This window comes from Amblyomma maculatum, chromosome 11, assembly GCF_055883805.1.
Source record: "Amblyomma maculatum isolate TAMU_Amacu chromosome 11, ASM5588380v1, whole genome shotgun sequence".
NCBI classification, from domain to species: Eukaryota; Metazoa; Arthropoda; class Arachnida; order Ixodida; family Ixodidae; genus Amblyomma; species Amblyomma maculatum.
The window spans coordinates 68,063,952-68,124,899 of record NC_139354.1 but is presented as its reverse complement, the minus strand read 5'-3'; the positions used below and the strand labels follow the sequence as shown (position 1 = coordinate 68,124,899).

General features: G+C 44.1%; 2 protein-coding genes and 1 long non-coding RNA gene across 4 annotated transcripts in view; 2 read left to right on the top strand and 1 right to left on the bottom strand.

Moving 5' to 3' along the window:
* Nucleotides 1-506: 506 nt before the first annotated feature.
* Nucleotides 507-1,089, bottom strand: LOC146174048 (uncharacterized). The gene has a single exon (XM_084584862.1). The coding sequence runs from the start codon at nt 1,072-1,074 to the stop codon at nt 523-525; it is 552 nt and encodes a 183-aa protein (XP_084440988.1). The 5' UTR covers nt 1,075-1,089; the 3' UTR covers nt 507-522.
* Nucleotides 1,090-12,525: 11,436 nt separating this feature from the next.
* Nucleotides 12,526-27,893, top strand: LOC146174047 (uncharacterized). Its single transcript, XR_014701968.1, has 3 exons — nt 12,526-12,686; nt 19,394-19,499; nt 27,670-27,893. It is a non-coding gene; the product is annotated as an uncharacterized LOC146174047 (long non-coding RNA).
* Nucleotides 27,894-48,471: 20,578 nt separating this feature from the next.
* The window catches only part of LOC146174041 (uncharacterized), a 264,164-nt gene continuing 251,687 nt past the window's right edge, over nt 48,472-60,948 (top strand). The window contains exons 1-2 of one of the 2 annotated variants that reach the window (XM_084583976.1): nt 48,472-48,559; nt 50,490-50,550. In XM_084583976.1, the coding sequence (XP_084440102.1) occupies nt 48,544-48,559; nt 50,490-50,550 (77 nt within the window). In that variant the 5' untranslated portion in view covers nt 48,472-48,543. The remainder of the gene's footprint in view (nt 48,560-50,489; nt 50,551-60,948) is intronic. The other variant, XM_084583977.1, reaches the window with a different exon arrangement.

Genomic DNA, 60,948 nt, shown 5'->3' with positions numbered 1-60,948 from the left:
TAGGCAGCAATATGAAAACGTACTGAATGCTATATTTTTTCGGGAACATGCATCGTTGTATTTTCTATTCTGCATTGCTTATTAAAACCAGCACGAGAGCTTAGGCTGTCTTCTTTGTGGACGAGAAAATAAATCTGAGTGTTAAGGTACGAGTAATTATTTCATGACGATCGGCGACGCCTTTCACAATTGCAATCAATCAATCAATCAATCAATCAGTTTATTTCCAGTTTTCTTTACAAAAAACTGAGGGCGGCAAGATAAAAGCAGTCGTTACGACCGCTTGACAAGCCTCGCCACCCCTACAAAGAGGCAGTTTTGTAGCGACTGAAAGGGCGAGATTGATATACACTTGTTGTTACACACGGAAGAAATAGAAGGTAAAAGACGCATACACTCAAAATTATCAGGGTACATCGGACGTCCAGGAATAAAAAGACAGAAAAAGAAAGGAAAAAGAAACATAGTGGTTACATAACATTACAATTCAATACATGTTTGCAGAAGCACAGTACAATCAATTTATTCAAGGAATGTGTTCCGAATAGCTGCGGAAGACATACTCTGCAACTGGTCATAAAACGGTGTGTTTAAATACTTGGGGAGTATATATTTTAGTGTAGAAAGACCGTAATTTGTTCGGCATCGCGGTAAAGATAAGGTAGGGCTTTTTCGTGTCGTATACGGCGTTTGGTGTCGGGTAAGTACCACCATGTTAGAAAAGAATGTGTTGTTATTGGCCGTAGTTTTTTTATAGAAGGATGCAAACCTGTAGTCAAACATTTTGTTGATCGGTATTATTTTGTATTGCAGGTAGATCGGACTTGTATGTGCGGCATATGGCACGTTGGCAATTACACGAAGTACTCTTTTCTGCAGAATTGAGATCTTCTGGATGTTAGAAGCTGTGGTTTTTCCCCAGACAAGGAAGCAATACGATACATAGGAATAAAAGAACGCGTAGTAAAGGTGCAGCTTTGTCTTGACAGCAAGAATATACTTATTCCGTGCAATAATCCCGACATATTTAGAGAGAGCTGCGCAGACTTTGCTCACATGGGCATCCCAGGACATAGTGGCTGAAAACACGACATCAAGGGAGGTATATGTTTGTACATACTCAATTGGAGCGTTAGCTAAATAGAGGATTGGCACATTGATTATGTGTTGCCCCTTTGGATGCAATAATAAAGCCTTAGTTTTTTCCTTGTTTATCTTTAATGAGTTTAGCGATGACCAGTCTGATAATGACGTCAAAGTTGTATTTGCGTTGTAGGTTAGTTCTTTAATGTCCCGCGAAGAGAAGAACAAGCTTGTGTCGTCTGTATATATGATGTATTTAACTAAACTGCTTATGTTGGATATGTCATTGATATATATGTTGAATAAAAGAGGTCCCAGAAGGCTTCCCTGGGGTACTCCATTTCTAATTGAAACCATATCAGAAGGGTACTGATTTATAAGCACATACTGATAGCGAGCGCTGAAATATGATTTAATGAGACAGAGGGTGTGCCCGCGTATGCCATAATGGTCGAGTTTCTTAAACATAGTTTCGTGGTTAAGCGTGTCAAATGCTTTGCTAAAGTCAACGAAGATACCCAAGGTGAGAAGCTGATCTTCGAAGTTATTTAATATGTATTCTTTTTGATCCAGTAATGCGTGCTCAGCTGATCTTTGTTTTGTGAAACCATATTGGCAGTTGGCAATTACGGAGTGCTTCAATAAAAAGTTGTTGTAACGTCGATACATTATTCGTTCTAACCCCTTTGAATTCTAATTGCGAGGTTGTATACGAACGTTCCAGGCTACTTTCTTGCCAGCGTTGTTGACTGCTGCAATGCGAATACTTCACGGAGGTGTTGTCGGTTTAGATGTATATGAAGGTATTCAGTAGGCTAAATCAGTGACACTAAGCAGGGGGTAAATGAGAGCGCAGCTCCACTTCCCGACTGGTTTAGTTCTAACAAATATGCTAGAGCCTGATTGCGTGGCTCCAATTACTTTCGTATATGCTACATTTTCGCAATCAATGGGCAAGAAAGGTTTCATTTTATTGTGCTTAAAATTAGAGTTGGATACGTTTTATTTATACAGTTCTTGTTTTCTCCATGAGTTTTCTGCATGTAGAAGACGGATTTTAGTCTCGTGTGGACCCATAATTTGCTATATTATATTTTAAAATAACAGAACCCGCGCCCAGTGCTTCGTATTATTTGCATTGTAAAACGCGGTGGAAGGGATTTTGGTTTTTAAAGTCAAAGTTTGGAGTAAAAACGACTCAGTACTAATAATTGACTCCGTCACCAGCCACATCGCTCTCGCTTTATTTCAGAAAAAGAAGAGTGCATTTTTAGAAAATGTTCCTGATTATAGTTATGTTAATTTCCGCATAGACAAAGTTAAGATTACGTATTCCCCATACACTCAGCGTCTATGTATAGCATTGTCAGATAACGCGATTTTATTTAATTCTCTCAGCAGAGCAAACCTTAAGCATAACTATGAATATCTACTCAGTACAAAAAATCTCCTACACACATTTATGCTTCCAATCAAACAGCGAAATTTAAACTTTTCGCAATGTCTTCAGTCTCTTTGTATTACCGCCAAAAATCATGTGTCTGATACTGCAGCATAGGCATAGTATTTATTGTAAAATATAATTATTGTGGTCTCTAAGCAACCCGGGATTTTGTTCTAACATTTCAGTAAGCATGTGAGAAGTTTCTAGACTGGGTGGTCGCCTGTTATAAATTTTCTATTTGCTTAGCAGTGCAATAATGTATTCATATGAGAAGGGGTAGCTGATTACTACACCAGCGTGATCAAATCTTGTTTTAGTGAAGAGCATGTTCCAGGCAATGGTTGCCTGCGCTTGACTGCCCAGAAACCCCGATGATGGAACTCCATCAACACGTGGATTCTTAATAGGGCGGATATTTATGCTCTAGGGGAATTCTAACTGGGATTCTCTTGTACGGGAGGCATATGTTCTACCTCTACACCATCGTTGCCTTACAAAGGGAAGCATAGAAGGGGCCGGTTGAAATTTTTACGGACGTACGTGATGACGATGTTTCTAAGGATGACATCTTAGATGAAGTTTTTGGCGATGCACATGACTCGTGTAATTGGGTAAATACAGGAGAGGCATTTATCATTCAAAGGGTGTAGTCAAACTGGCGATGTTGACTTGCCTAAGCCAAAAACGCGTGAACAACCTGCAGCCTAAATTAGAAAGTCAGCAGCTACTAATCTAACCCCTTAATGTAATGAAAAATTGCGACATCCAGCCGTCCCGGTAAAATGATCATGATGAATTATCATTACATTTCCGAAGTATGAACTGTGATGGGTTGAGACAGCATTAATTGAGAAGTAGGCGGTGATGCACTTCAGTGATCATTACGAATGTACCTGAGTGCAACCACTGGAAGGTCGAAACTGCTTTTTGATGCTGAAAATTGGTATGAGTAAACCAAAACATCGCTCACATGTGTGTGAAGTATTGGGAATATTAATAAAGAAATTTCTTGTCTTTCCTGAACCTGTTTCGACTTTTCTATTCTTTCTGTTCTGCTCAGTGTGAGCGCGAGTCCTCGTTCTCAAAGAAAAAATATACGGAGCGATGGATACCATAAATCCACAAATATAAATCCGCTGCGTTGAACCCTTGAACGTGGAGGTTATTTAGATAGAAACACCATAGAGGAAAGTGTTGGATAACTGCAAATATGTCGTATATCAATGGAGACAGCTGGCAGCGGATATTGATCATCGAAAGTGCTCAATATCACACTTCGTCTCTGACACGTCGACGGCAATATATGTAAGAGACAAACGGAGTGCTGACGTCGCTTAAAAACCTAGATAGAGGGGCGACATCCTTATACGCTCTTTTAGAAACAGTGCATTGATTGCGGTGCACAGAAAATGTTTTCTGCACAACGGAAGTTACGCATTTGTAGCCATTACAGAGTCCATGTGGCTCTGTAGATGCTTCCTGCCATATATTCGTGACTCCTAGGAATACTTTTTAAGGCACCAAAATACATCCTCGAGACCCCCTTAATTATCTTAATCTACCTCTCCCTTCGCGTTCCATCTCAACAAAGGCTTTCGCAGTGAAAGGTTGTCAGCACAAATAAGTGCCCTATGTAAAGTTATAAGATAAGCAAGCCATACGAAACAATCCAGTCACGTCCAAAAAGACAAAAGAGCATGGAATCGGTAGTGAATGCGGGAGTAAAGTAAAGCAATCTATGATGTTAGCAACCTGCCTTTCTGGGAGAGCTAAATAGTGCTGACGCATACTCATCCGTAGAACGGTGGCTAATGTCACAGGGCCCTCTAAGTTTACACTGTTCTCTGTGCCACTGATTCATACACTTTTTTAGATGGAGCCAAAGAGGCATCGGCATGCTTAGCAATCATACGAAAAATGGAAATCCATAAAATCTTTGCTTATAGTGTTTGCTTAGGGGAAGCGCAATGAATTCAGCAATTAGGTTATTACATCCTCGTCTGACATCAGTCAAGCCGACTGTCTTGTTAAAAACTGAAGAAGGCAGGTTTTCGAAAAAAAAGAGGCTCGAAGAAGACCACGTTGATATCACACTATCAAGCACTTTTGTTGTTTTAAAAGCGTTATGGACAGCACTAGGATTGCTGTCGAAAAGCAGAGACCATCGAAACAGCTGCATACATGATGTTTGCCCTGAAGAGCAGCGGTTTTATTTGAAACCTTGCATTTCCGCTGTTCACGTCGGTGTAGAGTGTTGGTGGCTTGAGACCTTCAGCGACCAATGAACCAAATAGTAACAGGGATAAGACCAGTTCTGAGCTTGTTTTCGGCTTGAAAGAAGAAGCTTATTTAGGCGTTGCCTGAAATTTCTGCTGCTTCTTCAGATTCAAGCGATGCATAGCTGCCGAATGTTTCTTCCGAGAATGTGGTTGGTGAAATATTCTAGCATCAGCTTTTAAAATGAAGCGAATACTACTACATGCATTCAGAAAATGTGCGTTTTCGAGCTAACCAAGGGTCTCCCTTAATTATAGGAATATATATTTCATTTCTTGGTGCTCTCAACACAAAAGCCTGCTTAGAATAGGCTACTTGGGTGTGGAGCAATTTGTAATTATTAATACGCTTATAGCCGTCCTAAAATGCAACAAAGAAGGACTGTTTATGGGAAAGCCTTCAATTCTGAACCATGCCTATACTATACGTGTAAAATTGTAGTGTGCCATGCCTCTTCACTTCACGTCATATTTTGTGAGAAATATAGTTATGATTGTTAAAACGCGATATCATTAAATATACCGTTAGTCAGAAACTCTGGCGTCAGTGTTGCAATAGAGAACAAAAGGGAATGGTGCTGGCAGAAGGCTGATATCAGCTGGCATGCCAGGGTACAGATTTTTCTATGGTTCGCGGCCCCTAAAGAGACCACATATTATCAGAAATTCGAGCGAAGCTTCCAACTTGGGTCGCTAATTTTAGGACGGAAGGTAGAAACAATCAACCTTCCAGTGCTCTTTAATACCGAGCCAGGCACCCTAAAACTGTGGTATACAGACCTGTAAAAACTACTTCGCCAGATCGTGACCCTATATGTCGGGGGCTCTCCTAAGCTATCTAGTCATACTCTCGAAGGTTTAGCTTAGGGGTCCCCCATAATTGTTTTGCCCGTTTTTCAGCTTGATTGAGTACTAGCGGTCAGATTAAGCTGTAAAATGATAACAAAGGCGGTATTTTCTGCACTGCGTGATGTGTTCATATTTTCGTGTATCGTTCCAGAAGGGCATATGCTAAAACCTTCGCGCGTTGAGCTACCGCCGAGCAGCTCAGATGTTTAGCTGACCTATTAACCGTTTTATAACGCGAATTTTATTGGCTAGTAGTGATACCAAATATATTTTGCATCACATAATCAAGACATATTACAAACAGTATGAAAAAACATAAAAGTAGCATAACTGGTTTTATTACAACCTAACGCTTCAGACGCCGCAAAGCTAGCTTTCTTAAACCTACTGTGTTCATCTTGCGTACATATTTGGCAGCGACCGTGGTGTTTGTACATAGAAGTGAAATTCGTGCACTAATTCAGCACTTGATACGATTGCTGAAAGACAACCGCATTTAACACTCTCAACTAAAGGCGTTCATGATTGGTTTACGATGAAGATATGATTGTTTCTCCTCTTAGTCTACATTTTGTTTGAGGTTATTTGAATTATGAATTTTCAGTTCGTCCATCTCCTTTCATATCTTGTTAGTCTATTTGGCCCATATTCGTATTGTGCCGAACATTCCACCTTATCAGTTTACGAGTGGTGGAGGGAATGTGGCCCTTAGCGCAATTACCTTTTTCCTACCAGAAACCAATTTTTAATATGGTCGAAGCATCGGCTGAGTCGCAGCATCTAAATAATTGCTAACTGAAAAGCAATGAACTTAGCGATAATATTTTTGGCGTGGGCTCAACTGTTTTATTGTAGTTAACGAAAATTTGCAGTCGGCCTTTCTATGTTCGCGAATGTTTTGCATTAAAATGTAATTGTAATGAACTATCGTCCGTAAAATAACAATTATTAGCTCTTACTGAACAGTAACTTTATGCATTGTAATTGATATTTCCGGTTGATTGTCTGTATGAGAGCGCATGACTACCAAAATCTTTCCATGAGTAGCAAGACATCCACGAAGACGCAGTAAATGCAAGTCGTTATGTAAACCACAACTATCTCTTGATGTAGATTTCCGGATCAGACCTTAATTGGAGATTCGCTCGGAAACGTGTAACGTCATTCTGGCTGCATTTCATGTTACTTTCGCAGTGCACATGGATATTATATATGGAATAGACCGCTGAGTCTATGTCGATTATGGCGGAAAAATATAATATCAAACGTTTGCAGCAAATAACACTCTTATATACGCCTTGAAACAAGCTGTGGCTTCAATAGTATACTTATGTAACCACTTGTTGCGAGGAATTAAACAGCTGGGCTATTGCAGAATTCTGGGAACAAATATTTTTAACTGCTTTCGTTAATTTTCATATGAAAAATCAGTCGAAGCAGCCGTGAAATTTCGCCGAAGACGATCAATTTAAAATTGCAGTTGTGTTCGCGAAACTTGACTGTTGCAGTATTGGCTCTTTCTCAAATGTTGAATCTCTAAACACTGTTCATAATATTTCACCAGTAGAATTTCGGTCAGCATTTCACAATCTCAGGAGCTACACATGCCGTTTAGAGCATACATGGCAGTAATTGAATTACAGTAATGAAATTACTGTAATTTAATTACTTTTCTCGGTAATTTATAATGCAATGAATTCCTTTTTCGGGTTGATAATTTAGTAATGTAATGAATTACTTTTTGGTAGTAATTTCGCAGCAAAAGTAATTAATTCCTTTTGAAATTACTTTTACTAAAATGCGCAACTACTCCTTCAATAGACGACGAAGTAGAGTGCCGCGAAAGTAGGAACGGCGTGCGGCAAGTGAAGCCAGCGTAACGGATCGGCAAAGGGGGACAGAGTTGTGCAGAACAGAGCGTCTGAGACATTAACCATTCTCCAAGCAGCAGGATACAAGGCGTCAAGGGAATGCTGGAGAGATGGTGCAAGAATGCTGGAGCTGAAAACTATAGTATGGAGCGCGGCGTAGCGGCACTCCCTGTTGCGTCGGCTAGGGCACAGTGGCGCCTGGTTACACTCAACACCACGGGGCGAAGGAGGATTGGGGTTGGGGGAGATAGGCGGAAGGGTCCATGACGTGAGGCACTGTGGCTTGAGCATTACTGAGCAGTGAGCACAAATGTGTCGACTCGACATCGATTCTTGGGACTGCGGAAGCAATAAATAACCTAGCTTCTCGCGCCCTTCAAATGGCGGAGCAAGCTCCGGGCCAGCAAGACGCTGGGTTCGCCGGTCATTTCAGGACCGTTCGACCATGTTTTTTTTTTTTTCGGTAGTCTTGTTTTTGTAATCTCACGTACTGCAGGAGAGAGAGAAGGAATAGCTCTCTGGGACGGAATTTGGTGGGAAGATGGGTGCTTCGCGTCTGGAGAACAAGTTGTTTTGCTTACTAGCTTTTCTTAGTTTTTGAATGGATGGAAACTAGAAAGTAATTTAAAAGTAATTTAATTACTCAGTAGAAGTAATTGTAATGTAATTTCATTACTTTTTGGGAGCAGTAATGAGTAATGTAATTTAATTACTTTTCTGGGATTTTCAGCAAAGTAATTAGTAATGTAATTTAATTCCTTTTCAAAAGTAATTTTGCCATGTATGGTTTAGAGGTTCTCGTCGCATGGAGTCGTTCTCATGGAATGCTGGCGTGGCCGCTGTTTTTAACACTTTATGCGCCAGCAGTATCACTGTGTAATAATTCCTCTGAATCCCTGAAAAAGGGGACGCCGTATTAGGCGGTTTCAAATTTTCCCAACCATAATAGCAGCATCCGTACACATTTTATTGTAGAAAACATGTAGTACAATCATTAAAATCAGTCTATTTTTCCGGCCACGTGTTGCACATTATAAACCGTTGGATACACATAATAGACACGATGACGCAATTTTAGGCTATTTTGTATTGTTTAACAGTGCATACCCTAATAAACCGGTCAGTCCATCTAATAAACCCACTAAGGTTTCCGGTATTACGATGACAGATTCAAAGTATATAAGACACTGTGTTGTTTCAGTCAAAAAGGCGGCGACTTTTTGTTCGTTTTGTTCGTGCGACAGTCTGTTACTTAAGAATTCGAGGACAATTTCTCAGACAGAACGAAGTTTTTGGCGTCCAATGCTATCCAAGGTCTTACAAACACATTTAGCAGCAACGAACGAAAATGCGTGAAAATAAAATCCCTTCGGAAATAGCGCTGTCATATATTTTCATTTGAAATTATTTATCTACATGGCCTGCTCCCCATAGCGCATATCCTACAAAATATTCTCAAAGCGTCGAAGACTGAAGTGTTGGTTTCAAAGGAATTTTTTCGACCATAGACATTTTTCTGTGGATGCATTCGCGTTCCTTGTATACGTGTACTCACTCGTAAAAAAAGAATAAATTAAAAAGCATTGAAAAAAAACGCTCTGTTCGGTTCGTCCTTTAGGTCTGGTGTGAAAGTGACGCCATATATGTTGCATGAATTAGTTTATGCAGAGGCAATAAGCAATGGGAGGAAAAATTGTAGGACCCCTGATGTGCAACCAAAGTTTATATCGCTCCAATCAGTCGCATCGCGAGATCAGAATACTTGGGGTGAAGAAGCAAACTACCAGTTGGTTTTCTTTTTTATCGAAATACGTGAGATGCTATTTAACAAGGCCTTAAATTTTTTATTTCATTTAGGTAGTTACGTAATTTAGGTAAATACGTAATTAAGTACGTCTTTATAATAAAAAAAATATAGTTCTAAATAATTTTCGAACACGTAAGCAGTGCGCTTAAAATTTGATTTCTCATGCACACCACCCCTGGCGTTCCGTATACTTTCGAGCGCACCATATTGTTTTGCGTTTCTGGATATACGAGGTGAGAAATGTTGAATAATATGAACACGCTGAAAAGTTTACTGGTGCAGATATATAGGCAATGCATACTGGCAATGAAATAGGCAATGCATACTGGACTATGGAGCCTTAGCCTTGTTAATGACACAATGTTCAGTCATAAAGTGAACCTTTAAACCACCAATGGACTTGTTGAAAACTTCTCTGTTCTATGCTTTTGTTCCGAATATAAGGCGTCAGTGTTTTCTCTTTTGTCGTCAGGAATTGGTGGGCATATGAAATCTGGATAAGCTGCCAAAGCATGCTCAAGAGCAGTAAAATAGATATTTAATTGCGAAACATTTTTTGTCGATATGATAGTAGCGTAGAATAAATTTTTGGCATTTTTCGCTGGCTGATTTGAAATGACTACGGCTAGGTCGGGAAATCAAATAAGCAATGGGGATGTAAATAAGCAATATTCGTAATAAAGTAGTTAAAAAGGGCAAATTAATTCCATGAGGTGGACACGGATACAAATAACAACTATACCTTTTCAAAAAGCTCAAGTCGATGCAAAGTGCTCCCCTGTCCGTAGCCCATGTCAGCCGTCTATGCGGAGATCATGCGTGGTTCGCAACGTGCTAAGTGGCTGCCCAAAGATACCCGACCGTTCTGATTTCTTGCCCATATGGGAAGCCCAAATTAGACTGCGTACATTCGGTTCAGGTTACCGAATGCGGACAGCTTATAAATATCCCCATTATGTTCTATATTTTAGAGATGAGGGTCGCCCCAGTCAATAACCGTTTTGATACTCATGCCAGTTAACCGCTGCGTTGCCCATGAATTACCCTAATAAGTCGAATTTTACATTGTGCAATTTTCGTCAAAATTTGATTTCGGCACATACAATTTCTACAAAGAGTTCAAGCTCCGGCTTTCCGGGTCTGCCGCTCTACAATGGCCGGCAGACAAACTAAAATGAAAAGTACACACTATGCGCCACGGATCGAAGCCATCAAGATAGTTCGGAATGAAAACAGAGCTAACACACGAAAGAAAACTTCTACCTCCGTTTTCGAAATCGCCGGCAGAGGACGACAATAAAAAGAAAACAAAATGCGGTTTGGCGTTAATCTTTGAAGTGGTTTGAAAGTTTAAACCACGCAAAGTTTAAAAATACTCATGCCAGCTGTGCTTCTCAGCATATTCACATTTACCAGAAACCATTTCATTTGCTGACGTGTGTGGACATTATCATACGTCAAAACTGCAAGGAAACAGTGTTTTAATAGAGACCTTTAATTTTGGATTACTATATAGTATACATTTGCGCACACATACTTCTAAATGTCATCACTTGGAGCGCCGTTATGTAGAATTCTGCGTACCTAATAGGTACGGACCCGAAAGTAAGCATCATTTATTATGTGCGGAAATTAATGAAGTAAGAATTTAACATGCGAAGAGGAAGAGGCTGAAGCTGCAATAGCACTAGAGATCTTTCAGAAAGGCAAATAGATCATTCTCAGTGATTAAAAAGCTTTTCCCTAAAACTGGGAGAGGGCCGTATATTTGCCTCTGCGTATAAGATTCCCACTGCGATGTCAAACCATGGCAAGCAAATATATCTGCTGAAGTACCTGCCACGCCGGCTTCTCTGGATATGAGGCCACTCACCAATAGCTCTATGTTTCGTCAGCGGGGCCGCTGAGGGGGTCCCGGAAGAGTTGGTTCAAAGAGGTTAAGCTCTGAATTTGAATCTGGTCACACGCAGGTACTATAGAAAGTTTATAGCGAGCCTACCTCCGCCGTACAAATTTGCTCTCCGAGCAACAAGCTATATCGCATTGGGGTGGCAGCAAACACTGTCGCTGCCAAACCTCTGCATTTGCAACAGTATATCTCTGTTTATTAAATCCATCCTTGCTGTCAACTATGCGGTGAGCCCTTCTGAGCGCATAGACTGGAAACGCTCGGAGGCTCCTCCTCCGGCATATGTCACATTTCTCTCTGGTGAACAAGTGTAGGCAGTTATTGCCATCCTGATCTCTGACGTCCATCTCGGGCATCGGCAAGAAGATCGCTATCTTCTTACTGAATTATAAGCTTTTACTCTCTCTTTATCTCTACGATGCTTCGCGAAAGGGTTGCAATTAGGAAAATAGGAAAAATGATATTTTTAGAAAGAAGTAGATGTCTAGATCCCATCCGCTGCACCAAATACCATTGGAATTGAAGAATGCAATGGCGCTACGCCGATCTGCCTGAGCTTGCTCAACAAACATCACAATTATTTTTCATGGCCACCCATAGTTTAGAATGAATGCCTCGTCTGACCATTATCACTTAATTAAACGCCAGGAGCAAAACTTATGATGGAAACTAAGATAGTCAGCACTGTTTTTGAGAAACATGAAAAACTCTTGGGGTGGGGAAAGCAATTTTTTTATCAAAAGACGCAACACACATCCTGCTAGAAATTAAATTTAAATTTGTGGCTCAAACAACTAGTGTTTAGATCTCGCATTTGGACGATAAGTCTGTCTAGGAGAGTTGGTATGTTTTGTTCTAAGACTTGGATATTTTGGAAAAGTCATTTTTTTGAAATATGTGTAAATAATTGGTAACCTAATTACCTCACCTCGCTCGCATCTCGGCTATAAAAGTGAGACAACAGATTTGATTTTTGTGATGTGAAATTAACGGCTACAGATGAAAAAAACCTTCTTTGATTACGATTATGTGTACTGGGAAAACTATAAAAATGTTTCCTACCGGTAGGCATTGCAACATCAAATCGGGAGCCTTTATGGTAATTCTTACTGTATGTTGCTATATAAATTACATTTCGTTTCGTCACGGGCAAAACAGCATAAAGTACGTCGAATGACGAAGGCTGTACTCCGCTCATAATAACCGTATGCATTAAAGGCGTTTATCACGATTGCTCGACGCTGTCAAGTCAGCTCATATGTACGCCAGTTATATGCTATTATCTTTTGACATCAGCATTAAAAACAGTATAAATCTGTACGTGTTCTGCATGACTCCGCTTCGGTCAGACCAATTTTGTTGAAGTGCGAGCCTCAAGTGTTTTGGTAAAGATGAACGCCGCGTTTCGGATCTCGCTTTTGTTTCTTTGCTATGCCGCTCTTGTGGAGTGAGTATGTACTCTGTAAGAGATCTTGGATAGTTGGCTTGAATATTGTAATGTTGTGAAAGGCTAATCGCAAAAAGAACGACTCGAAGACAAAAGACAGGACAGGGCCATTCTATCTTCGTGTCGTCTTTTTATCGCCTAGCCTTTCACGGCATTGCAAAGTACTCTTTATATAGAATGTTTGTCATGTATTTATCACCAATACAAATCTCCCACATCGATATATTTATATCAGAACAAAACAACTGTTCGACTTACTGGAACATAGAAAACGTATTCACACGTGAATGGAAAATGTTTACTACTCTGCATATGCACATAGAATGAATATGACAGGTGCGTTCTAAATTTTTGCGCATAAGCAACTCTCGCCCTCATATTGGCAAGTACAGACAGTACTTTTTCTTAGTTTTGATGTACGCTTCTTTCGATAGTATAAACACTGCTACCCTGCTAGTAGTGCCGCAAATTATTCAAATCTTTATTTTGTTCTTTTTTCGACAGCCGCCGGCTTGCGGCCTTATCACTCCGATTCTGGTACTCGCATCAATTCATGTACTCTGTTTGTTCATGCTCCTGTTCACGAGGCGGAGATTTATAAGTTTTTTCGTCGCGCAAAATGTGCCGAGATGCGTCTCGAAGATTCCTGCCACTCGCGTATGTTTCGGCAATATTCTAGGGTGTGCTAGTCACCGTTTGCAGCTACGTTTACTCGCCGCCTTTAAATTGAGCGGTTGTTGGTGTGATGACATTCTTTGTTCGACGACCGCCGATAACGATTATTACTAACCCTGCCGCCGAATCGCTTACTTCTTTTGCGGATGCATGTCAACCCAATAGACAATTTCTTCAGTGCACTCCAAGACTCTTCATTTGTGTCATCGTCTTTGTCACCACCACGTGACATCTTGTGAAAGTGCTGCCCATCGAGTCCCAGTTTATCCCTTTAGGCCAAAACCACAGCCCTGTTGCTGTCCCCCTGGGCGATCAGCCAAAAGGCCACCTAACCAGTCGTGGGCTGCAAGGACTCCCACCCCAACACGGTCTGCTGCCGGACCCCGTTTGCCTACGGAAGGCCTTAACATTGACTATAGCTCAGCCTACTGCGCCGGTTGTTTTCATCCAACCCCGGGAGACCCCTGCTTCTAATGACGACCAGATGAGAATGCGAAAGACTGGCTTGACCTGTTCGAATGCATGACAATGTTCAACACCTGGAACGATGAAACGAGGCTAAGGCAAGTGTATTTTGCACTCCAGAGGTCAGCCCAAATATGGCTTGAGAATTATGAGACATATTTGAAGGATTGCGATACATTCAAGACAGAAATTGTGAAGGCTTTCACAATTATAATGAGAAAAGAAAGAGCCCAGTCCCTCCTTCAATCAAGGATTCAGATGCCTAAAGAGTCGTTCTTGGCTTACATTGAAGATATGAAGCGTCTCTTCCGCCACGACTATGCCAACATGAACGAGGACACCAAAGTGAACTTGCTTACGCACAGTCTAAAAGGTCAGTTAATTCCAGGTCTACTACACCAGCCGCCAAAGACTGCGGCGGAGTTCTGCCAGGAAGCAGCAACAATTGAAAAGACTTTGGACACAAGGATGCGCGAGTACAACCCACTTCACGTGATTGCTGCAAGCCAATGCGCCTCTGCAGCTACAAGTGCAGATAACCTGCAGGAACTCATCAGCAGTGTCGTCAGAGTGTCGTCCATTCAGAGTGTCGTCCATGAAGACTTGACTGAAGACCATCGCCCATGCAACCTCAGGTGCCGACACTCGAAACGTCGTCCGCTAAGAAGCCCATATTTAACTAGACGTTCCTCAAACAATTTCCCGACAGCTTCGACGCAAGGCCCAACAGCTAAGAATATCGTTGCTGTCGAACGCCGTGCTGCACCCAGAGGCGACCCACCAAACCCCCCTCGATGCGAACAACCTCTTCCAGAACTCCGCTTCTTGACCTCCGCCCGCTAAGCCTGCGAACGATCTCCCAGCCCAAGGAAATGCGACACCTGGAGGACGTTCAACAACCGACCGCTGTGCTTTCGATGCGGTGAGGCAGGCCCCAATATTACGCCACTGCGTAATATTGGGGTATTGGTGTATTGGCTAGCGCAGTTTCGCCATCGATGTCCCACGACCACATCGTGGTGAACTTCCAAATGAAATCAACAACTGCTTGCGCAGGGCCGAGTCACTAAAGAGTCGGTACCACAGCACCCTATTTGCGTCGCCGGACCACAGGCACATTCGAGGAAGGTTCCCTAGGCACCGTAGGGAAAAATAAAGGTAGCAGCCTTTGGAAGTGAGGTTGCTTCACGGCGAAAACACGAAGATTCTCCGCCGATGAAGACGAGAGACGACGACACTGGTTTTACAACGACGCACCGTACGAAGACTACCTCAACAATCACTCGCCCAAGCTCTAAAGCGGCTCCGCTGCTACGTCGACAACATCGACGACAATACGGCCAGAGTGCATACCGACACCACCTCCTAGCGAAGCAACAATGGTGCGCCCTGGCCGGTACCTCAATAAACGACGGAGCCGAGATCGGACATTAGGCCTACATACAATGCAAGGACGCGAAAAAGCGAACTTGAAGTTACGCCAACGGTCGCACGGTCACTGCCCTAGTAGACGGCGGAGCTCACTATTTAGTCATCAGTAGACGATTTGCTACAGAGCTCAGGAAAGTAACGACCGCATGGGATGCCCGCTGATTCACACCGCTGGGATAACCTCACTACTTCGTGAGGGCGACGCACTGCTAGAGTAACTACGAATAGGCATACTTACCCCACGAACTTTGTGGTTCTACAGCAGTGCTCGCGCGATGGAATTTTGGGCATGGGTTTCCTAAATAACTATCAGGCGACCATCAACCTCGGATCCAAGCTCATGAAGCTCTACACAACACTACGCAACACGTCGACTTCTACACAACACGTCGCTCTCAATCCTCGACGGAGAATTGACAGCGTCGGCCCGATCAAGCTCGTTGTGAGCGATGGTAGCGCAAACATCGAAACCGCTGAAGGCGTCATCGAAGGAAATACCACATGCTCTTGGAATTGCGTCTCGGCATCGTAAGATGCATCGGCCGCTTCCGGAGAGGACAAGCTCAGGTGCTAGTGACCAACTTCCCAGAAAAATACCGCCTCGTGGACAAGGACACGGCGATAGCTTTTGTTGACGAATTAGCGGACATCCGAGATATATTCGCCCTCCCCGACGAACTTCTGGAAGACGAATCCGACCCATATCCTAACCCTACGTTTGGCAAAAACGCATCGTTACCCTATCGCAGAAAAAAACCAGAGCTACAGTTTGTGTTTCTGGTCATCCTCGAAGGTGCGGCAAACCCCACTTACCAAGCACCGCATTTCGATGGAGGAAAACGCCCAGCCTCTGTGCCATAGCCCCTACAGCGTATCACCGCGAGAGTGCCACGCCATCCAGGAACAAGTAAATGAAATGTTTCGTGATGACGTTATCCAGTTATAAAACAGCCCCTGGGCGGCACCAGTAGTTCTGGTGAAGACGCGACACTTTATTTTTGCGTCGATTACCGCCGCCTAAACATCATAAAAAATAAGGATGCTTGCCCTCTTCCTCGTATCGATGACACAATCAACAGGTGCTGTAATGCAAGCTCATTCTCATCGATGTACCTGAAAAGCGGCTACTGGCAAATTTAGGTTGGCGAAAAAGATCGCGATAACACCGCATTCATCACACGGGATGACATTTTCGATTTCAAAGTGATGCCATTCGGCCTCCGCTTCGCACGAGCGACGTTTCAACGAGTAATGGATAATGTGCTGGCGGGATTGAAGTAGCAGATTTGTCTGGTATACTTGGATGATGTCGTCGTCTTGCCCTCGAGTTTTGAAGGCCACCTGAAAAGGCTTCGGATAGTGTTAGAAGTGATCCGGACTGACATTAAAAGTGGAGCAATGCCACTTCGCCCACAAGGAACTGCGTTTCCTAGATCACATTGTTAGCAAGGTTAGTGTTCGCCCAGACCCAGAGAAAACAGTTGCGATCGCACAGTTTCTACGGCCTGACGACAAGAAAGGTGTGTGTAGGTTCCGCGGCCTATGCGCTTATTATCTATGATTTGTCAAGAACGTTTCACACATCGCCGAACCGTTGATGCAGCTTACAAAGACTGACGTGTCTTTTCAATGACAAGGAAAAGAAGCCTTCGCCGAACTTAAGCACCGTCTACAGTCCCCTCCTGTCTTAGGCCTCTCTGATGAAAACGCCGGCATGAAATTCATACCGACCCAAGCAGTTTTGGCCTAGGCGCTATTCTCGTTCAGAAGAGTTCTGGACACGAGAAAGTTATCACCTACTCTTGCCCTTCTCTGTCGACAGCTGAAGTCAATTATTCGAAAACATAGACAGGATATTTTGCCATCATTTGGGCTACAATAACATTTCGGCCCTATTTGTACGGTCGACCATTGAGGGTTGTGGTGCAATCACCATGCTCTGTGCTGGCTCGCCAATTTACAAAATCCCCTGGCCGCCTTGCGCGATAGAGCCTCTGCCTTCACAAATTTGACATCACAGTCGTCAACAAGTCCGGCCGCAAGCACTTCGATGCAGACTGCTTGTCGCGAGCACCGATTGATGCGCCACCGAAACAAGACGACAAAGACGCCTTCTTGGGACCGGTAAGCGCTAGCAGCTTTGCACAACAACAGCGCGCGGACCCTGAGTAAAGACCTGGATAATTACCTAGAAGGAAATACTGCTATTCCTCCTGCTGTGTTCAGGCGTCATTTATCGCCATTCGCCTCGAACAATGACATCGTCATGAAGAAGAACTTCGCAGCGAACAGAACCGCGCAGCTTCCTGTTGTGCCCAAACACCTCAGACACGAGATTCTGCAGGCGCTGCACGATCAGCCGACAGGAGGGCATCTCGGGTGTTGCGAACGTTGCATAGGATACAGAACAAATATTTCTGATCACGGATGCTTGCCGACGTTCCTCATTATGTGAAAACGTGCCATGAGTGCCAGTGGCGCAAGACACCCCCGACGAGAAATGTTGGTCTACTGAGCCCGTTACCGCTCCCGACTAAGCCCTTTAAACAAATTGAGATGGACCTCCTTGGCCCCTCTTCACCTTTACCAGCAGTGAACAAATGGATTATTGTGGCAACCGATTACATGACCCGCTACGCCGAAGGTAAAGCCCTGCCTAATCGTACCGCAGCAGAACTCGTTAATGTTTTTGTCGAATGAATTCTCCTTCCACACAGCGCTCCGGAAGCGCTCATCACGTACAGGAGAACTGCGTTTACGGCTGAGCTTACTCAGGCTATCTTGCACTACAGTAAAATGAGCCACCGTAGAACAACTGCCTGCCATGCTCAGACCAACGCACTTACGGAGCGCCTCCACAGCACCAATCGCAGACATGATTGTAATTTACGCCGACGGTGAACACAAGACCTGGGACGCCATCTTGCCATACATGATCTTCGCGTATAACACAGCCGTTCTGGAGAGAACCAGAGCGCCCCCGTCCAAGCTTGTGTACTGCAGGGAACCCACGACAGCGCTCAACGCAATGCTACCGCATGTAACCTACGAGGGGAATCCGGACGTCACAGCCTGCCTTCAGTGTGCAGAGGAAGCCCGACGGCTTGCCCGGCTGCTGATAAAGGAACAGCAAAGCACTGAGGCCCGACAATAAAACTTCCGACGACGCGACGACGAGTACAGGCCAGGTGACTAAGTATGGGTTTGGACGCCGATGCGCCACCGCAGAGTGAGTTAAAAGCTCTTGCGGTCATAATTCGGAACCTAGCAAGTGCTTTGACGGATGGGACAGCTTGATTACGAGGTCATCCCTGACGCCGTGACTATGTCCCAAAGACGGCGCCGGGCGCGTCCAAAGTCGTCCAGAAAGTGAGAGATGATTTGATTGATTGGCCTAGCCCACCCGATGCATCTGGTTAGCCGGTGCCTAATTATCAATGCGCCTTTCCAGAATTGAAATTTCAAAATTGAGCTGACCCCCGTGCAAAATGGATTTGGTCCTCCCCGAAGATACTTTTTTGTCCCACACCGAAAATTCCGCTGGACCACGATATAAATTAGCTGAAAACGTTGTTATATATTGACGGCAACTCAAAGTTTGGGCGCCTTTGCTCTACATTACGTTAGCTGGTGGAGTGAAGCCCACCATGATTTTTATTTTCACTGCAATTAGGCCAGGATTGTTTTGTGCAATATTTTTAAAGTGCACATCTGTTTCGTTGCTCCTTTATCTTCTTCCTGAAGATGACTCTCAACGTCATTCAAATACTGAAAATTATCTACTTTTTCTATGTTTTGTACTTGTCGCGCGGTCAAACAGGACAGAATGATTATAAATTTTTGACATGTGAAAATCAGTCGTTACCAGATTTCTTTCGTATTCACTGAAAGATGCACTTGGTGGTGAAAGGAATCTTTATGGCCAATAGAAACGGCTTGCCTGCAACCGTTCTGCCCAGTTATAGGAATAAACACGTGAAGCCCATCATCACTCAAAACTAACGCTACCAGCGAATTTCAACAATTTCTTAAGCCGGCCTAATGGGTGCTTATGTGGAATATGATTTCAAAGGGCACTATCTCGCGCTTTTAAAAACATATAATTGCTATATTTTTTTATCCTCTTTGTCTTACAGGGCAGGGAATATTCAAGTTAAGATTGAAATCCCATCTGGGCCGAATGTGCAGCCTCCTATGCAGCCTATGCAGCCTGTTCGACCTATGAGAATATGCGGTAGCATGGTACGATGATATTTTCTTGCATTCTGAGGCAGTGAAAAGCATTTCGCTAGTTTTCCTCAATTGTCAGGCTTCACGCTGAATGCCCTCTCGAACTTAGTTACAGTTTGCTCTACTGCTAACATACAGCATTGATGCATTGATATATAACGGTTAGAACATAGATTCGCAAACTATTTTTCTACTGCGTAAAAGTTAGAAAAATTGTTATGGCTTTGGACAGATTTCTTCGCTATAAAGGATATGCTACCGGGGCAGACCGTACGTAACTTCATTTCCGCTTGGCAGCCAGATTCTATTGTTCAAATCATCAATGAGGTGCACGGCGCGATCTCATTGAAACTTCGTATAATAAGACGTACCAATAAATTTTGTCCATTTAGCATAACTACTTGCTTCCTTGATCTTATCAGTAGTTTAGAAACATTTCTTTAAAGATTGCATGATTAACATATACCGCATTTTCAGCAGAAACTATTAACAGGAGACGGTGCTCAGCTGCGTTGGAAATGAACGCGTATTTTCGGTCCGTACTTACAGCTTTATTGAAAAGAGAAGGCACCAGGAAGTATTGCATACTATGTCGCCCCACAGGACCTATGCACCACAACTTCGGGAAAGAAAATATATGAATAGTGCCTGTATCACCATATTCTTGTGCTGCTGCATGGCGATTATTGACAGGGCCACCAGCATCCGAAAATTAATTGAATTGCTGCAACGAGGACTTTTGTCCAAAGTTGGTATCGGACTTTCGCCTAAAGTTGGACAACCCGACCCACGTTCACGCGAAATGCTTGCCAAAAACAAGTCATCAAGACCGGCTACGCCGTAAAGCCTATGACCCCCATCCCTCGTTCTGCGTTTTAAAATCAATATCCACACTTGCACTGTGTTTAGAGAAAAACTGATAAGTTCAGTTAATTTTCCTGGAGTGTAACATGCGTTGTTTCGAGCGCCAAATCAAGCGGCCGTTGAGAGGTGAGCGGAACAGGCGCTTTCGTGGCGCGCTAGTGTACAGGAAAACGTGCTGGACTAATCAGAAATAATTTGCATCATCTTTATTGGATTCGACTCGGTTGTAACGCCTTGAAATAACGAAAGCGCATCCTTTGTAGCTCAAACCAGGACTATTTCAATAGCGCTATTTTTTGATGCGACTACATCCTCGCATGCTGTTCCCTCGCGTGCTCCGTTAGATACTGTAGTGGAGAGTTCTGCATAACTGGACGGCCACCATGGCAGATGCGAGAAAAAGAGAGAAACAACTATTATTTCCAAAAGAGTGTGTGGGCCCAGAGCGTCGCCCCCCGGCGGGGGCGAAGCTGGGAGCGAAGCTCTTGGCCAACGAGCAAATGAAAACCGCACAAAATTTTGGCATTATCTATTACAGATTTTGAATGTAAGCTTAAGAAGAGAGTGCGGCAACCCCGGCTTCTCAAAAGTACCTTCTTACGTTTTCATGTCCTATCGCCCAACACTAGATATTTACCCCGATTTTTGGCGAAGCCTACGAGCGTAGCTTGTATATATCACGAGCCGGCCTTGGCATAAAACAAGCAGAAAGTTGTAATGCATTCAGTGGTAGTTTAACCTTTTCAACTTTCATGCTAAAGTTTGCGTTTCAAACACAGGTTGTTTTTTATGTCTGACATCACACCATTTTTTCGTCATCGTACCAAGTGAAAACCTCTTTAAAATTTTGTGCCATGCAATTGCCCAAATTGCATTACCCAGATTCAAATTAGATGCTCGACTACCACAAATGAATTTACCCTTGTTATTTCTTTGACGTTTCTTCCATATAGCTGTTCAAATATTGTGGATATAGGTATGCTGTGTTGTTCGGGTTATTTTGCCCGTCGTCATTCACGGTAATTATGGCTGCAAACTGATGCCTATTGGCTACCACCAACTCTCATCTTTACTAAATTTGAAAGCAATGCAAACCTGCGTCCAGCAAGCGTCAGGAGCTATTAGTTACGAAATGAATATCGGGAAATAAAACATCACAACTGCCATGTATCTTTCAACCAAAATGTTATTATTAAGGCGAATGCTTTTAATGGCTCATACTGTCGTTGACAAAAGCTGTCCGCGTGAGCGGTGCACCTGAAGGGTCGAGAGGAAAGTGACGTCACCAGCCGCCAAATTCGAAGCGACCAGCCACAAGTTTCATGATGTCTAGCGTTCCTGCAATCTGCAATCCCACACTTGAACCTGCGCCAAGGAATCCCACACGACTAAGCGATGGTGTACCGTTCAAACGCAGACTTATTGGAGAAAGTGTGACAGATACTGCGCCTTCCTTTACCTGTGAACCAATTATAGTTGTATGTAGCACTGCAATGAACGCCGATAAAAGGCAAACAAGGAGAGGCAAATGTTAGGAGAGGAAGGGTAGGCCTTCGTCATTCTCCTGTTAAGAGAATCTAGCAGCCTCTATTCTTTTTTTAGATACAAAGGGATGGTTAATTAAGAACTTAAGTAAAAGTCCCAGTCGGGATACAGAGTTAGCACCCAACCATCACCAAGGTGTTACAGGCGTGGCAATGTTCCAACTTCATGTGTGTTAAAGACAAAATTATTTGCGCAGATAAAAGAGCTGCAGCATGTCCATTGAGAAAGTGCGCGAACCGAACGATATTCATTTATGAAAACTTTGGAGCCGGCTGCGCTAAATCTAGACTGATGAGCATGCACACACTAGCAATGCTTAAAGGCTAGCGCATTGTCTGTGAAACACAGATGTGCATCAAGAGGTCCTAAACCATAGAATGTCTTGCATGAAATACGGTGTGATCCTTGTTGCGATTCATGATGTCACTAAAAATTAAGAGATTTACCCTTGATACCTCTGAGATGTCCCCGTGATCAAGCACCCGTAAACGGTCGGAAAAACTGTACATACGTACGATAGGCTCTCCTGGTAATTTGATTCTTCGCCATTCGCAAACTGCTGGCTGCAGATTCTGCTATTTTTGTAGGCCGCCAGGGGCTATTATATTAAATAAAATCACAAGAAAGCAAATATGCGTAAACAGAAATTCACAAGGTGCGTTAAGAATGAATCCCGACGAATGTACCTTTCCTATTACAAATGGAGCGCTAGCTAAAGCAAGGGGACATTCAGCAATAATGACCCAATTTTCAGCGTCATAATAAAATATCACAACGCGGTTAAACGTGCATGAATTTAACGACATCGTGCCAGCTAGAGGTCGAAATAGCTGAGAAAAGAAAAAACACCTCTGCAGCCTGCAATTCCGCAAATGCACGCTGCTATTGACGCTCCGCAGCTAGGCGAGAAATGGCGGGAGCTGTGCTAATTCTCAAACGAGTAGTGTGCGTACAGTAGCGACTCTTCCCAGCTCTCCAACTGTTAAACACGCAGGGACGTGCATAAAGAGCCCAGCAGCGATCTAAAGCTACGCGTGACACATGATCCGATCCGTGCTGCATTTGCTATGAAAACAAAATGCTGTGCACATGATGCGGTCTCTGTTGTGGTAAGAACCATGCGACTATCTTTCACGTAGGACTAAAAAAACAGTTAAAACGAGCTGAGGATGCTTGACGGGGTGCACGTAATGGGAAATAAATAATTCATAGCAGCGCCACAAAAGCGATGTAGTAAATAATTACAAAAGCAACGAGACGTGAGTAGAACGTTTTTCTTCGCCCAGCGACAATTCACTGTTGTCATTGCCCCTGCTTGTAACGCCAACCAGGAAACTTAAAGAAGCGCGTTCCTATTGACCTTTCATAGCTGTTAGAGCACCCCACCGCACAACAGTTGTTTCTAGACATGACCCAATTCCACTTGAAGCGTATGAACCGAACGCTTATAATTTGTTGTGGTTGTTGCGACTATAGCAAGAAGAAAAAGAAAATGCACGGGCCCGCTAGTGGCTCTGTAGCTGAACCATCTCCGCTGCCTCGTACAGACAGAAGAGAAAATAGAGAAGAAAGGAAAAAGAAGAGCCGCCATGGTGTTCATGGCCTGAGGGTGTTCGTGGCCTGAGGGTGTTTGTGGCCTGATCACACGCCGATCGGCTAAGTACTGGGTTTCTGGGCCTGGTTTTGTCTTTCCCTTTTGCGTGTTTTGTTCTCTGTTGACTAACGCACGCGGTGACGCTGTCAATTTAAGGTAATGTCGACGCAGTCCCCCGGTCAAGGGCGCTCCCCTTGGCCGGGGGACTGCGTCGATATTACCCTAAATTGACAACGTCACCGCGTGCGTTAGTCAACAGAGAACAAAACACGCAAAAGGGAAAGACAAAACCAGGGCTTCCCTTCTGACCAGTGATCTGCCCTTGGAAGCTTTTCAGAGCTCCGGTGTCCGCAACATCCCTGTGGCGCTCGTTCCTAAGGGTGGTGGGTGGCACCATTAAAATGTACAACCCAGGAGCTGTTCAAGCTGCCCTTCAGGAAACCACTTCCTTCTTCGAAGGAATAGCTGAGGCACGCCAATTTGGTCGCGGCGGGATTTTTTGCTGTTCACCAGACCTGTCATGTATAAAGAATCTTCTTAACTGCTCTACTTTTGCATCTCATCAGGTAAGCTGTTTTATCCCTTCGCACCTGGGCTGCACAAAAGGTCTAGTCCGAGGTGTGGATTCCTTACTAATTCCAGAATAAACCCTTGACATTCCCTCCGCGGCAGGCATTGTTGCGGTCTATCGCTGTAGCCGGGAGGTAAATAATGGTCGTATGCCGACAGAATCGGTAATTGCTACCTTTGCAGGTACAGTCTGTCCATCAGAGATAAAAGCGTGGCCTTTAATATTCCGAGCAGATCCCCTACCATCAAAGCCTCTGCAGTGCAACAACTGCTGGCGTTATGGCCATACTGCTTGCGGTTGCAAATCCACTTTACGATGTTGCAAATTCGGCGATGCCAATAAAGCACATTTATGCTCTGATCAAAATGTGAAATGTTGTCTTTTCGGCGGACTTCACTCAGCAAATTCTTTGGAATGTCCTTCTAGATCGCATAAAATGTACATTCTGGAGGTTATTGACCGAAAACGTTGCACGAGGCGTGAGGCAATTCACGAAATTAAAGAGAGAACTCATGGGTATGCAGGTGTGTCAGTCCGTTCTGGAGCATCATTAGATTCCTCGATGTCTAAAACCATAACTGCTGAGGAAGCAATAATGACCAAAATGGTGGATACAATTGTGACAACAGCCACAGAGTGCATATGCAACGTTCTGGCAGCTCACATTTCTCAGGCTGTGCAAACTGCTACGGTTTCTCCTACGGCACCTGGGCATTCATTATCAGTGCAGCACTCCTCAGCTACAAAGTCTTCTCGCAAAATGAATCTTTCCGCATCACATATGCAAAATTCCGACAAGTCAGACGAGGCTCATGATGCTGATATGGGGGAGACAGATACGCGAATCTTCACGCAGTGGATCCCTGATGTCAAACCCATCATCACCTCGCCCACAGGCAAAATAAAAAAAGCAACAGCTAGACTCTAAACCAAAGGAAACCCTTTTGGAGCAGGCTGTTGCTGCTGCCCGGATTACATAACCATAGGAACGTTAAAAGTTCTTCAGTGGAACTGTAGATCTCTTCTTTCAGCAACTACAGATTTAGTTTATCTTTCTTTAAAACAGAATCCAGTCGTAATTGTTTTGCAAGAAACTTGGCTTACAACTGAAAAGCACTTTCATTTAAAAAATTATCGATCATTCAGACAAGGTCGGCGGTCAAGAAGTGGTGGGTTACTAATTCTAGTTTCTTCAAAATTTTGTCATAGGGCTAAGATTTCTTTTCAATTTTTTACTTTAGATTCTGAATTATTGGCTTTAGATTTTGAACTTTTAGGGTTCAGTTCGTTTACATTAGCGAATGTTTATTTCCCTCATGGTGTGCAGGACACCAGATCGCTAGACCACTTACTAGTTAATTCTCAAAATTCGGTTATTTTGGCTGGAGATTTCAATTCGCACCATGAGTCGTGGGGATATCCAAGACGGATCCATGCGGCAAGCGTCTGTGGGAATTGCTTTCAAATAATAACCTTAATTGCATGAATTCTGGTTTACCCAGATTTGTACGTGCTCACAGTCAATCTGTGATAGATTTAACTTTTTCCAGCAGTAGTGTTTCTATACTCATTTGGTCGACAGTTGATGGTGGCACCTCTAGCGACCATATACCTATTGTTTTTTAGGTTAACTGCCGCTTAAGTCCGCCCACATCTCAGTTGAGATCATATGTTAATTATAACCAGTTGCACTCATTTTTGACTTCGTCTCTTGAGCAGTGGTTGATGCTACGGAAACGTTAAAATCGCAAACATTATACCAGGATATTGCATCCTGTCGTAAGAAGTGTGAATTCTTGCTGCGTGTATCGAAAGGCAATACATCAACAAGATGGCGGAATGAAGATTGTTCGCGTGATTATAGAAGAAGAAAGGCTGCATGGAAGAGGCTCCTTCACAACCAGTGCCCCAAAAATTGGCTTGATTATAAATTTTTTTGCAGCTACATTTAAACGCACCGTCGCACAAGCGAAAAATAATTATGATACTGAGCATTTCAATTTTCTTTCACAATCTAATAGCCGACGTACACTTTTCAGGTTTTTAAAATCACAGAAAAAGGCTCCTGTCTCAGAAAATTTACCTTCATGTGTTTCGAATCCTAAAGAAGCGCTCAAAAAAGTAGAAAACATTGCTGAAGGTTTTGAAAAGCTTTTTTTTTGGTCAACACTTCCCAAATCACCTATGTTTGTAGGCCCAGTAGATATGGTTAAGGATGTCCCTAAAATTACATTTTCTCTGCTTTCTTCGATTGTAATGACATCGCCAGCTGCTGCGCCTGGCCCTAATGAAGTAACGTCCAAAATGTTAATGATCCTCTTTGAGGTGTCTCCAAATGCCTTGCTAGAGTTGGTAAATTACTCAATTATTCATTCTTGGATACCTGGTGACTGGACACTAGCCAAAGTGATTCCTTTACTGAAACATAATGGTGGTGACTATACTTTGGACAATATCAGACCAATATCATTAACATCAAACTTGGTAAAATTAATTGAAAGGGTCGTACTCCAATGGGTTACCGAGTTTGTGGAACAAAAACATATTCTTAGTCCCTGTCAAATCGGATTTCGCGCAAAATGTTCAATATGGAATGCGCATACCGACCTTGAAAGTCGAATTCTTCTTGTGCGGCGCAAAAAAATGCATGCTGCATTGGTGACTCTCGATATAAAGAAGGCTTGTGATAGTGTAGAGCCCCGAATTTTATTGCACAGATTATAGACTATACGTTTTCCCCAATATTTCATTGAGTGGATATCTACATCCCTACAAAACAGACAATTTTACTGTTCATTGAATGGTGTGCATTCTGGCAGATATAAACAAACCAGAGGTGTTCCTCAAGGGGCACTTCTCTCCTCCGTGCTCTTTAACATTTTAATGAGTTCTATTCCCACTCATCAAAACGTTCGCACGTAAGTCTATGCGGATGACATCGCGTTCTTTACGGCTGCGCCTGACATTCAATCCCTCAATAGGCGCCTGCAATCGTACCTAAGCTCCCTTCAGAATTGGTTATGTGACTTAAGATTTTCATTAAACGTAAAAAAGTGCACTTTCCTTATTTTCCAAATTCAGGATCCGGTAAATCTTTCTGTAAACATTTAAGCAGGAAATGATTCCTCAAGTTAAGTCTTTGAAGTAACTAGGGGTGATTTACGATGACCATCTGGCATGGAGAGATCACATTGAACATGTTGCAGCGAAAGGCGCTCGTGCTATGTGTATATTACGCAGGTTAAGTAATCCAAGGTCTGGGATGCGGCGAGACGCTCTTTTAATGATTTATGTTATGTATGTCCGACCAATTATAGAATTTGGATCTGTGTTGTTTTTTGGTTCGCCTGCTTACAGGATTCGTCTGCTTGTTCTTTTAGAGTGGGAAGCGCTTATATTATGCCTTGGGCTCCCCAAATTTGTGACTAACAATGTATTATACCTTGTACCCATTGAAAAAGAGGTGGGCGCCCGGCGGCACGAGGGATCGAACCTGGTACCTGCCGAATGCGAGGTGGATGCTCTACCAGGGTGAAATACGCTGCTTTTTCTCATTTCTTCGGAACTAATTATTTTTCTTATTCTTTCTGCTTTTGCTTGCGATGCAGTGCAACCCACAGCTTCCCGTAGTTCAGTGCCCAGCCATGTGTCCGTGCGTAAGGATGCCAAACCACCCTTTTTACGGAACATGTTACCTTCCTCAAGTGCCGCAAGGTCCTGGCTTCAATCCTCGATTCCCTCGTAATCCGATGCTCTTCGGGCCAAGAGGATGACCGACTAATGCTGACACACTCCGCGGAATAAAATGATTAATAAAGCCACTTGCTCTTATTGCAGTTTTTCATTTTTGTGTTTGTTTGGCCGGTAGTTTTACTTTCTCTTCAGAGAAATTTGGACAGGATAAATAATTTTAATCTCCATATTTCTAGATATTAACAAATAATGACGTTGGAATAAATAGAGATAAAAGTCTCTATCGGATTCCTGATCATGAGTGCATATTTAAGTTTGAATTGCAAAAAACTGTGGCACTTTGTATTTGCTTCCAGACAGCAATGTAAACCCAATAAGGCATCAAAGTATCTTACAGCATTTCGCAATTCCCAAAATATATTTAAAAATATGCCCTCTGATTCCCTTAAAAAGCTTTAATTCCCCATCTTAAGAGAGGGATGAACTTGAGAAGAAAACTTTTTGGATGCATCGGAAGCTCAGACCACCAATATTACTATGTGTATCAGGTATCTTACGCTAATCTACAACCACCTCACATGTATATTAAAAAACGTTGCCCATTGATTTTCTATGTTCAGTTTAACTCCTCGCTGTGAGCGCAGGCCAATTTATAAGCAATATTGAATCCCGCATCAGAAGCATATACCGTTTACCTCAACATGTGCGGAACAGTACTGTACAACATCCCAAAGTTGTCCCAGAATCTACGCGCCTCGAATCGTGGACTGAGCTAAGCGTTTTGGTATCTCCACATAATCTTTGTTTTGCATTTACCTTCCCTCGAGCTTCGCTCCACAGCGGTTTCAAAAATTGGCGCCAAACTGCATTTCGTTTTCTTTTTATTGTCTCTCTCTCTGCCCGCGGTTTAGAAAACGAACAGAACCTTTCTCTCATGTATTTGCTCCATTTTCATTCCAAACTATCTTAATGACTTCCATCTGCGACGCATAGCCTATACTTAACTGTTCGTTTTAATTTGTCTGTTTGCAAGCCATTGTACAGCGGCACACCAAGAGAGTCTCAGCTTGAACGCTTCTTAAAATTAGTATCTGCCAAAATCATACAATAACAAAACTTGTATAACGCCCAAATCGACCCATAAGTGTAATACATGGGTAACATCAAGCCGGTCTCGCCGAAGTAGAAGCCCCATGGGCACATTACAGATATTTCATCGCTAACTGGCATGGGCACCAAAACGGTAGTTCAGGCGCGCTGCAACGTGCTGAAAATTACTTGGAATAGTATTTTAAATTATAAATACGCATGTAATTAACTAAATGGAATAAATATCTAAGGACGTGCTATCATATGAGAAAAAATATCTGTTTTCAAAGAGTATCCCACGTACTTGAGTAAAAAACAAAACCAACTGGACGTTTGCTTCATGATCGCAAGAAATGAGATCTCGCGATGCGACTGATTGCTTCCTGCAATTTCTTCCCCCCGTTTCTTACTGTCACTGCGTGACCGAATGCATGCAATATATTGCGTAATTTTTTCACAAGACTAAAAGGACGAACGGAAGAGTGCGCTTTTTCCAAAGCTTTCTAATTATTATTCTTTTACGAGTGAATACAAGTATACAATTAACACGAGTACATCTACAGGGAAACGTGTAGAAGCGAAAATATTCCCTTGAAACTATCACTTTAGCCTCGGACGCATTGAGTATATTTAGAAGGATAAGCGATATGAGCAGGCTGCCTCGAGTAACTAATTTCAACGAAAATATGTAACAACAATATCTGCGAAAGCAATCTATTTCCACGCAATTTCGTTCGTTCGTGCGAAATCTGTTTGTAGGACTTAGGATAAACTGAGATGCCAAAAAGTTGGTTCTGCGCGCGAAAGTGTTTTCCAGACTTTAAGTAGTAGACTGCCTAGACTTTAAGTAGTAGACTGCCGTGCGAAAAAAAATGACACCGCCTTTTTAACTGAAATGACACCGGGCTCTTCATTTTTAGAATCTGCCACCGTAAATACGGAGAACTGTTTGTCTTTAATAAGGTGTGCACTAGAGAATAGGCAAGCACCTAAATGGGGTGCCATCGCATCTATTATGTGTATCCAACGGTTTATAATGTACAACACGTGGCCGGAAAGTCAATGACTAATTTTAATTATTATACTATACATTTTCAACGATAAATTGCCTATGGATGTACTATTTCAGGTGGGAAAATTTTAAACCACCGAATAGTGTGCCCCCTTTTTCAGAGATTAAGGAGAATTATAGCACAGTGATACTGTTCGCTCAAAGTATGTTAAAAAAGGGGCCACGCCAGCAATCCATGAGAACGCTATAATGAGATGAAAACCTAAAACCTCTGCATGAGCGACGCCTGAGATGACTTGTCAAGTGCAGACAAAATTTCCTTGCTGGCATATCTCTGAACAGTGCTTAAAGATTTACATTTGCGAATAAAGCTGAATATAGCAACTATCAAGTTTCGCGAACTGAACCACAGATTTAAATAATGAGCTCCAGCGAATTTTCATGACTGCTCTGACTGATTTTTTCTATGCGAAATAACGAATGCAGTTAAAAATAATTCTTCTCGGAATTTTGCATTAACCCAGCTGTAAATAGTATTAACCTTCAAAACTCTCGATATTAACTATTACTGACTTTGAAATAAATAGGGATAAAAGATTCTATCAGATTCCTGGTCATGAATCGAACTATGAAGCCCCGGCATAAGTAAGTTTGAATTCTAACAAAATATTGGTATTGTGGATTGCTTCGAGTGAGCAGGTAAATCGAATGAGGTCATTAAAGTATTTTAGAGTATTTCACAATTCCTTAAAATACATTTGACTCCGATTCTCTTAGAAAGCCTTAATTCCCCATATTGAGAGAAGGATGAACTTCAGAAGCAAAATTTTTGGACGCATCGGAAGCTCAGACCACCAATATTACTAAATTGATCAGGTACCTTACGCTAATCTACAGCCACCTTACATGTATTTTCAAAAGCGCAGCCCATTGATTTTCTATGTACAATTTAACTACTTTCTATAAATTTATAAGGAGATATTGAACTCCGGAGCGGAAGCATATACCATTTACATCAACCATGTGCAGAACAATACTCTACAACATACCAGAGTTATCCCAGAATGTATGGGCCTCTAACAGCGGACCGATTGAGCCACTCCAGCACACTTATACAGCATAAAACTAACATGGTGAAAAAACGGTAATTGAGTTTGTTGTTAGGGAGCTCTCGTTTCTGTAAATCATAAATCACAGATGAACCTTGGCCATATAAATTGTTCCGTATATTTCGCTAGCCCAGCAAGAATGAACGGATATGTTTAGTGGCAAATAATTACCAAAAGCAATAAAAAATCAAAAGATGCTGTAGGGACAGCTTCACTGCTGGACAGGTTTTCTGGCAATTGCAGTAGCATCTTATAATACTTTTCGCTGGTGCTATGCTGCGTCTTGGACAAAGAAAGCATGAAGGGTGTTTGAGCATCAGCCTAATCTCAACATCGCAGAGAAGAGCACACAATTATTTTACGCCAGCTTTCAAGTTTTTTTTATTATTTGCTAGAAATGAGGTAAACTAGGAAAAGAACTCCAGAAACCATCGGGGTGCAGCGCCCATAACGCCTTTAGTTGCTTAGAAGCTTTGTCTCCGTGTAGCAAAGTGAGCATGGCACTGACCGCGCAACAAGTATGTAACAATAAAAGTAAGTAGCAGTAAGTAGCAACATTAGCCCCTCTCACCGCATGAGATAAAGAAGCCGTAGTTTAATTAGGCGTGCAGTGATATTTTTCATCTATTGTGTGCATGTATCTTGTACGTCCGATTTCGCGTGTCCTAATTTTGTTTTGTTTTTTATTGTGTATTTCTACTGCCTGATTTGATGCGCAATAGCTAAGCGTTCTGGACCTCCCATGTTTTTTGTTTTGCTTTTAACTTTTCTCGATCCTCGCTCTGCAGCCGCTTCAAAAATTGGCGCCAAACCACATTTCGTTGTCTTTTTATTGTCATCCTCTGTTGGCGATTTCGAGAACGGAAGCCGGAGGTTTCTCTCATTTGTTTTCTCTGCTTCCATTGGAAACTATCTTGATGGCTTCAATCGTGACGCAGAGCCTGCACTTACTGTTCGTTTAATTTGTCTGTTTGCCAGCCATTATAGAGCGGCACACCCGGAGATCCTTAACTTGAACACTTTACAGAAATTGCATCTGCTAAAATCACCATATTAATGAAAATCGTATAACGCCCAAATCGACCCATGGGCAACGCCAAACTGGTCTCGCTCAAGTAGAAGCGTATGTACACTTTTAAGATATTGCTGGGATTAACTGGCATAGGTATCAGAACGATAATCTACTAGACTGCCCCTGTCAGTAAAATATAGGACTCAACGGGAATAGTGATAAGCTCTTCACATTGCGTAATGCACGCAGCCACATCTGGGCTCCCCATATTGGTAAGCAATCGAAGCTAATGGGTATCTCTGGGAATCCCACTAGAGGTCCTGCGTAGCACCAGTTGCAAAACGCATGATCCCCGCATGGACTGCCTACATGGGCTAAGCACAGGCGGGCACTATGCCCAGCTTGTGCGACTCTATACTTTTGAAATGTTACAGTGTCATTTGCATTATGTCCAACCCATGGAGTTTATTTCATCACGCTTTGATTACGATTTATGCTTGTTTACATCACAATTGCTTCCTTGATATCTCACCTAACCGCAGCCATTTCAATATGGGCGGCAGAGAATGCCAAACAATATTTCTACCAGGCTACGTTCGCATCGTTAATAAAATTGTTATCAATAAACCCTATTTTAGTGCTCTCGGGCGTGCTTGGGCAACTGATCTAGGTCTCTTATACCCACTAATTTTTGAGGACAAAAAAGAAAACACTGACTTCCTAGATTTGGAACAAAAGGAGAGAACAAAAGTTTTCAACAAGTCTATTGTTGCTTGAAAAGCTCATATATGCCTGAACATTTTTCCATTACCAATGTTTTTGCTGAATTGTTCATTAAGTATTGCCTATTTGCTCTTATATTTCGGCACCGGAAAAAATTTTCAGCAAGTTCACAATATTCTACAACGTTTCTCGGCTCGTATCGTCACATAGTTGTGACGAGGTCGACGACACAAATGAAGGGGTCGATGATTGCACTAAACTCTTTATTTGGTCTGACTTGCGCCCGCAAAAGAACTAAGCAACTCTTCGGCGGCGATAGAAACAAACGTGCTCGTCGATCGTCGAACAAAGAATGCCCGTCACACTCGGCAACGCTCAATTTAAAGGCTGCACAAAACAATCTAGATAACGTCGCAAACAGCTACCAGCACGGGCTGGAACATTGTGGAAAGACACCCGAGTGGCCGGAACCTTCGAGACAGATCTCGGTGCATCTTGTTCTACAACAAAACTGATAAAGGTGTGACTCGCGACATCGAGCATTAACAAACAAAGATTACGGAACCGATACGCGGTCCAGAATCAGAGTGATAAGCCTGTATGCCGGCGGCTGTTAAAAAACAACAAAGACTGTTTTGAAGGTTTCGCGGCATTACTCCCCCTTAAATAAACATCGCCTCGATGTTCCAGAATAAAGAAACTTAAACATAAACACTGCAAAGTTTAAACACCACAGATTCTTTAACGCGCGTAATATGGCTTCAGTCGTACAACATGTACAATTTCTGGGCGTGCGCGTCGCCGTTGTGATGCTGAAGTTCCGTCGGGAATGACTTCATAGTCCAGTGGTCCGACGCGGCGAATGATTTTGTACGGCCCAAAGTATCGACGCAACAACTTTTCACTAAGTCCACGACGGCGAATTGGTGTCCAAACCCACACTTGGTCCCCTGGATTGTACTCTGCGTGGCGTCGTCGTAAGTTGTATCGTCGACTGTCGGTGCGCTGTTGGTCTTTAATACGCAGCCGTGCGAGTCGTCGAGCTTCCTCTGCACGCTGCAGGTAGGCGGCGACGTCGAGGTTGTCCTCGTTGGTTACGTACGGTAGCATTGCGTCGAGCGTCGTCGTGGGCTTCCTACCGTACACAAGCTTGAACGGGGTCGCTTTGTCGTCTCCTGGATTGCCGTGTTATACGCGAAGATCACGTACGGGAGATGGCGTCCCAGGTCTTGTGTTCAGCGTCGACGTACATAGCGATCATGTCCACGATCGTTTTGTTCAGGCGCTCCGTATGGCCATTGGTCTGGGGATGGTACGCAGTTGTTCGTCGATGGCTTGTGTGACTGTATTCCAGGATGGCTTGCGTCAACTCTGCCGTAATCGCCGTTCCCCGGTCCGTGATGAGCACTTCGGGGGCGCCGTGTCGCAAGAGAATTTGTTCGACAAAAAATTTGGCGACTTCTGCCGCGGTACCATTGGGCAGTGCTTTTGCTTCGGCGTAACGGGTAAGGTAGTCAGTGGCCACGATGATCAACTTGTTACCCATACACGAAGATGGAAAGGGGCCAAGGAGATCCATCCCAATTTGTTGAAAGGGCATGAGTGGGGGCGGAATCGGGTTTAGTAGTCCTGCTGGTCTGATCGGCGGCGTCTGGCGTCGTTGCCACTCACGACACGTCTTCACGTAGTGGGCAACTTCGGCAGGCAGTCGCGGCCAGTAGTACTTCTCCTGGATTCGATGCAACGTGCGCGCAAATCCCAGGTGGCTTTCTGTGGGCTCATCGTGTAACGCCTGCAGAATCTCTTGCCGGAGGGTTTTGGGCACTACGAGAAGCTGCGCGGTCTTGTTGGGTGCGAAGTTCTTCTTCACGAGGAGGCCATTGCTTAACGTGAAGGATGATAAATGTCGCCTGAACACACCAGGAGGGGAAGCGGTCTTTCCTTCCAAGTAATCGGCTAGCGCTTTCAGCTCAGGGTCTGATCGCTGTTGTTCTGCGAAACTGCTGGCGCTTACCGGTCTCAAAAAGGCGTCGTCGTCATCGTCCTTCGGGGGAGCATCGACGGGAGCGCGGGATAAGCAGTCTGCGTCGGAATGCTTTCGGCCCGACTTATAGACAACAGTCATGTCAAATTCTTGAAGTCGTAGGCTCCATCTGGCAAGGCGGCCGGAGGGATCTTTCAAATTAGCCAGCCAGCAGAGCGCGTGATGGTCGCTTACCACCTTGAATGGTCGGCCGTATAGGTATGGACGAAACTTAGAAGTGGCCCAGATGATTGCAAGGCACTCCTTCTCGGTCGTCGAGTAATTGGCTTCGGCTTTTGTGAGTGACCTGCTAGCGTAGGCGATTACTTTCTCCTGTCCGGCACTCTTCTGGACGAGAACGGCTCCTAGGCCCACACTGCTCGCGTCGGTGTGAATTTCGGTCTCGGCGTTTTCATCAAAGTGGCTAAGTACAGGAGGGCATTGCAGGCGGCGCTTGAGTTCGTCGAAGGCTTCTGCTTGCGGCGCTTCCCATTTAAAAGGTACGTCAGCCTTTGTAAGCTGCGTCAACGGTTCGGTGATCCGCGAAAAGTTTCTGACAAATCGTCGATAATAAGCGCACAGCCCAAGAAATCGGCGCACAGCTTTCTTGTCGGCAGGCGGTGGGAATTGTGCGATTGCAGCTGTTTTCTCCGGGTCTGGGCGAATACCGTCCTTGCTAACTATGTGACCTAGGAACCGGAGTTCTTCGTAGGCGAAGTGACACTTCTATGCTTTTAGTGTTAGTCCCGATGACTTGATGGCTTCCAACACTGTCTGTAACCGTTTGAGGTGGTCTTCAAAGGTTGACGAGAAGACAACAACGTCGTCCAAATATACCAAACAAATTTGCCACTTCAAGCCTGCCAAGACTGTGTCCATTACTCGTTGAAACGTGGCTGGTGCGGAGCAGAGGCCAAATGGCATCACCTTGAACTCATAAAGGCCGTCCGGTGTGATGAATGCGGTCTTCTCGCGATCTCTTTCGTCGACCTCAATTTGCCAATATCCGCTCTTCAGGTCCATCGATGAGAAGTACCTTGCATTGCAGAGCCGGTCGAGAGTGTCGTCGATGCGGGGAAGCGGGTAGACATCCTTCTTCGTTATGCTATTCAAGCGGCGGTAATCAACGCAGAAGCGAAGTGTGCTGTCTTTCTTCTTGACCAAAACGACTGGTGCCGCCCAGGGGCTGTTCGATGGCTGGATTACGTCATCACGCAGCATTTCCTCAACTTGATCGCGAATGGCCTGGCGTTCTCGCGGCGATACACAATAAGGGCTTTGGCGCAGAGGTCGGGCGTGTTGGTCCGTTATGATGCGGTGCTTGGCCAGTGAGGTTGGTCGTACCTTCGATGATGACGAGAAGCACTCCCCGTAGCTTCGAAGAAGACTGAGAATCTGGTCTTTCCTGCCGTGGGTCAATGCCGGGTTGATGTCAAATTTGGGCTGCCGGAATTGGTCCGATGCGTCTTCCAGCATTTGGTCGTGGAGGGCGAATACATTTTTGAGGTCGGCTAATTCGTCGAGAAAAGCGATCGTCGTGCCCTTGTTGAGATGCCGGTATTCTTCGGTGAAGTATGTTACCAGCACCTCAGCTTGACCTCTCCGGAATTTCGCGATGCCTCTTGCGATGCCGACACCTCGTTCTAAGAGCAATTGGATATTTCCTTCGACGATGCCTTCAGCGGTTTCGATGTTTGCGCTACCTACGCAGACTGCGATGCTTGATTGGGGGCGGGACGGTCAATTCTACATCGAGGACGTTTAGAGCGATGTGTTGCATCAACGTCGTCGTAGCAGGAATGGCTTTGTCTGCAGAGAGCCTGATGAGCTTGGATCGCAAGTCGATGATAGCCCTATGTTCATTTAGGAAGTCCATGCCTAAAATCACGTCGCGGGGCAACTGCTGCAAGACCACAAAGCTGGTGGGGTAAGTACGCCCATTTACGGTTATTCTTGCAATGCATCGTCCCGATGGAGTAATCAGGTTGCCACCTGCGGTGAGAATCAGCGGGCCATCCCAAGCGGTGGTAACCTTTCTGAGCTGAGAGGCTAACGGTCCACTAATGACTGAATAGTCAGCTCCGGTGTCTACTAAGGCAGTGACTCTGCGACCGTCGATATCAACTTCAAGGTCACTTGTTCGCGTCCTCGCATTGCACGTGGGTCTTAGTGTCCGATCTCGGCTCCGTCGTTTCTTCAGGTCATGGCCGGGGCATACCGTTGTTACTTCGCTGGGCGGCGGTGTCTGCGTGAACCCTGGTCGTGTTGTCGTCGATGTCGTCGTGTGAAGCGGCGATGAAATGATTGCGTCGTCGTTAGTGGTCGTCGGCGGCGGAGGATCTTCGTCTTTTCGCCGTTGAGCAACCTCACCTCCAAAGGTTGCTGCCTTTAGTTTCCCCTGCGCGGGCTTGGGGACCTTCCGCGCATACTCTCATCATAGTTACGGCCTGGCGACGCAAAGCGGGCATTGTACGGCGATGGGGAGCGTGATAGACGCTTTGGCGACGAGTGCTCTCCGTTGCGCAGGAAGTCGTTGATTTCCTGTGGTCGCTCGCCAGGACGGGGACGTGGGGCGTCGACAGCGAAACCACGGAGGCCGATCCGCCTGTACGGGCAGTGGCGGAGGACATGTCCTGCCTCACCACAATGGAAGCAGAGCGGTCGGTTGTTTGCTGTCCTCCAGGCGTCGCACTTTCTGGGGCTTGGGGGTCGTTGGTAGGCTTGGCGGGCGGGGGCCAAGGGGCGGTTTTCAGGAACAGGACGGTAGCGGCGAGGGCTTGGAAAGTCATCACGTCGGGGCGCAGGGCGACGTAATGCACCAGCGTAGTTCATTGCTGTTGCCTCTTGCGCTGGAACAGTCGCAGCCGTCGCTTGAGGAACGCCCAGCGCCTGCTGCACTTCTTCACGGATGACGTCCGCGAGCGTCGCCACCTGCGGTTGTTGCGATGATGGCATCAGTCGGCGGAGCTCCTCTCGCACGATCTTCCGGATGAGGTCCCGAAGGTTCTCTCCGCTTGTGGATGCGTTTGGGTAGTGGTTTGAGCAGTCCGGCTGAAGCGGTCGCTCGTAGTGGCGCATCCGGGTGGCCAACGTCTTCTCGATAGTAGACGCCTCCGTTTCAAATTCCGCCACGGTTTTTGGCGGATTTCGGACAAGGCTTGCAAAAAGCGATTCTTTGACGCCTCGCATTAAAAATTTGACCCTCTCTCCTTCGGTCATGTTAGGGTCGGCGCGGCGAAAGAGGCGCTTCATCTCCTCAACGTATGCCAGGACAGGCTCGTCAGTAAGTTGAAGTCTTAACTGAAGGAGGGCCTTGGCTCTTTCCTTTCGGACGACGCTTGAAAAGGCAGTAAGAAACGCTTCCTTGAAAGTCTCCCAATCATTCATAGTTGCCTCATGATTTTCGAACCAAACTCGGGCATGTCCTTGCAGAACAAAGTAAACTTGCCTAAGTTTCGCGGCGTTGTTCCAGCCGTTGAAATCTGCCACATGGTCGAAAAGGTCCATCCAATCTCCCGCATCTTCATCCGGTAGTCCATGGAAGCAGGGGGGCTCACGGGGTTGGACGAAAACAACCGGTGCTGTAGGCTGGGCCATTGTCAGCGTCGATGTCTTCCGATATCGAAAGGGGGCAGGCAGCAGACCGTGTTCGGGTTGTAGGCCCTGAAGTCGGCGGCTGGCTCGGTGACCTGTAGGCTGGTCTTCCAGGGCGGCAGGAACACGGCTTGGGTCTTCGCTTGAAGGATCAAAGGCTGCACCTCCACCAGATGTCACGTAGTTGTGACGAGGTCGACGACACAAATGAAGAGGTCGATGATTGCACTAAACTCTTTATTTGGTCTGACTTGCGCCCGTAAAAGAACTAAGCAACTCGGCGGCGGCGATAGAAACAAACGTGCTCGTCGATCGTCGAACAAAGAATGCCCGTCACACTCGGCAACGCTCAATTTAAAGGCTGCACAGAACAATCTAAATAACGTCGCAAACAGCTACCAGCAGGGGCTGGAACATTGTGGAAAGACACCCGAGTGGCCGGAACCTTCGAGACAGATCTCGGTGCATCTTGTGCTACAACAAAACTGATAAAGGTGTGACTCGCGACATCGAGCATTAACAAACAAAGATTACGGAACCGATACGCGGTCCAGAATCAGAGTGATAAGCCTGTATGCCGGCGGCCGCCAAAAAACAACAAATACTGTTTTGAAGGTTTCGCGGCAGTATATACTACAAACGCAAAGCAATATGAAACATTCGAAAGTATATAGAATGCCAGGGGTTGAAGCGCATGAGAAATCAAAGTTCAAGCGCGCTGCAACGTGTTTAAAACTATATGGAATATTATTATAAATTCTGAAGACGGACGTAATTTCCTGAATGAAATAAAATCTAAGATTTTGTTACCATGTTAGATGAAATCTATATTTTTAATGAGTATCCCACGTAGTTCAGTAAAAAACAAAACCAACTGGTAGTTTGCTTATTGATCGCAAGTAATGTGATCTCGTGGTAAGACTGATTGGAGTGATACAAACTTTCATGGCACTTTTAAGCGTCTGCATTTTTTTTTCCTCGCGTTCCTTACGGCCCCTGCATTACATAAGTTGCTCACATATGTGAGCAAGATATCTGGTGTAATATTTATACGAGACTAAAAGCACGAATGGAACAGCACCGCTTTCTTCAATGCTTTCGTGTTTATTTTTCTTTTACGGGCAAGTGCTAGTATCCAAGGAAAGCGAGTGCGTTTACAGAAAACTGTGTACGGTCGAAAATGATCTCTCGAAACTACAACTTCAATCTTTGGCGCATTGAGAATAATTTTTAGGACAAGTGTTCCCTGCGGGCCACCTAGAATACCTAATCTAAAGAAATTATGTGACAGCAGTATTGGCGACAGCAATCTCTTTTCACGCATTTTGGTTCTTTGGTGGGATTTGGTTTTCTAACGCTTAGGATACCCTGCACGGTAAAAACTGTATTCCACATTTTAAGTAGCAGGCTGTCGTACGAATCAGAAGTCGGCGCCTTGTTAACTGAAACAACACAGTGTTATATATAATTCGAATCTGTTACCGTAAATCCCTACAATTTTGTGGCTTTATTAATGTGTGTACTATAATACAATAAGCAAGCGCCCAAAGGTGTGCAATCGTGTTTATAATATATATATATATCCAACGGTTTGTAATGTGCAACAGTTGGCTGGAAAAATAATGACTAATTTTAATGCTTATGCTACACATTTTCAACAATATAATGTCTGTGGAGGCAACTATTATGAGCGGGAAAATTTTAAACCACCGTATACCGATCCGCCTTTTTCAAGAATTTAGTGCAATAATTTCAGAGTGATACTGTTCGCTCATAATGTGTTAAAAGCAGCAGCCACGCCAGCATTCTATGAGAATGCTGTAATGCGAAGAAAACCTTAACCTCTGCATGAGCGACGATTGAGATGACTTGTCAAAGGAAGAGCAAAATTTCGCTGCTGGCATATCTCTCTGAACAGTACTTAATGATTTACGTTCGCGAAAAAGCTAAATATACGAACTATCAAGTTTTGCGAACACAACTGCAGATTTAAAATTATGAGCTCCAGCGAGATTTCACGACCGCTTTGACAGATTTTTCATTTTAGAATTAATGAAAGCATTTCAAAAATTTGTTCTGAGAATTCTGGATTAGCCCGGCTGTTGTCATCATTCACAAGCAGTGGTTACATATGTGGACTGCGGAAACCACAGCTGGTTTCAAGGCGGCTACAGGACTCGTTTCAATGGAAATATTTGATACTTTTTTCATTTTCCTCCAAGTTCTATGTAGACTTAGTTGTCTACTTCATAAATAATATACACCGGCACTGCGAAATTAGCGTTAACGGCAGCCAGAAGGATGTTGCAAGAATTCAAGCCAATATTCAATAAAGGTCTGACCCGGAAATCTACATCCAGAGATTATTCTGCTTTACATTACGATCTGCATTTACTGCGTCATCGTGGTTATCCTGCTGGTATGAAGTGTCATCCTAGTTATGAGTTCCCATACAAACGACCAGAAATATTGATTACAATATATAAAATTACCATAGAGTCAGAGCTAAGATTTTTTCTTTTAGGCTAGTTAGTTCAGTATAAGAGATCATGACTAATAATAGTTATGAATACCCAAACAGAACGGCCTACTGTAAAGCTTCAAGAACCTCAACATAGCGGTTGAGCTCACGCCAAACGTTTGTTCGCAAGGTTCATTTCTTCTCAGTCAGCAATGAATTAGAGTCTGCGACTTGGCCGACGGTGCAATCTCAATAAATATATGTTTCGGGTGGAAAAAAGGTAATCCTAGACATGTAAACAGAAGGCAGCGAACATTGGACACATTACCGCGCAGGAGCCAGTTAGACTAACGACACAAAGAAGCCTGTCTAACTGAAGTTTCCTAATCTCAAGAACCTCACACGAAAGGCTAAGAGAAGAAGCCACCATACTGCCATAGGTAACCAATCACGGATGCCATGAGTTCAGGGTGTGAAATGCGGTTGACTTTCAGCAATTGTATCACTTGCTGTATTAGTACACGAAGTTCAATTTATAGGACATACATATACCAAATATTTCCCTCAAGACCTACACAGTACATTAAACAAATCTAGCCTTACAGCGTCTGGAGCATTAGGTTGTAATAAAACCATCTGGGCTACTTTCATGGTGTTTCATACTGTGTATAGTATTTCTTTGATGCTATAATGCGAAATATATTTGGTATGTCTATTAACCAATTAACACGCGATCTCAAACATTTCATACGTCAGCTAAATATCTCCGCTTCCTTGACTGCGGCTCAAAGCGTGAAGGTCGGATCATAAGCCCTTCTGACGCGATACACGGGACACATCAGACAGAGCAGAGAATACAGCTTTCGTTTTCATTTCTAGCGTATGGTACAGTGACCGCTAGTACTACAACAAGGTTCAAGTCAGTAAAAACAATTACGGGGAACGCATAGACCTAATTTCATTCTTACCACCAGTGATGCTGTGAAATATAGTCTCTGGTTTTTTGCATGACATTGTTGTTTCATATCGCATACTTTTCTTTGGTTAACAAAATTAAATTGTAGAAATAGTTAAGTGATGTTATGATGCCAGTCCCTCTTTCAAGAGCGACGAACTGAGCAGGCCCAGGAGGTGACGTTTCATAAAGAGTCAAAAGGATGCCTCTGCAGCTTCTATTACAACCTTTTTCTTCAAGCTGGACACTAAAACTTTTTCACTCAGAACGTGGCTCAAGAAAAAAAAAATGAATTTGTATATTCTGAACAAGGTAATTGCAGTTTATGCAAAAAAAAAACAGAAAGCATTCAGCATGCATTTATTGAATGCTGGGACCAGATATTCTTTCTGGGACATATTACAACGAACACTTATAAAGCAACTACCAATAACGCCTTCAGGAATCATGCTTTAACGGCAGAGAAAGAAGATGACGCAGCGTATGAGATGTTTGTACTCCAGAGCCTCGACAGTTTGTTTAGCACAAGAATGGCAGTGAGACATGCCGAATTTGTTGTTCGTTCTGCCCGTGAAAATTTTATTTAGAATGCAACATACTTTGCGGAGGAGCATCGAGTACAAACGGAGCAACCGCAATGGATGGCTGTTCTTGAAGAACTGGTTGGATTGAAAAACATTTCACTGCGCCACGCCTGCTTGAACTAGCATATTTAGCAGTGTCTGTAACATTTAAATTAGTGCCTGAGAAGGCACTTAAGAAAAAATGTAGTGCAGTGGTTGATACTTTCTACTGTGCCAAAGTACCCGGGTTCGATCGCGACCGCCGGCGGCGGCGTTTTGATGGAAGCGAAATGAAGAGGTGACCGCGTACTCTCCAATGTCAGTGCTGGTTCCCCAGATGATCGAAATTACTTTGGAGCCCTAGATAACGGCACCCTTTCCACTTTTTGCGCTTTCACTTCCCCCTTCTTTCCCTCCTGAATAGCACGGTTCAGGTGTCCAGATGAAGGTTGTGACAGATTTTTCGCTTTCCTTTCGTGTGAACTAAATAATATATTATCCCACGTCGCACTCTTGAAGACCTGACACCTTCTTGAGGCTCTGTAACTTGCCCAGCGGTCTTAGGGTGCTCAGGTGGGAAATGTCATCATCATCAGCCGGACCCTACCCCCTTCAGGGCGAAGGCCTCTCCCGATTTAATACAATTACCCCGGTCTTGTGCTAGTTGCATCCACTTGACCCCTGCAAATGTCTTGATCTCATCAACCTACCTAATTTTCTGCTGCCCCCGTTATGCTTACCTTCCGTTAGAATCCAAAGGAGACGACCATAATTCTCAAGATTCTTTCATTACCCCGCTTTGCAGCATGTCCTCGAATTGTTCGGCAGTAACATGGCGCTCAGACGGGGACACACGATACGGTCATTGGTGAAGAAGTTGTTGAGCGCCAGGGTAGATGAGGTGGGAAAATGTCGTCGTGCAGCTCAAGGAAGATTGTGGGATGTGGAACGAGGTGCGGATTTGGTGTAAAAGGTTGAAAAGTTTCTCGCGGGTGCGAGGCTCTAGGGCGCTGCCCACAAAAAGTCAAAAGGTTCCGCTGCAGCGGATCGAAAGCCACACGAGTTGGAGTCAAAGCATAAACTACATAGCGAAAGACACGAGAGGATTGGCCATCAGAAATTTTTCTGGCGCCGTTGTGCACGTCAAGGACGACAAACGGCAATAATGACAGTGGCAAACAACGTTAGAGGTCACAAAGAGCACTTTGGTGGCGGTGGAAGAAGGAGTGAGGGCAAACAGAACAGCAATAAAGTGTGGGATGGTTTTTTCCTGGGCGACGAACATTTTTGGCCCAGACAAGTACACGCTTGTGGAGCAGAGCATCAGACAGCGCATCACTAAATTCAATGAGCTGTACTTCATGTCCAGTGCAGTCAGGGATAGCCTGATGCTGGGACAGAAATTCCCAGCCGAGAATGACATCATGAGAGCACGTGGGGAGGACGACAAACTCGATGAGGTGCAAGGCACTAGCAGTGACGACGCGAGCAGGGCAGACAGTTGTCAGCTGTATACTGGAGCGGATGCGGTACGAAACGATAGTCCCACGAGCGGCCATGTCATATTTCGGCGGGAGCAGCAGAGTTCATGGCTAATGGCAGATACAGCGACATCGGTGTCGGCAAGTGCACGAGTATGAAAACGTTTCAACGATGACAGCAATAAACTTCGCGGGAGGAAGACGAGGACTTTTAAGTTATGTCTAATATGCTGTTCTTGCTTAGCGAACTGTTGTGGTTAGTTTTCTAGCTCGGTAGCGGGTCGTCGGCGCGTTGGCGAAATGGAGCGGCGACGGCGTTGAGGGCGAACGACGAGAGAATACGTCCGAACGATCAGGACGAGCTATTGGCGGAGCCGGTGGGACTGGGTAATCGGAGGCCAAAAAGCTGGCGCAGGTAATGCAGCAAATTTCGTAGATAAACGGCACCGGCAGTAACGTGCAGTGTGCCCAGGGATGTCGCTGATGAGATGAGGTCTGAGGCAGAAGAGGAGCAAAAGCAGTTAGTGTCGAACGCACAGGGGACAAAGCGTAGGCATATGCCGGCGCTAGAGGGGGACTGCAAGCGCCGGCGACATATCTGCGACGCAGTGCGTGAACAGGAGCCGGCGCGGAAACTTCAGCGTACCTCAACGGCGGAACGCCAGAAGATGGAATTGTAGGCGCAGTGAAGGGCAGTTGGGTTGTCATCGAAGCTGGTTGAGTACCAGAATTAGGGACGGCGTCTGACACTTGTCGCTGGATTCCACGGCGATGCTTCAGAGCAAGGCCAGTTGGTGACTCTGTCTCAGACGGCAACAGAGACAGTTGTCGCGCGCCCTCCTCCTGCACAAAGGCTTTGATATCTGTGGAGAGGCCAGATGGCTCGCGCTCCGTGGCTAATCCAGCGAGCGAAGCTTCAGCGGGTGGCGACTCAAACCAAGCTTTTACGCAGCTCGCCATAGCTTTGGCAGAAATCGCAGGCTTCCCTGACCATGGTGGGATCCTTGGCGATGGGCATGTTTAAGGCGCCGTCATCTATTCCCACAAGGACATGACATATTTTTTCGGGTTCTGTTATGGTCAGATTAACGCGGCGAGACAAGTCAACAATATACGCAATGTAACTCGGGAACGTTTCACCGGCCACCCGCACTCGCAACTGAAGACGCTGTTCGGCCCGGAGTTTGCGAACAGCGGGGCGGCTCAAGACTTTAGAAAACGTAGTCTTGAAGTTACGTGAGGTGGTAATGCCCAACTAGTGGTTTCGAAACCGCAGATTGCCTAGGTTGCTCATGTAAAAGGTGACGTTGTGAGCTTGCGATTGCCGTCGCAGTGATTGCGACGGTTGATCCGTTCGTAGGCGGACAGCCAATCATCGACGTCGTTATCGCTGCTATTACAGAATTTAGCGGGGTCCCGTTTACGTAGGTATACCAGTGCAGCCTACAGACAGAGCTGGATGCAGTGGGGTGGGCTGCGTCATTGCGGCAGTCGGCGTTTGGCTGAGAAGTTCCAGTGCATATGGAGTATTGTGGGCCTCTGATGTACCTCCACCAAGTGAAAAGAAATTTAATGACTTGGTACGACGGTTAAACGGCCAGTACGTCTGATAAAGGAGCATAGAATTACCAGAGTAGATGCAGTGATTTCTAGTGATTATGAGGTCTTTGAGCTAAAGTGTATTTTACTCTGAGTTCGGAGTTCTCAAAAACGAACACTTAGCAACTTACGCAAAAAAATAAGTATTAACATTGTTTTTGTTCTGTATGCTGCTTAAGTTAGCGAGATGTTACTGTCAGGCAAGTTTCAAAAATATTAGTGCCAGAGATGCTGTTCTGTAAAACACATTTTCTCTTATTAATTTCATTAGCTTACATTTGTCGGCATTATCATAAGTCACTACGGCAAGGCAACAATGTTTGGATAGACTTTTATTTGGCGATAAATAAATTATCTTTATTTCCGGAAGAATACCACGAAATTTCATCATTTCGGATGCCATAATGTAGATTTCTGGTTCCTCTAGAGCTATGGTTCCTCTAGAGCTACGGACCCGCAACTAAGCATCACACTTTATGCAGTAACATAAATGAAGCAGAAGTTAACATGCAAAACTTGATTGGTTAGTGAGCTGAAGATTAAAACTCTATTCCAAAAGCACGCACTTTTTATCATGCTGGAATACGCTTTCAAATCGCTCACTTGCAGAGCTAGGCAGACCAGTAAAAATGGTGCAATTATTGTGACAGGCGTCTCAAAGATGACGCATAATGGTATGTGCATAAAAGGTGTGGTTACAACAAAAAGCATAATGTATATGGTGCTCTCAAAACCACATAAGATGTAAACAAAGCACATCACAAAATATCAGACGTCACCTGCTATATACGAAAAATTGACTGCAAGTGAGGCAAGCTAAGGATACAAAAACAATGGTTTCGATTATAATGAATAACTAGATATAGTTGAAACTATATTGGAGGGATACATATGTCGAGACCCATGACATTAGCCCCATTCAAGTGCTCCTAAACCTCCCTAAGACATTACCAAGAAGAGCAACGCACACTCAAAACTACCGATCATGCTACTTTGGTTTGGTTTTCGGGTTTCATTTATTGTCCTAAAGCGACTCGGGTTATGAGACACGCCGTGGTAATTACATCAGGAATGTTCCAGCTCCTGTGGTTGTTTAAAATGCACTGAAATCGCAGAGCACACAGGCTGTTAGCTTTTAGCCTCCATCGCGAAGCGGCAGCCATTGCCATAATTAAATCCCGCATCCCTGGGCACAGCACTGGAGCGCCATCATCACTGCGCTACCACTGCGGGTAGACTCCTTTTACAGCCTTGCGCGCCAAAGCAGTGCTCAAGACAGGTGGGATAATTAATACAGGCTGAAACGAAATGTTCGCAGCTGCACGAAGTACTCGGTGGAAACCTATCCCCCCAAGACAACGTAAGCTTGTGGTAACGAAAGCCAGAGCACGGCTAGGCGCAAGGTGATAGGCAAGAAGCATCATGGGGACGATAGTGCCGTGTGTGCTGATGAGGCAGAGTACAAGTTTAGAAGCATAGACTCCCTTTGTACAGGGGAGCATCTCTCGAGAGGATTGCCTATGATGGCCACTGACCGTGTGGATGAGGCTGAAGCTGCAATAGCACTAGAAATCTTTCAGAAAGGTATATACACATCGTTCTAAGTGAGTAAAAGCATTTTCATAAAACTGTGCGAAGGGCCCTACATTTTTCATTCCATAAAAGTTTCTCACCGCAATGTCAAACAATAGCAACTACATCTGCTATAAGTTCCTGCCCACGCCGGAATTTTTGAAAACGAGGCCACTCACCTATAGCTCGATGTTTTGTCAGCGCAGCCGGTGAGGGGATCCTGGACGCGTTGGCGCAACGAGGTGAAGCTCTTTGTATGCATCTGCTCATAGGCAGGTGCTATAGAAAGCTTATAGTGAGCCTGCCTCCTCCATACATTTCGCGCAGCACTTGCGACAGTGTATTTCAGTTCAGTAAATCCTTGCTGTCAACTATGAGGCAAGCCTGCCACCATAAACCACATGGACTGGGAACGCTCGTCTTCCGGCATGTGTCACATTTCTCTGTGGTGAGCAACTGTACGTAGTTCTCGCCAGCCTGATCTCTGACGACCATCCCGGGCCATAGCAAGAGAGCAAGGGGATTGCTATCTTCTTGCAGAGTAATAAGCTTTCACTTTTTCTTTCTCTACCTTGTTTCATGATAGGGTTGTAATTACAAACATAGGAAAATCGATTTTTTTAGAATGAAGGAGACCTGTAGATTCTATCTGCTGATCCAAATGCCGTTGGATGATGCAATGGTGCTCCGCCGATCTGTCGGAGCATGCCCAACAAATATCACAATTATTTCTCATGGTCAAATTTAGAACTAACATCTTGTCTTACCATTTTCATTATTTTATACGTCAAGAAAAAAAAACACTTGTGGAAACACAGATAGTCGGCATTGTTTTTAAAAAAAACATGAGAAACTCTTGGGGTGGAAGTTATTTGCACATATGAATACAATTTTTTGTCAACAAACGCAACACACATCCTGCTAAAACATGAGAACCTGAATTTAAATTTAGGGTTGATTTAGATCTTGCATTTGGACGACACTACAGGCAAGGAATGTTGGCTAGGTTTGGTTCTCAGAATTTTACATCTTGGGGAAGTCGTTTTCTCGAAATATGGTTAGATACTTGGTAACTTACTTTCCCGACATCGCTCGCATCTCGGCTATGGTAATGAGACAATATATTTCAACTTTTGTATGGAAATTTGGCTACATCTAGTATAAAAAGATGCTTAAAATCGATTACGCGTACTGGTAACACCATGGAAATGTTTGCTACCGTTAGGCATTGCAACGTTAAATCGGGAGCCTTTATAATAAATCTTGCGTATATTGCTATATGAATTAAATTTTAATTCGTCATTAGTCATCGACGGGTAAAACAGCATAAAGCATGTCAAATAATGAAGGCTCTGCTCAGCTTATCATAATCGTATTCATTGAAAGCCTTTATCACGTTTTGTCTATGCTGTCGAATCAGCTCACGTCTAGGCCAAATGCATGCTGTTATTTTTTGTTATCAGCATTCAAAACACTATAAATATGTACGTGTCCTATAAGGCGCAGCTTTGGTCCAACCAATTTGTTGCAGTGCAAGAGTAAAGCATTTGGTAAAGATGAACGCCGTTTTCCAGATCTCACTTTTTCTGCTCTGCTATGCCGCTCTTGTGGAGTAAGTACGTACTCTGTAAGAGATTTTGAACTATTTTTCCTGAGTACTATTATTTGTGAAAGACTATGTGAAAAAAGAACTACACGAACAAAACAGACAAAACGGTGATTCTGTCTTCGCGTCATCCATCTTGCGCCTAGCCTTTCATAGCATTGAAACGTGCTCTGTATATACAACGTTTGTCAAGAATTTATCAACAATACAAAACCTCCACATCGATCTATTAGTATCACAACCAAAATATTGTGCGATTGATAGGAAGATAGCAGACATAGTCTCGCGCGAATGGACGCGAATCTGTACTGCTTTGCATGAATATGACAGGTACGTTCCGCCTCGTGTTCGGGAGGTACCAGGTTCGATCCCTGGTGCCGCCGGGCACCCACCGTCTTTTCAATGGGTGCAAGCTTTCCCCCGGCCTGGTGCTCAGCTGTTTGGAATGAAATGTTTCGGAAAGAATGCCTTAAGAGCTGTGTATTTTACAGCTTAGTCAAAATATCTGAGGCGGCGCTTGTCCGTGTCTTTTTTCTTGTGAATGTGTCGTTAGCGCTTTGTCCTTTTGTTAAAAAACTATGCATCGATAACAGATGCCAAGTCCGAAATTTGCAATGGAACAAATGCGAAAATTGATGCTTTTGCAATGAAATCAAGAAATAATTTGAGATATAATTGACTAGTTGGTAGAAACGGTGATACTCTTACGGAGGTACTGAGCTCAAAGAACACTCGCAGAGCACTGCACCTAGAAGTCAAACTGTTGAATAACAACTTCACTCATTCGGAAGCATTGTGTTGCTAACGTAATCCCCTGTGGGCACCAGGCAATCTGATGGTGAATGCAGCCACGAAGCTAATAAAAGCATACAAACAAAATGCTGCTAAAAACCAGATAGCTCAAAGAGTTCTAGTTGGACGTAAGTGGACTTATCGGTGTGTCTGAAAGGAATTTCCTGGCTTCGTAATTTAGAAACCCCACCTAAATAGACACTTGCAGTGCGAGTGCAGTAAGCAGTACTATAATTTAAAGTAAAATATTCTGAAAAATAGCTTTAATAAAAGAACTAGAAAACCCACCTAAATAGACACTTGCAGTGCAAGTGTACTAATCATTACTATAATCTAAAGTAAAATATTCTGAAACATAGCATTAGTATAAGAACTTGAGTAATGCTTCTGAAAAAATATTTAATTACGAAAACAGGTAAGATTTATGTCATAATAAAAGGAACCAAAAACAAAAATTTTAGGCTAACAAAGGCAGGATAGTTTTCATTATTTGCAGCTCATGTTAGCATTGACGTGTTTGAACTAAAATGGCATATCACCGAAAAGTAAGGATAGCTGTAACGTTTACGTCGATAGAGAACTATTGCACTTTTTCAGCTCCTAAAAATGGATTAGGCTGCATTGAAATATTTGAAACTTCTCATGCTTTTGAAAACATGTGGATATGCTGGTGAAAATTAACACAAGGATACAGTACTCGGACCTCAGTGCAGCAAAAGACGACTGCGGCTTAAGTCAGTAATGGTGCACACGAGTACATGCGTTCCGCTGTTTGGAAATCCTGTAGAAGCAATACGATTCGCAAGATGATAAAGATGCTTGCTTTGGTACCTTCGCTTGCGAACATTTCTCAGTCATATTTTACAGCTTGCACCCTTATTTCTGCAGGCACACTGACCGGATACCGTAGCACAATGAGGTATATTACGAGCATTGCAAAGCCTGATGATAAAAACATAATTTAAAGGGAGACAATATTTTCTCCGTGCTTTTTCATCCGAGAACAAACAACTTTAAAAAGCCTTCAAACACGCTCTTGGAACAGTGGCTAGGTGAAGATTTACACTCAGGCTTCAAGAAAAGCAGGTACGGTTATTCTGAAAATTCTTAAACAGCCTAATTACTTTGTTCCTTCCTATTACAGGGCAGGCAAAGTCCAATCGTTCCAGAGAAGACCGTCAACAAATAAGGAATGTCCAAATACGGTACAGCGCAACATTTTGTTTTTGCTCTTTGAACAACTAGGACGTGAATATTTTGTTTGAGCTTTCAAAGAACATTGCAGCAAGCAAGACTGACTAAGCACTTGCTATTACCAAATCACATTGTGCTAATATTGAACAAAAGTCTTGAACGCTGAACATTCACAATTTTATTGAGCAGTCGGAAACAAGTAAATGTCAACTTTGGAACGCGACGCGCAGTAATTAACTCAACTCCTTTTTGAATTAGTAAGACTTACAAATAACACACTATAATACCGATCCACCTGTGAAATTATACTTGCCACAGATGGATATTTTCTCACAGATTACAGAATGAGACTTGTTTATTCAAGTCACGTATTTGTTCTTTCAATGGTTAAATCACCCTTTTTGCATTGACACCTGCATATCTATAAGAATTAGGACTGTCGTTTTAGCAGACCGAGCTGCGTTAGAAGGAATAAAAACAGAATTTTAGGAGATATGCGGCCGCCACTGAAATAACGGTTACCAATACACCTGTCAGATTTTACGTTCTCCTAATGGATATACTCCCACAGATTACCCGATGAGCCCTGCTTATTTAAGTCAGGTATTTGTTCCTTCGAAGGCTAAATCAGTCGTTTTGCATTGTCACCTAGATCAATTAAGAACTCAGACGGTCGTTTTAGAAGACAGAGCGCGTTATATTGAGTAACAAAAGAATTTTAGGAGTGCTGCCGCCATTGTACTAAGAGTTACCGATAGGCCTGTTAAATGATACTTGCCACTGATGGATATATTCCCACAGATTACCCAATGAAGTGTACTTATTGAAGTCAGTGGTATGTTCCTTAAAAGGCTAAATCAGTCTTTCTGCATTGCCACCTGCATGCTGTTCAGACTTATGACCGTCATTTCAGCAGACAGAGCTGCGTTAGAGCTAGCAAAAATAAAGTTCTAGAATATATGCGGCCGCCAATAAACTAAAGGTTATTGATACGCCTGTGAAATTATACGCACCACTCATGCATTTATTCCCACATAATATCCATTGAGCACTCCACATTCAGTCAGGTATTTGATCATTCAGAGGGTACATCAGTCTTTTTACATTGCCACTTGTATACTATTACGACTTAGGACTGTCGGTTTAGCAGGCAGTGCTGCGTTAGAACGAGTAAAAAATAGTTCTAGGAGATATGCGGCCGCTATTGAGCTAACGGTTACCTATATGCCTCCTAAATTTTTCGCTAGACCGATAGCTATATTCTGACAGATTGCCCAATGGACATTGCGTATTCAGGTCAGGTATTTGTTCCTTCAAAGTTTAAATCAGTCTTTTTGAATTGCCATCTGCATGCCATTCTGTGTTGGGACTGTTGTTTTAGCAGACACTGCTGCGTTTGCATCACTAAAGTGCGATAAAGCGAGATTCTTTATTTGAAACACCGCTGATTCCTGCCTTACTGCATCTGCTTCTGTATGCTGTTTGGTGCGGCGTTCGAGGAAGTGCCAAATGAAAGTCGCCGCACGGACAAACGGCGGGCAAAGCTTCGGATTTGCATGAATTGCTGGGTGATGTCACCATTCATGACCGGATGTCACTTCAACACTAATTTCAGTTATACGTGATGGGATGAGATGTCATAATGCCGTTTCATCTGTCACGACGTCCCGCTGGTCATGGCCGTTGACGTCAATATATGATGACATCACAATCTCGCGGTATCCCCCAGAATTCCGCGAAGAAGCATGGCACTCAACGAAAATTGACTCAACGGAAGAACACTCAACGAAAATTGAATGTTTACTATTTTTGTAATGGAGCATTTTAGGTACATTTCACTTCAATACCGGTGTTATCGTTGCAGCTACGAAGGCCAGCGTTTTACAGTCAGAGCCGGAACTTCATCCGCTTTGCCTTCTTCACACTTTCGTCATCTTCCGCAATGTCTCCTTTTGCTGTCCTTGCTTCTTTTACACAGGTACATTTCTTACAACACGCCCCTTTGAAAAGACGCTAACCTGGCAGATTAAGCGGAAGCCGCGATTATAAGGTCATAGACCGGATTGAGGCGCTCAATATCGACAATTTCATGTCCATGGCGGTGGTTGTCTTTTGAAGACGTGGAGAACTCGGTAAGATAATTAACCAGGGAATGTTGTTGAAGCACAGGATAGGCTCTCTGGTATCGACTCAGAAGCTTGGGCGACTGGCCTGAGGTAGAACAGGGCACCCATAGCCGCACCGACGAGTCGGGACTATAAGCAGGTGGCAGACATGTGGAACTGGCGGGGTTGTGTTTCTGGAGGTGCTGGTTTAAATTTCTGATTGGACGTGTGATCATACGACACTCTTCGACATTGGCAGCGGCTCGAGAAATCGGCGTCAATTCGGAGACGTCGGGATGGTAGGGTAGGATCGTGTTCATTGCGAAAGAAGGTTCCTGGCCGTACAGAAGGAAGTAAGGAAGAAATCGGTAGTAACTTGCGTAGCAGAATTATAGGCGTAGGTGATAAATGGTAACACACGGGCCCAATCGGAGTGGGTGGAAGAAAAGTACATTGCCATCATGTCTCCGATGGTCCGATTAAATCGCTCGACCATTCAGGTTGTCTGGGGATGGCAAGAAGACGTCGTGTGATGAACAGCATTGCACTCTTCAAAAAAGGTCTCCTATGACAACAGAAAAACAAACGCAACCACGACGACTAAGTAATTCCCACGGTGCAGAAAGACACAGGATGAGGTGCTCAAGGATGAAACGAGTGAAGTAACGGGCTGTAGCAGCTGGTAAGGCAGCAGCTTCAGCATATCTGGTAAAGTGGTCGATGGCAACACTGATCTACCTATTCCCGGCAAAAAGCGAGGAAGAGGCCAGTAAATGTCGATTTCAACACGTGCGGTGGCTTAAATGGGCACAATAGAAGCTGCACGGGAGCTGGAGGGCGTGGTGGGTTCTTCCGACACTGACAGTTGACGCAAGAGCAGACGTACTGGCGAACAAAACAATACATGCCCTGCCAGTAGAAGCGCTGACGTAGGCGTGTAAATGTTTTCAGGAATTCAGCATGGGCGCACTGTGAATGTTTATGATAGCTAGCGCAAAAGACAGCGCGGAAGTATAATATGGGGGAAATTGAGCATGCTCGAAAGAACGACCGTAGCCTGAAAGCGATAAAAAGTAAATTGGGCATAAGCAAAAATCAGATGTATGCACTGATGAAAAAGGCAGGAAATATCATTACCAGCATGGACAAGATAATAAAGATAGCCGAAGACTTCTATACGAATCTCTACAGTGACCATAATAGTCAGGACAAGAATGAAATTGGCTGTCGTTAAGAGTAATCAGACTTTCCGCCAGTAACAAAGGACAATAATACGAAAGCCTTAGATGCTAGGCAAAGAAGGAAAGCAGCAGGGGAGGGTTAGATAACTAAAGATGTTTTGAAGGATGCAGAGGGTATCGTCCTAGAAAAACTGGTCACCCTGTTATACGCAATGCCTGATGACATCGAAGGTACCGGTATTATTGCTAACATTATCCTACTTCATAAGAAAGGGGACGCTAAGTTCTTGAACAATTACAGACCAATCAACTGACTATCAGGTATATGCACATGGTATTTATCAAGGTATTGCTAATAGCATCAGGACTACATTTTATTCAATCAAATTATGAAGCTGGATTTCGGAAAGGGTACTCCACTATCGATAATATCCACACTATAAATAAGGTGATAGAAAAGGGCCCGGGATTCAGCCAGCCCCATAGCATTTATTGACTACGAGAAAGGATTTGACTCGGTCGAAACCTCAGCGGTCGTGCGGGCATTGCGAGATCAGGGTCTAGGTAAACCATATCTGAAAGTACTAGAAGATATCTATATTGGCTGCACAGCAACCATAATTCTGCATAAGGAAAGTGACAAACATCCAATTAAGAAAAATGTTAGATCAAGGTGGCATGATCTCCCCACTGCTATTTACAGCTTGCGTAGAGGGTGTATTCAAAGATCTGGAATGGGAGCAGTTAGGCATCAGGAACGATGAAGAATATCTCAGTATTTTGCGAATCGATTATTAAGTAATTTAGAAAACCCAGTGTAACTAGCAATAAATGATCTAGACAGGACAAGCATAAAGGTAGGCCAAAATATTAATATTTAGCAGACTAACGTAATGCTGAACAGCATGTGAAAGGAACAGCAATTTAAAATACATAGCTAAGCATGGGAAGTGGTAGGCGAGTATGTCTACCAAGGACAGCCAGTTACCGCAGATCCGGACTACGAAAGGCAAATAACTAGGAGAATAAGATTAGGAGTAAGCGCATTTGAAAGGTACTCAATAATTATGACTAGCATATTACAGGTATCGCTCAAAAGGAATGTGTATAACAGTTGCATCCTACCGGTACTAACCTATGGGGCTGGAATATGGAGGTTAACGAAAAGGGTTCTATTCAAGCTTAGGAGAATGCAGAAGGCCATGGAACGGTAAATGGTAGGTGTAATGTTAAGAGATAAGAAGCGTGCAGAATAGGTCAGAGAAATAACTCAAATTACTAACATTCTAGTCGAACTTATGAAGAAGAAGAAACGGGCATGTGTAGGACATGTAGTTCGAAGAGAGGTTAAGCGTAGCAGGGGGCGGCAGAAAATTGGGTCGGTGGATGAGATTAGGACATTTGTAGGGGGACCAGTGGATGCAGCTAGCATAGGATCGGGTTCATTGCGAGAAAATTGGAAAGGTCATCACCCTGCATTGTGTATAGTCCGGCTGATGATTATGACTTTGCACAGCACACGAGCGCAAAGCTTTGGTCTCCATCGAAAAGTACCACCGGTGCGGGAATTAAATTCCACAACATTGGGCACAGTAGTCGAGCGCCCTAAACACTGCGCGACCCCGGCGAGGTTAAATATAGAAAACTGTTTTACTCCTTGCAGCTATTGTAATGCGAGAAATATGTCACACAAATATGCGTCATCAAAAAGTCAATCAGCCTGCATGTCGTGCTACTTTTGCACAGCACTGAAATATAAATAAGCGTCCTACTTTTTATAAATATTGCACTTTAGCAAGTGTTGCACAGACACCGTAATGCCGCAGGATGGTTCTTTTTTAGTTTTTAATTTCAACAGCATAGATCTGCGTACCTGTTCTGGTTAGAGAGGCCTAGACTCGCACATCATCATTTATGGGTATTTACTTTAAGACACTGGGCAAACTGTGCGAGTGTGTGCAAGAATTATCATCATCATCAGCCTGACTATATCCACTGCAGGGCGAAGGCCTCTCCCATAGTTCTCCAATTGACCAGGTTCTGTGCTAGCTGCATCTACTTGACCCCTGCGAACTTCTTAACCTCATTCGCCCACCTACCTTTCTGCCGCCCCCTGCTAGGCGCTCGTGTTGTGTCCTTCTACTCTTGGTCCTCGTTTTTCGCGCTACCTTCAATATGGACCTCTTGGTTAGGCTTCACGTTTCAGCCCCACAGGTGAGTGCAGATAAGATGCAACTGTTGTATACTTTCCTCTCGAGCGATACCGCTAAGCTGCCAGTCATAATCTGCGAGTGCTTGCAAAATGCGCTCCATCCCAACCTTATTCTTCTTGCTATTTCGTTTTCATGGTCCGTATCTGCGGCTACTACCTATCCTAAATAGACATATTCGCCAACTACTTCCAGTGCTTCACTCACCAATGTAAACTGGTGTTCCTTCCCGAGGCTGTTGAACATTAGCTTAGTCTTCTGCATATTGATTTTCAAGCCTACCTTTCTACTTTTCCTGTCTAGGTCATCAATCATTATTTGCAGTTCATCCCCCGAGTTACTTAGCAAGGCAATATCAAGAATCACTAGGCTGTTAACTTTGCAAACGTTAAATATTTTTTGAATTCATTTTCCTAGTGCAATCTCACCAAACTTGGACCTGCCTGCCCACCAGGGTGCCGCTGCTACATGAAGAAAAATAGCATCCATTTTGGCAGATGCTTCAGTGCCTCGGGCCCGTTCCCTGCGGGCGTATTGCCAGCACATCTAGGCCCGGCAATAAGGGGATGAAGTTGCCTCTAACAAAATGAGTTGAGAATAAAAATCCTCGCCTCAAGATAAGCTTTGCGAAAAGATGCGCTGTCCTGTTTCTTTTTCAAAACTCTTTCATATAGCTAGCATATCTTTCTCCAAGTGAAATGGACATTTAGCTAAATACATACGTGACTCGCATTGCTGCACACGCCCTGAGTGCGAGGAAGGAGTAGTTTATACAAGCTTTATTGCTCTCTCGTCGTCCTGTAAAACCACCTTGAAATTGGAGTCCCCGTATTCTCTTCGCATTTAGTGTCCTTTAAACGCTACTGCTTTCATCTTGCTCAATGCGCATGATATGTTCCTTCAAAAGAAGGACGTTTGCGTTGGTTGGTAATTATTCATAAAATAAATCATGCGTGTGACAAAACTTCCGTGTCATGGAACAGTGAACGAGACTTTACGGTTCCGTATTTTCTATTGTAGGGCCTGCATTACGCTGCCTTCTATGTTCATTATTCTTCATGTTTCTGAGGTGTATTCTCTGATGTAAAAAATACAGGTTGCTGTATCAGACGCGCTGTTTTATTCAACAACGCTGTTACTGTAATAGTAATAGCCGGTTGCAAAATATCAGGATCTTGTTTCAGAAACTCATTGCCAATCAAATAAACAAGACTATCTGTTTCTGGAACAGCGCGTTAACAAATAATGGAACCACGTCAGTTTTCATAATTCTGAACCCATGTAGTCGCTTTTATTTTGCAGTTTAAATTCATTATGCGCCTGTTCAGCAAGGTTACAACAATACCTTGTTGCTCAAATAGCGCCGCAACAGCGTGCATCGCGCGCACTAAACAGGTGCTATCGGTCGCGCCTTACGGCAGCTTCATGTGGGACAGAGCACATTAATATTTCTGCAGGACGCACAGACTTCTTCTTGAAGGCTTCAACCGTGGTAAAGGATACGCCGAAGAGAACCTCGAATGAAAAAGAAAATACTAAAATAGACGAAGACAGAAAACAAACGAACAGACGAAAGAGATCTCCGCACGCGAGCACATCAGGGAAATGCAGTAGATAGGAACGGTGTCATATGCCACAGAAAAAAAGAAAAACATTAACACACACTGGTCTGTGTGGCCTACAATCATATGGGGAGTCGCACGTCTTGCTGAGTGCTTGCATTTCCGTCGGCCTCTTTGTTCCTCTGGAGCACAACAAAAAGACACACAGTTGTAGCATGAAATGGAAAGAATGGGTAAAAGCGCACTTGTGGGAAGGTTAGTTCAGTGCGTGAGCGAAAAGGGCGAAGACACCAAGTACAACGAGAGGGACACGGAGGGGGAAAATAAAAAAACGGTAAGGCTAAACGCACCCTCTACTGTAGTCGTACTAACTTTAATTAAGAAAACATGCCGTGACGGCTTGAAAGTCCATGTGAATGAAAAGCAAGCCTCTTATTTGGAAACGTCATGGTATGGGACCGTGATCAAGAGCAACAAAACTCATCAAAGCATTTTACATCACAACCTACAGTTCGTCAACACGGGAGTGCTTAATCACGCGCAACAACATGATGCGACAGTGGATAACGATAGAAAAAAGATAAGCGTCTGGTAAAATGAAAACATATGTGCAAACCCTCATCATGACGCAATTACGAAACGGCATTGTAAACTGCAATGAAATTTACCCAAAAGGAGAGGAGAGTTTAATTACGCTGTCTTTAATCTTAGCATTCAAGGTGTTGAATTCATGTATTGGATATGACTCAAAAGCTTCAATGCTGCAATGCGGTCGAAAGCTTGACAACAGTAGCGTGATTTTGAAAGCGTGAAACTAATATCCTTTTTTATTTACATCTGTTTACAACGAGTTTCTGCATGTCCAATATATTGCTCACGGTACACACCACATTCAAGAAGCAGACTGCGTTGCTGGTCACCGATAAAGTCTCCTGTGACTATGAAAGAAAAAGAAAGCATGCTGTGCATAGTGCCATTGCAGTGGCATTAAACATCGGACAAAACCTCACAGCGATCTTTAATGCAAGGTGTACATCCTGAGACGCTTTCATTGTTTAGTTTTGATGAAGCTACGATGTCATTCATGTTTCTTGCCATCCTATATACGACACGGGGTGCTTCAGAAATTACCCGGTTCATTTTGCCATTCTGCAGGAGAATATTATGGTTTCTGTTTAACATAGCATTCAAATTGGTGTCTGAATATGAGTAGATCAATATAAGGTCAGAATGGGAGCAAGGCTGTACAGGCTTGTTTCGATTTCAGATTTCAGGGCGGACGTATGCTCCCACGTTTTCACGGCATCATCAATAACGGGCTCCGGGTAGCGCTGTCCGTCAAAATCCTTCCAATCGAGTGCCTCACAGCTAGCATCAAAGTCATCTTCAGGAAAGCATATGCGCTTGAATGTTAGAGCCTGAGTGTACGGTAATGTTTTCTTGCAATTATTTACGTGGCTACTTTTGAAATGCAAGTGCTGGTGGCTCAGTACATCGATCAGACGGGAGTGGTATAGATATTTTGTGTCGTCTTTGAGCAAATTAATATTTTTATGGTCGTGTCCAGCCACTTGCAAGACTATATTGACATGCTTTAGCACCTTTTAAGGAAGGATTTTAAAATTTCGTGTTTCTCGTGCACACGGGCTCTTCAATATGTGCGTATGCTTCACATAACCCGTCGGCACATGGCAGAACATATCGATGGAGATGCTCTTGTACTAAGGGTTAACACTTGACTATCAAGATCATATAATAAATAAAATAACTTCAAACAACATCTGCTTAATTCGAAATACCTTCTTGAATGTGTGCCTTAGTACTGCAACCCACGTCCGTGCGACCGAAAGATAGCTATTTGTTTTAAGAACCCGCCTTAGTTTACACGGTCTCATCACTTCTCAAAAAAGGAAGCAATTATCATGATGCTATATAATGCCTTATAGAACAGTTTACTTATATTCTGACGAGAAGTGGTCACTGTCGAAAAGTAGCATAAATACTGAGCGCACATTTGTTGTTAGCATTGCGCCACTCCAGTACCAGCGTCTTAGGAATTGATATTCATGGCAGCATACATATTGTTACGCCCTTAGCGTTGCGACGGAGACGTTCTAGTCGGTTCAGTACGCTAGGTACACACGGCTAGCGGGAACGACACAAGTGCCACAAGACAGAGGTCGAACGGGCGCGCACACTTCTTCCTCTTCCTTCTTTCTTCCTCCGTGCTCTGTTCGAGAACAAGTCCGTAACACTTCGCCCGTCGCAGGCGAAGCCCTCCGGGTGAGTCAATCGTCAGCACGAGGATGACAGGGTTTCAGACGCGCGACGTGGGCAAGCTCAGTTCGTGAAGAACGTCGGCCACTTTTGGTAAGGCGCGCAATCCGATAGGTGAGGTCACTAATTGCCTCGAGGATAACATAGGGACCGATATAGTGCGCGAGCAGTTTCTGACTTAAGCCACGCTTCCTTAGTGGACGCCAAAGCCAGACCATATCTCCAGGTAGGTAGGTGACGTGGCGATGGTGGTCGTCGTAGCGGGATTTCGAGCGCTTTTGTGAGGCGAGAGTTCTCAAGCGGGCTATCCGGCGGGCTTCTTCAGCCCGGCACAGGATCTCAGCAATCTCAGGTTCGTCGTCTGTGGAGAACGGGAGGATGGTGTCGAGGATGTGTCGAGGAGACCGGGCATAGAGGAGAAAGAATGGACTGTAACTTGTTGTTTCCTGTTGGGCGGTGTTGTATGCGTATGTTATAAATGGTAGCACAGTGTCCCAGTCCTTGTGGTCGGCGGCGACGTACATTGAAAGCATGTTGGTGAGTGTCCGGTTGGTTCGCTCGGTCAACCCATTTGTTTGCGGATGATACGGAGTAGAATGTCGGAACTGCGTTTGGCACAAACGAAGGAGTTCTTCGACAACATCAGCGGTGAACTGACGCCCTCGGTCGCTGATCAGCACTCGGGGAGGCCCATGGCGCAGTATAACAAAGTGCAGCAGGAAGAGGGAGACTTGGTGTGCAGTAGCCGATGGAAGGGCTGCCGTCTCACAGTAACGAGTGTGGTAATCAGTGCAGATGAAGATTCAGCGGTTGCAAGAATGAGACTTGGGAAAGGGTCCCAAGAGGTCTACCCCGACTTTCTCAAAAGGGGATCTTGGAGGCGTCACCGGATGAAGAAGACCAGGAAGAGTGCCGGCGGGGCGTTTGTGACTCGCACACTGAGCACAGCTAGCCACATACTTCTCAGTGGTTTCACGCATCCGAGGCCAGTAGAAACGCTCTTTGATGCGATAGAGCGTCCGCGCAGATCCCAGGTGTCCCGAAGTGGGGTCGTCGTGCATAACGCGCAAAACA

What these genes read in the sequence shown, in the direction of transcription:
- LOC146174048 (XM_084584862.1), bottom strand. Translation starts at nt 1,074, where the DNA reads ATGTCCTGGGATGCCCATGTGAGCAAAGTCTGCGCAGCTCTCTCTAAA.